Source organism: Liolophura sinensis, chromosome 13 (genome assembly GCF_032854445.1).
Source record: "Liolophura sinensis isolate JHLJ2023 chromosome 13, CUHK_Ljap_v2, whole genome shotgun sequence".
NCBI lineage: Eukaryota > Metazoa > Mollusca > Polyplacophora > Chitonida > Chitonidae > Liolophura > Liolophura sinensis.
Window position 1 is genome coordinate 19,307,781 of NC_088307.1, and position 72,089 is coordinate 19,379,869.

General features: G+C 39.7%; 1 protein-coding gene across 1 annotated transcript; it reads left to right on the plus strand.

Annotated features, from left to right (window-relative positions):
• Positions 1-478: 478 nt before the first annotated feature.
• On the plus strand, positions 479-51,394 carry LOC135480086 (histone-lysine N-methyltransferase EHMT2-like). Its single transcript, XM_064759840.1, has 26 exons — positions 479-1,869; positions 8,110-8,146; positions 8,796-8,864; positions 9,784-9,849; positions 10,919-11,442; positions 13,162-13,293; positions 14,050-14,193; positions 15,008-15,207; positions 15,621-15,739; positions 16,648-16,714; positions 17,297-17,379; positions 18,652-18,758; positions 19,197-19,319; positions 19,618-19,719; positions 21,409-21,513; positions 22,438-22,553; positions 24,734-24,772; positions 26,070-26,133; positions 27,208-27,314; positions 31,979-32,123; positions 32,585-32,662; positions 35,366-35,481; positions 37,922-38,008; positions 38,604-38,682; positions 43,435-43,610; positions 50,628-51,394. The coding sequence occupies exons 1-26, from the start codon at positions 505-507 to the stop codon at positions 50,782-50,784; spliced, it is 4,407 nt and encodes a 1,468-aa protein (XP_064615910.1). The 5' UTR covers positions 479-504; the 3' UTR covers positions 50,785-51,394.
• The last annotated feature ends 20,695 nt before the right edge of the window (positions 51,395-72,089 follow it).

The window sequence follows — 72,089 nt, forward strand, 5'->3', positions numbered from 1 at the left end:
TTCTCAAGAAAATTACCATATGCGTAACCAAACGATTGTTCCTGTCAAAAAATAAGGCTTGTAAACTCTTTGCAAGGAAACGGGGGCGACGAGAAATGCAGTACAATCATTTCCCGGTCTAAAGTTTCATGTGGTTGAATAGAGGCTTTTGATGCTATTGCTTTTATAAAGGAGAAAACTTATGATTTATATTTTCAGTTATCAAATATGAATTTAATGGTCAAATACGTGAAATAATTAAATTTTGTTCTTCCATCTTTGTTGCAGGGTACAGAGAGAGATAAGAAAGATGGAGAACCAATGAAAACGCACAGCAGGAACGGTAGTATAGAAAAATATTTTATGAAGAAGAAGCTGGACACTGGGGATACGACCGTGAAGGAAAATGGGACAGCCGACCATGAAGATGCTAATGATGATGAAGATCCGTTAATAAAAGAACAAGACACTGCTGCCAAGTCTGTTGACATTCCAGAGGAGAGTGATGCCTTACCTTCAGCTGAAATGTTAGATTGCAAATTGAACATTGACACACCTGTTGAGCAAAACTCAAAGGAGGTATCAGCAGAAACAAAGCCTGCAGAGGAAAATATTGTGAAAGAGTCGGATTCTATCTCTGTGAAGGATACATGTGAACAGGGCAATGAGCCAACAGCTTCTAGTGAAAGTGGGAAGTTGGAAAATGGCATCCACAAGCCAGAAGAAAGTTTGACTGAAAACTCATCAAATGTTGAAGACAAACACAGTTCTTCGGATGAAACTTCAAAATGCGTTTCGGATACAGCTGGAAGTAATAATACCGAAAGTAGCAATCAAAGCTGTGAAAATGAACCAAGTTCAGATTCCAGCGTGTGTCTGAAGGCACCAACGGAAGAAAGGAAAACAGTAGATGAAAATGTTCCAATAAAGAGTGTTAACACTGATCTCAAAGTTTCTTCATGTATCCCTGATAAGACTGGAGAAAGTGCCCCCAAAGACAAAAACGAAAACCAAACAGAGGTAGACGAGAAAGCATTGATGATCAGTGAAAGCGTGGCCATTTCTCCACAGCAAAGCTACCACGGTGATAACCTTCCCACAAATCGGACAAAGTGCAAGCAGAAAGCACGCAAATCCAGTAAACCGTTTAGACAAGTGCTGTCAGTGTCCAGTGTGAAAACGGTCAATCTGGCCCCCATAGCTAACGTCCGGGTCAAACTGCCAGACATCGAAAGTGCTCTGAGCTTGCCAGGTAAACCTCTTGAGAATGCCAAATTAGTGCATGCTAAGAAAGCTGCTGTGCATGAGATACCTTCATCTGAGCCAGTTTTAATCTCTTCTTCTTTACCTCCAGCAGAGGAGAAGGCGCACTCTGAAAAGCTTTTGCCAGTGACAACGCACGCTGCCATGAACTCCCGTGTCAGACATCAGCGAAAGCGGATTCGCCGATGGGGGAAGGGAGACTTGCCTTTACGGAAGACCAAAAAGAAACGCCTGGTTCGTGCCAATAACACCGTGGCTGCTACTGCCACTGCAGTAGGCAATTCTGTTGCACCTCTGGAACATGTGGTGGAAAATAAATGTGGCAGCGAAACAGAGAATGACCAAATTAGGTCGAACCAGTTGGAACCCCTTAGCGAAAAGCAAGCTCTTGTAATGAGACAAAAACCAACTCCGACAATTTTGCAACTTTTGACAAAAAGCGCACCATACCGACCAAGATTGAATTCGTGCAAAACACTGTCAATGCTCAGAGCTAAAAGACTGCGGCCTAGTGGTTCAGAGAGATCTGGTAAAACTGTAGCTGAGCTTCTGATGGAAAGTAATAGCCGTAAAATTCAGGTGACAAAAGATCATCAAACTGTGAGAAATGGGCCTGGCTCTTTGCAGGTAAGTTGTAATATGGCTTATTCAGTGCACTTGTACTCGTGTGTACAAGAATGTTTCATGTGATTGTTTTCCGTTACACTGTTCTAGAAACTTAAAATTTGTTGTTTCGTGTTTTTTTTTAAAGAACTGAGGAAAATGTTGTCATGTACATGTGTTAAATGAGGCTTCAATTAAGACACCGGTAAGACTTAAATCCATGATTGTGCATTCAGGTATTGTAGCAGGTTTGGCATATTTGACATTTTTACATGAAGTCACATCACATAAATCAGCCTGCTCTATTACAACCAAAGTTGGTAATAAATAACATCACATAAATCAGCCTGCTCTATTACAACTAAAATTGGTAATAAATAATATCACATAAATAAGCCTGCTCTATTACAACCAAAGTTGGTAATAAATAACATCACATAAATCAGTCTGCTCTATTACAACTAAAATTGGTAATAAATAACATCACATAAATAGGGTTGCTCTATTACAACCAAAGTTGGTAATAAATAACATCACATAAATCAGCCTGCTCTATTACAACTAAAATTGGTAATAAATAACATCACATAAATAAGATTGCTCTATTACAACCAAAGTTGGTAATAAATAACATTACATAAATCAGCCTGCTCTATTACATCCAAGTTGGTAATGAATAACATGATAATTTGTTTTCCAATCATAAATCGTTTATCTTAAAAGACGGGTGCGTCAGTATTTTGTGTCTGACACACGGGGCTTGCCCACCCATCGCTGCCCACCATGGGCAGAACCCTGCCAGGTCCAGGTCCAACTGTTACATGTAGGGCTGCATTTTAATAGTGCCTACTTAATTAAAAATATTTTAACACTAAACTTTAAGGATTTTGCAATCATAGTGTTATAGAGTTCATCATATGGCTCTTACAAAAAATGGTTAAGCTTGCTTAAATGAGAGCCAGATTTCACAAAATGTCTTAACTGTTTTGCTTTAATATGAAGTAATGTAAATAGTATTTGACTTCAGATGTTTTGAGAAACGCTGTATGTTAGGTTAATGACTGAATCAAAACAGCCTTTATTGAACATTCAACTTCATTAGGATACAGGATTGTTCTGATTAGCTGGTGTGAGAGATAAGCAAGTCCAGCAAGTGCCTAGTCTGAGCTGAATTTTAGATACTTATATAGCAGACTTATTCAAGCGTGACCAAGACTGTAGAGTTTAACCCTGGAAAGCCTATCTCCTCTTTCAGCCAACCATTGTCGATTCTGTGTCCTTTGAAAAGTTTTAAATTAATGCATGTATTTTGTCTTTGGTCTGCTCAATTGGAAACAAGAAAAGTGTATGTGTAGTATAAAATTGTATTTATCTGTTGATTATACATGCTTTGTTGTAGATGTACCATATTATTGGTACTGTAATTCTTCAACCTTTTCGCATGTTTGCAAGATGTTTATTCAAGCATATTCTGAAGGCATTATTCTGTGTAGACTGATAAAATTATACTCTTTGTGAAGCCCAGAAACAGGATAATCCAACCAATGTTGTTTTGTGTTTAAAATCAAATTAAAACTGTGCATAAATTGCAGTTGCTCTTTTATATGCGAAAAGGTTACGGAAGTAGGGTATATGTACATGGTTCCCAGAGGTTGATAGAACAGGGTTTATCCACGCACCAACCGCCACACTCAAGGAAAAGTTGAGTTTTTCTTTGAATTGAAATTGATAATTTTTTTTGGGACTTTTGGGACCATTTAAGGTATCAAAACTGAATTTATTTGTACTTTGACCTCCATCATGGATTAACATCATTACCACACCCTGTTTGAGCTCAGGCTGGCCTCGTCTTGGTTGGAAGTTTTCTGGACAGGTCTTGGACATATTTCACTGGACCTACATGTAGTTCGTGCCTGGAAGCCCGAAATGGCAGTAACAACAAAGGGGCGCTTCCAGTATTAGGTCGAAAGGCTAATTTTTAAAAATTAATCTACTTTTGCATGAAAAGGGCATTTTTTTTTTGTCAGTATTTGGAAGAAATTAACCAGAATACATGTGTGCCAGGTTATTGAGAACTGTAGGTTGGCCAAACCAGTATTTTAATTCTCTCCATATTATGTTATGTATATTAAGATCTGTAATTTGGCCAGACCAGTATGTATTTCTGATCATTTCATGTTATTATAAAGATCTGTAGTTTGGCCTGTACAGGACTGTAGATTGACCAGATCAGTGTTTACAGTTCTTTCTTTACCAGGTCAGATTGACCTGTACGTTGACCAATTTAGCCAATGATTATAAATCCCATGTATCCCATGATTCCTTGTGTCTGGTTAGTGATTCTTGGTAACTGGACACAGCTGGGGGTCAGTGCGGGTCTGAGCAGTGTGGTGACAGGATTGTACTTACCTGTGACAAGATCAGTAGACATACTTACACTTCACTGAACATGCAACTGTTAGCTCTAGTAGAATCATCGGTACACAGCTGCTGACAGATTGCACATCTCATGTACGGTGTGCTGAGTGAATCCTTGCAAAACGCTTTAGTGAGTGTCGAAATGTTAGCACAAGCGCCTTCTCTACCTACACATGTACATATCTTTTACCAGAATGCAGGTTTAACGTATGGTCTACAAGAGCATGTCTTTCAAAACATCACCGAACAACGAATATGTGGCTAAGTAAACAAATGCCCACATGCGTTTTATAAGTTAATTCACAAATACAATACTTCACTGCTCCGACTTACGGCAATTAGGTCCAGCTTTACAGGTTTGCCTTGTTGGGGTAAGGGAATCCATTTTCATGCAATTTGCTTGAATCGGAACTCACTTTACCAATGTAGGCCTTGATAACCTAACAATAGCATTCATTAAATGGAAATTGTACAGGCGTAGGTGCCAAACTATAATCTATTGAGCATTCATATATCAGACCCCTAGCCAGGATTTGAAAGGGGCGTGGTGGAATAGCTGTCTGAAAGGGCATGCACCGCGAGGGTAGCGAACATCGCTGTAAGGCCGTGGTCCGTCCAGGGGGCCGCCTAGCTATAGATCCCAGATGCTCTGAGAAGCAATCTAAGCCATTTATAGCCATTAGATTTGACCAGAATTTCACTATATTTCATGTGAAGAAAAACAGTTTTTCACATTTTGTCTGTGTTGAATCCAGGAATTCTTGTCAAATCAAATGACATTTGAAAACTGAAAATTTCAAGATAAATTTAGAGTAATTATGCCGATTTAATGTGTAAATATAATATTTCTATTCACCTTTTAACAGAAAACCATTTTCAGAGTAAAAAACATTCAGAAATTTGGAATTTCAACTTGTTTGTAAATTTTAAGTCATTTGTCTTTTTGGAAGAACCCTTTTGAAAGATGCAACAAGGCTCTGCATTCAACCCTAATTTTTGCCTAAGGAGTATTACTGCAGTGAATATCAAAAAGCAATCAATCATGTCAATGAAATGTCGTTGCACAATGTACCCTGAAAAATCACTTCCACGTAAAATACTGTCAAGAAAAATATAAACTGAAGAAAAAGTTTATTCACTTCAACTTAAGTCGAATACGATTGAATCATGTAGTGTTATGCAGAATTGACATAAAAGATGCCCAAAGTCATGGGAAATCCAAGTAAGTCATGGTAAATAATCCACAATTAAGTCATTAGTGTTATATGAGACAGCTGTCCATGTTTTGTTCCCATTTGGAGCATATGTTTTATGTTTTTGACACAGGGCACAGTATAACATTGGAATGTCAGCTTTGTCCTGGTCACTCCTTGCATAATTAATTAAAAGCCCGTCAAAATTAAGACTTAGAACAGCTTCTTTTCCTATAGAATGTTTTGATTTTCTTGGTTTTGACGTTTCACAAGGCACATTAGCAGTAACAGTTGTAGTATCCAAGGCATTTGTGATCTCGTGTCGTTGTTGTTGTTTCAACGTCAGCTCTCACTGGCCTCTCTGGCTCGGGTACACTGTTTTCATTGGTGACAGTGCCTGGTTTGGTTGACGGTGTGCCCCCGCTTTTCCCAAAGAAAAAATTGAATGACAATTGAATGACAGCCCTTGGCTGTTTTGGTTAATTCCCGAGAATGTTTCTTTGCTTGCCTTTCACTTCTTGGCATCTTTACTGCACCACGAGGAAGAGTGAATTCTCAGTGAATCGGGATTCTACAAAACACAGCAAAGGCAGAACAGAGTTTTGACAACACCCGAGTTGTGGAAATCACCAACAAATAAAGAAACGGCAGCGTGGCACATACATAGCTTTTAAAAAGGTGGCGTGGCAGCGATTTTAGGGGCTGGGCACTGCGCCATACAAAATAACGCTTGCGAGGGGTCTGGAAAAAAGGAGCATGGCACTAAGGAGAATTAATTGGGGGCAGTGTGGCGCTGGAAATAGGGGCGTGACACAAATAATGCTAGCTAGGGGCCTGGATACAAAGGGATGAGTTGTATTGATATCATGGCTAATCCCAGCCTTTCACACAACTCTAGGTATAGTCTTTGAAATTTCAACATAGTTTAGGAGACCCGTCAATCACAGCAGAGATGTTGTTTGACCAACTGATGTTTTGGCAGTTGTTTTTAATTCTGCTTGCTGTAAATGGGTTACATGTGCTGCTTAAGCCTCTGAAATATATGACTACATTTAATAAAATGGTGTAGCAGCAAAGTCCGAAGCAGTTTCACAAAAATTACTGTACATGCATTTCACTTGGCACTTGGCTGTATGTAAATTGATGGACATCAAGTAGCCTGTTTAGCGTGGACATTTTTGGAATATGCAGTTTTGTTCACTGTATTCACTTTCATTCATGAGTAAAAGCAAAGGTGTGACTGTTTGGGAAATCTTTATGCCTCACTGTCGTTCTGAAGTTGACCCCCATATGGTGTGGATTAGGAACCTAAGCCTTCATAAAGTTTAGTAAGGGAGGGGGAAGGCTTGCTAATATCTCATACATGTATGTCATACTACCCTCAACTCAGAATGTGTGGGAGTAACGGATTGGGGGAATTTTAGATCATTTTCCGCAAATTATTCAAAAAAAGAATTTGATGACCGACGGATCCAAACTTGAGAATATGTGACTGGCTTGTTACACGCATCCAACAACATTTTAATGAGACTAGATGGACTAGTGAGTGTATATTCACCTTTCTCTGAGTCCATTTTGGGGAGTCTACCCCATGTGGCAAGGGCCAGCAGCCAGACCGTCACTGGGGATTACTGCACAGCTGGGGGCTGATCACTCTCCCCTGTCGTCTTCTTTGGCCGCTCTGATCAGCTAAACTTTATGGCCAGAAATTGTCTGCTAAACTCTACATGTATGTGATTTACGGTACATGTACTTGGTTCATTGTCATGCCAGTTCATTGTTTGGCAAACTCAGTACATATGCTTGGTTAATTGTTAGGTCACTTTGTTGTAGGTTGGCCAAATCAGTACATGTACTTGGTTCATGGGCTGGCCAGTTCATTGTAGATTAGCCAAATCAGTACATGTACTTGGTTCATTGTCAGACCAGTTCATTGTAGGTTGGCAAACTCAGTACATGTACTTGGTTCATTGTTAGGCCAGTTCATTGTAGGTTAGCAAACTCAGTACATGTACTTGGTTCATTGTTAAGCCAGTTCATTGTAAGTTGACCAAGTCAGTAAATGTACTTGTTTCATTGTCAGGCCAGTTCATTATAAGTTGGCGAGATCAGTACATGTATTTGCTTCTTTTTCAGGCTTGGCTTTTATGAGAAGTATAATTATTTGGTTTTCTCTCTCAGCTTAATCTTCGTGAAAAAAAATGTAAGGTGTCCAAATTAGTGTTGGGTTGTTTGAAAAGAGAAATGCAGGATAATTCAGATAAAAAGGAATAGTGTGTGTCAGAAAGACAACACTACTAACATACACTGGATGCTCGTGACTGACAGGGTTCTCCCAGGGCGCACACCAGCGCGACGTCCAACTCATGTTGGCTTCCTCCCCGGCTGTCAGGTCTGGCACCAACCTGCCGATGGTCGTGGGTTTCCCCCCAGGCTCTACCCTGTCTCCTTCCCACCATAATGCTGGCCATCGTCGTATAAGTGAAATATTCTTGAGTATGGCGTAAAACAACATGGTGAAATAAGTTAATAGATAAACAGGGTCCTCCACCCCTCTTTCCTATGAAAATAAAGAAGCTACTTTTCATATAAGTTAATTCATTGTTCCTCTTGTTTATTACTTGTTATGTTTTGTTTTTTTTCTCCATCACAGGCTCGTTTGGGACAAGCTGGTTCCTTAAACTCAGAAGGTGAGCATTACAAGTATTATATTTGTATATATGTAGGTACACATGCACTGTATGACCTGCATCTTACTGGAATCACAAGTGCCAGCTGTCAACAAGGAAGCTGATGCCCAGCCCGTGCTGTATATTCATGTCAGTACAGGTAGTTGGCTTTTATTAGCTGAACAATGATAGCAACTTGTACATCACACATAGGAACGAAGGTTTGGCGGTAACTTGCAAGAAGTCAGTGGTTTATCGTGGGTTTTGAGATGTTTGGTTTCTGAATTTGACAAAGCCCAGTCTTAGATTGGCAATTTTGGATGTTCCTCTGCCTCCACTATTCTCTACTGTCAGCTAACGTTTTTTTTTTTTTTGGTGATCTTGCCTGACCATTCATGAAAATTGCTGATGTTTTTAGTTTGCTAAGGAACAACCAAAGTGAAAGTTAGGTTGCCACCTATTACTTAGGTTCCCCCGTTTCCAGACTGCCAAAGTTTATGGCTCTTCCATAGGTTTTAAGTTTGCAGAAATTACAACATCTACATGTATATGTAATCAAAATTTAATTTTACGTAGCATCATTTAGTCTTCGTACTTGGATCAGCAAGATTTCCTTCAAAGTGTGAAGGTTTGGGTTGATGAGCTAACTTTCCTGTCTCGTATACTTCAGGTGTGTTGATAACATCACCAGGTCTGGGGTTAGGACGCCGGGTCAGTCTCAGGAAGAGGAAACCTACAGGTGGGTTGAGGTTTTATTCCATTATTTCACATGACTGATTTAACTCGATCCCACTTCTTGTGGGGCCTGCGCAGTAAGCAGTTGCATAAGTTCGCGTGGCCATTCGTGCAGTCTTGAATGTTCATTGAAGACCACTTGTCTTCCTCCAATATACCGGCCCCGCTAGCACAATTTGTAGAGCGTCCGATTCGGGAGCGGTAGATCAAGGGCCAATCCTGGTTCGAGTCACACCCAAGGCTTTAAAAGAGGAAGTGCAGCTTCAACGCTTGGCGTTAAGCATGAAGGGGAAAGTGCAACTAATGGTTGACCCGTATCAGTATAATGGTTCGGGCGGGTCAGCTTACTTGCCTTTGGCAAGCCATTTTAGTGAAGCAGGACTAGATAAAAGAGAGGTGGAAATCTATCCTGTGACAAGGAGGCACATTAGATGCATTCTAAGGATTGTCATATTACTGAAAAATTGTCAAGTACGACGTTAAACCCCAAGCACTCACTCACTCACTCACTCTTCCTCCAAAAAGATGTACAACCATTCGATTCAAATTGGTGTCAGACAATAATGAAATATGTAAATGAATAACTTGAGAAATAACTGGGATGACTTGCTGGATTATTTTGGTAAAGTGTTTTGCTTGTCACAGCAGATCACTGAGGTACAGGGTCAAATCCAGCTTCTGCTGGGGTGGCTGTATCTTAAAAGTCAGAAGGTTTTTAATCTCAGGTACAAAAAGAGGTACAGTATCTGCTGAGTTACAGTGGTTTAGACCAGGTATTTTCGGTTTCCTATATGTATAAACTTTTCACTGTGAAAAAAATGACCAATGAAATAAATAGATATATCCAGCCGTGAAATTGAAATAAAAAATTCAAGTAAGAAATAAAAAAACTGAAAAAAGGCTTGGTTTATTTTTTTTTTCAGAAGAGGAAGATGGCTGTTTCTCACCAGTGCGTGACAGTACCATCATGGCAACTCCAGGATCAGGCAGTAAGTGACAACAACAAGATGGTGTTGACTAAACTGTACTAGCGAGCTCTGTCCACCTGTTGCATGTCATCGATTCTCGCACATGGTCTTCTGTTTACAAAATTGTAGGCTTCGTATTCTCTGTAACGCCCAGAAGTCTGTGAAATTTTATTTTTTGATGGCGATAAAAGACTATGCAATATTACAGGATCTGGAAAAATAGGGTATAGCATGCTAACTCTGACAAGTTTCCCTCGTGCTGAGGATTTCAGTGGTGGATGTTCTCACCATATTGCCCATTAAGGTAAAAGAAATATAATTTAAAATGCTGTTACATCCTAAAACAAGATTGTCCTCTTGCACTCGAGAAGCTTGTTAGTAAAGTAAAATATGATGTAAGGCTCATCATATAGACAACTGAAAACTGCGTGCAAAAATACTTTTATGAATTTTTTCCAATTTTTTTGTTTTTGAGTATTCAAAGGGATTCAAATATATGAATACTGTAGTGGGCTATAATGAGAAATGTTGACAGTATCTAGGAGCTATGATGTCACAACACCTTGTGTTCCTGGTTTATTTAGTGATGTCTACCTCGATTTTTAGAGGTTTTTTCCTTTAAAGTCAACGATCTATATTAAAGGGCAGGATGTCAAAACTTTGACTGCCTGATAGACAGACACAAAAATGGAAAGACACAAAAATAGACAGACACAAGGACTTGTAAATGTAGAGCTGGTTTAGAGCTTTAAGCTTAAAAATTTTCATACATGAAACAAGCATGGATCAGAGTGTGTGGTGATTCAATCGTTTTTAAGAAAACCTTAAAATCATATTGAGTGACCTGAATTTTTGTCAAGGTCATCACTCTAAAGGGCTTGAAATAACAGTTTGACCACTGATAAGGATGACCATGTGTGTCATCCTGAACACAAACAGGGTTGAATTCAAAGTTCTGAGAACAGCCATTGCTTAAGAGGATTTTTGCCCATAGACTAAAAGTTTCCTGGAAGGTCTAATTTATTTGTTTGAATAGTTAAGAGTAACTAGAGGAAGGGTAATACTGTGTGTTTATTTTTGTCTTTTGCAGGCAAGAAAAGGAAAATGTGCACTCCAGAGAGAGTAGTGTCGGGTGGTGAGAAGTGGCAAAAGGGAGATGACTACGAGATTCCCGAGGCTGACCAAGGCACAGGAGACAGCCCAGACTTACCTCCCCCTAACATCTCCACCATCACCACGGTAACAAGACAAGATGGGGACGGTTCCGGGCCTTCTGTAAATGTAGAGATTAGTTTAGACCCACCGGTAATCACGATGTCTGGCGTCACTGCAATGAACGCTTCGTATTTAACTCATAGCCAACCAGAGAAGAAGCATTTCCCGAAAGGGGAGCAAACCTATGCACCCAGTCCTTCATCAAAGAATTCTACATTACGCTCTGTGTTATTGGACCAGATGTCCTACCCACACCCTCTGCTGGGACGAAAACCTGCCATATCTCTGTTGTCCGGGAAAGCAAGCCACACCCCAAATGGTGCCATATATCCTGTGACACCAACTATATCAGACGAGGGTCCAGAAGAGGGGAATCAACCACGGCCAGCGTCTGCTCCGGTAAGATTGAAACTGAATATCCAGTATTGGTGTACTATTGAACAAGGATGAAAGAAGACTGGTTTGGGACTTTTTCTGAAATGGTGGTTTTCTCTGTTCGCTCGGCTTTCCTTGATATCAAACATGACTGCTGTTGTATAAAAACTGAAAAATTCTTCAGCAAGGCTTGAACAGTGATGAAATAAATGAACATTTTCTCTAGAAATTAAAGTAAATAGAAGCCGTCTTTTTTTTGGTGGTGAGTTCGTTGAGGTATGTTTGAATCTACACATAGTAGTCACTGCCTATGTTCTGACTTGACCCTTAATATCTGAAGCAACAGCTTCAGTAAAAATGTTCAATGACCTCCGTTTGAATGGAAAGGAGGAGCCTCTATGACCGGGTGGTTAGCATGCCAGCGCGGCATAATGACCCAGCAGCCTGTCACCTCTCACTGTGAGTGCAAGTTCAGCTCATGCTGGCTTCCAGTCTGGTCGTATGTGAGAAGGTTTGGCAGCAACCTGCGGATGTTCATGGGTTTTACCAGGGCTTCTCTCACCATAATGCTGGCCGCCGCTGTATAAGTGAAAAATTCACGAATACGGCGTAAAACTCCTATCAAATAAGTAAAAGAATGTAGTGGACAAAGCATAGTGTCAATAGTGTCAATGTTCTATGTTGGTGCTGAGGAAATTTTCCACAGGTTTTTTGGTCAAAAGAAAGTACAAACCACTATTAATCTGTGCAAGAAGTTTTGTTTTCAGTTTAAACAGGCAAAGCAACCTGAGCTTTGCCCAGTTTCCTCCCACCATAATACTGGCTACCTTCGCATGAGGGAAGTATTCATGAATCAAATAAATGAATAAATAAATAAAGTTACTGACAAAAACATCATAAAGCCTTGTTTTTAACATGCTGCAGAATGGGAGAAATACATTTATGTTTCATTTTAGCTCATAAAGAACAGCACGTGGGAAGGTCTGGCAGCAACCTGCAGATGGTTGTGGGTTCCCTCATGGCCTGCTCTGTTTCCTCCCATCATATAGCATCATAGAAATGAAATATTCTTGCTTATGGCGTAAAACACCTTTCAAATAAATAAAGTGCAGGATTGTTTTCATAGGTTAAGTTAACCTTTAGTGTCTAGACCAAGAGAATGGTGCAATATCAGCATTTAGAGCAATCCTGTTCTAAAATCAGTGACAATCGGAAATTAGGCAGTAGATAACTGTGATATATGCTGTAGTTACATGTCATGACATTTACACAAGTATCAGACTTCAGTACAGTCAGTACAGCTGCACGATATCTCTTCCTGCCGGCATCCTGAAGTGGGACTTGTAGTTCTCTTGTGTACAGAGGTAGAAAAAGGCTAAACCAGGAACTAAATGTTAGTGATTGTTAGCTGTGGTATTGTGTGGTGTATAGGTCTGGTAAGCCTTTTGTGTTATGCAGCTACAAAAAGCCACATGTATTAAAAAGAGGACTGATACAATAGTAGATTCTGCCAGGTTAACAAATGTCTATTCTGTACTGCTTTCTTAAAGTGCATGCTGTTCACTGAGCTGATTATTGTGAAAGGTTAAGCCTTTGTTTCAGTTACACTAACTGTACTTTAGGGCTGGAAAAGCTGAGGAGAGTTTTTTTTTTTTGTGGGTTAAACATCAAGTATTTTATGTGTAAAATAAGGTACTGTTGTTGGATTTGCCCCAGCACTAATTCTGTTTTTGCTTTTCTCAGGGAGTAGGCAGTAGCAGTCCACCTCAGAGAGATATCATTCCGTTGTGTTGTTGTAAGATTAACGGAGCCTGTGTCAGCAAGCTCACCAAACCTGTCATTTACTGTCAGGCTCTGGATTCTGTGGATGGGAAGGTAAGCTCCGCCCCTAACATACATGCAAGCCCAGCCTTCTTAAGTACCCTTGTGATGGTTTGTATTACAGGGGTGGTGTTCGAAATAGCTACTTCAGCTGTTACTTGGTGATCATCAGATATTTGTGGCTGTTGGAAAACTTCAATCCAATGACATTTTTAAGTGCTGTTGTGCAGTGTGATAACTGATGACAGTGCCAAAAAGATAACAATGAAACAACAAGTGATTCAAGTCCTATCTGGGAAATATGTGTCTTCACATCTGCACTGCCAAGATGACGTGCATCTGGTAAGGGTGTCATGCGCAAAGGAAACAAAGGGAGATAATTCTTGAATAGACTCTTGAAGAGTTGCTTCCCTTGCTATCTGTAGTTTCAAGTCTGAAATGTAGACAAATTTTCTTTCACAGCTGTGTTAAAGGAAGAATTTATATCAGAATGTCATTAGTTTTGTTCTTATTCCACAATTCCCAGGACAAGTTTGATCCTTGGGGTCTGGGACCAAAATAGCAAATTACAAGAAAGTATTTATGGGCTGAAAAAAAATCTGCCATTTGTCTTTCAAAATCTCTATTGTTCGACTATTTTGTCAGATTATAAACCCAAAACAGAAGGTTGAACATCTTGGCCAAAAAAGAATCCCTTCAGAAAGTTGGGAATTTGTCCCCGTGTTACATACCTTGCTGAAAGTAACATTGTAACATATATGTGCCAAATATGATTGCTCAGTCAGCAAGTTATGGTTTTGTACCTGGCAGGTAATGGGTTGTTGTAACAAAGTTTCCAGCCCTCAACTGGTCAGACCAGCGGTCAAGATCCCCTTCATGGCCGTCTGTGAGGTCCATAGGAAGAGGCTGAAGCTGCATCAGTGTTGTCCAGGCTGTGGTCACTTCTGTACGCAGGTAAGTGGCAAGATTTACTGGCACTTTGCTGAAATAATGGTGGGTAATCTGAAATATTCTGAAAATCAAATACATCGTAATTCTCTAAAAAATCTTTTCTGGAACAAGTGAGATAGAGTGTTCAAGGATATTTCAGAAGAGAAGCTGGGAAATAAAAATCAGAAGTGTTTAGAAACTGATTAAGATTATCACATTGACCAACTTTGTATGTCCATATTAAATCTATCTTGAATGCCCATTCTGCGGATAAATATTGCATGCTTATTGAATTCTGTGATTCTTGTTGGTCATTTATTCCTGTGCAAAATATTGCCTCAAACATTCAGGTTTTGAGAATCCTATTTGGTCCATTTATCCAGATCTGGAAACAGCTTTGACTCATGCTTAATCACTGATACAGTGTATGCTAATTTATCCTGGGATATAACTTTCTTGAAGTCCATAATGCTGCCACATTATAAGTGGACTATTCTTGACTACGGCGTCAATATGAATAAACATTTATTTATTTAATTGGTGTTTTTACGCCGTACTCAAGAATATTTCACTTATACGACGGTGGCCAGCATTATGGTGGGAGAAAACCGGGCGTAGCCCAGACGAAACCCACAATCATCCGCAGGTTGCTGTCAGACCTTCCCACGTACGGCCGGAGAGGAAGCCAGCATGAGCTGGACTTGAACTCCCAATGACTGCATTGGTGAGAGACTCCTGGGTCATTACGCTGCGCTAGCGGCTAACCAGCTGAGCCATGGAGGCCCCGAATAAATAGTTGAATGATCTTTTCTGAATTTGCTTGTACTCTCTATTCCAGGGTCCATTTTACCAGTGCAGGAAAGAAGGCGGCTCCTCAATTCATCATTTTCACAAAAGCTGTCAGGTCTTCAAGAACGGCAAATATTTCTGTCCCCATTGTGGGGAGGAATCGTTACAATTTGAGGTCAACCTGCGGCTGAACGAGCCTCGGCACATGACCAAGTTTGGAAAATCAGAACACGACGTAAAGCAGACAATGTAAGATGTGTTGAAGGGGTCAGCAGAGTATGTAACTGGTGTTTTTCAGTCCACTTTTTGGGACGAATTATTGGGGCAAATACGCCATGTACGTCATGAGCACCATGTGTTTGGGAAAGCAAGATAAACATTGTGAAATGAATAGCCACAACCTCAACAGTGAAAAGCAGTAGAATTGATCCTGGTTTGTGGATATACCTGCTGTGAACTTGAATGAATGAATGAGTATGGTTTAACATAACATTGACATGTTTCAACCATAAAGTTTAAACTTTTAAAGAGGTATGTTTGATTTTTCAGGCCTTTATCAGTATACGTGATTGCTGTAGGAATGAAACAAGTAGCATTAGGGCATAAAACATCAATTAACCCAAACAAAATGCTGAATGCCCTTTTGACTGTTTACCCCACAGATCACGGGCAAAGATGGGCATACATGCGAACACTTACAAAACACGAGAAAGTGACCTACCTGACAGTGTGTCTACGGCCTCATACACATTGGAGGGTAGTAACAAAACTTTCTCTACAGGTAAGTCATCTTGATACATACACTGAGCCTTTCTCTACAGGTAAGTCATCTTGATGCATCCACTTAGCCTTTCTCTACAGGTAAGTCATCTTGTTACATACACCGAGCCTTTCTCTACAGGTAAGTTATCTTGATACATGCTCTCAGCCTTTCTCTACAGGTAAGTCATCTTGATACATACACTCAGCCTTTCTCTACAGGGAAGTCATCTTGTTACATACTGTTAGCCTTTCTCTTCAGGTAAGTCGACTTGATACATACACTGAGCCTTTCTCTACAGGGAAGTCATTTTGATACATACACTGAGCCTTTCTCTACAGAGAAGTCATCTTGATACAAGACTATGTACATTTAGCGAAGTCAAAGCTAAATGTGCCATAGGGTTGTAACAAATCTTTCTGCACATGTGGCTTAGGCAAGTGATGTCTTGGGACAAGCAATAATTCCGGCTCTGGCGAGTTTGACAGCAGTTATAATCTTTAGCAAAAAAAGTAGAAACTTTTCGATTAAAATCTACAACATATTTTAAGCATTATCGGTATCTCTTAGCCTGGGTCTTTGTTGTTTTGCATGGCATTTCATTGATGCAGTTACTGTAATGTCTGTTTGCAATGTATACAGTCTGCATCAAGGAGACAAATAGAATTATTGAAAACTGACAGCATTGTAATTATTGTTATCACCAATGCGTTTGCTGTGAGTATGAGTGCAGCTTATACTGGCTTCCTCTCCGACCATACATGTTAAGGACTGTTAACAACCTGTGTATGGTCGTGGGTTTCTCCCGGGCTTTGCTCAGTTTCCTCCCATCATTATGCTGGCCATGGTCATATAAGTGAAATATTCTTGAGTACAGGGTAAACACCAACAGGATAGATAAATTATTTTTGTGTGTGATCTGTTTACAGCTGGTTTGCCATTTGGTCCAGATCGTTACTCCCTTGAACGGATATTATACCTCTTACCTCAGGAAAGGTGAGTTCAACTAACTGTTCAGTATTTGGGAATTTGGGGATTTAACCAACTGATTCTCACAAACAGCTCTGATCAAGATTGAGGGATTCAGGAATTTGACTCACTGAACTAAAATAGGTGTTCTGTATTAAGGGATTCAGGAATTGGACTACCTCATCTTCACAAAACAACTTTGTTTAACATTAAAACATTTGGGAATATAACCAGCTCATCCTAATACATATTGTGATACATTTTGGTCACATAAGAAAGCAAACTACTGTACACCATCCCAAAGAAGCAGCTTATCCTCACAAAACAGTGCTTCAACATTAAAAGATGAAATAATTTGGCCGGCTTGTTATAACACTACAACTTGGTTTAGCATTGTTTTCAAAGTTTCAGTCAGGTGACTAGTTGTTTATAACAAAACAAATCTGTTTAATATTAAGGGATTTTACAGGTTGACTAACTCCTCTCAAAACAACTGTGTTCAATATATAAGGACTCCTTATTCGTCATATGACTGAAAAATTGCTAAGTAAGACGTTAAACCCCAAGCACTCACTTGCGCTTCATGCTGTTGTTGTTGTTTGTCCACAGACCTAAGAAATACCGAGTTCTCCCCAAATGTATATATGGTCCAGCTAAAGATGGGGATTTGGACAAGGTGGTTTATATGCTGGGTAAGATATGCAAATTTGTGTGCTTGTATTTTTTGGACAGACGTGAAGCTGCCATCAGACTGAATCGGTGCTTATTGGCTGATAGTTGAGATAGAGGATTTTTAGGTTATAAATCTTAACAGTGTCGCTGTTGGACTGAGGCTAATTCATGAATCTGTCTACGAATCTAATCATGAAGCCGGTCTCTGAGCAGTATTAACCATACTCTACAAATGCCTTTCTATTTGGAGTTCAGCACTTGATGGTTTTAGGCAGAATGGTGATGTCAGCGACCAACTCGTAGAAAGCCTTATTACCTGATATACATGTAGTGTGTTGATTCACACTTACAAATGGGGTTCGCCCGCCTTCTACAAAGGGAAGCAAATCTTGTAACTGATAAAACAGCAGTGCCCTCTATCTAGTTGAATAACAATGTCAGCTTTTATTATTCATGATTACTGGTATTGAAATCAGTGGTATTGTTATTTAAGTAGGTAGAGGGCATTGATGCTTTTAGCAGTTACAAGATTTGCTTCTCTTTGTACAGGCTGGCGGACCCCATTCATCAACTGAGTTTGTTTTGGACACACAACAGTCAGTCAGAACTGATTACATTTTTTCTTTGGGCCAGGGGGTTACCCAGAAAGAGAAAATGTGAAAGATGGTGTCCAAACATCCCTTTCTTAGGCCATTATGTGACAGCGGGGTGTCCAGATTTCATTTTTAATCTCTCCCATGTTAAAAGTGCTGAAAACAGGGTGTCTGGCACCAGTTTTCGATTTGACCTGTCCATTTGGATGTGTGGATGGGTAGCTGGTTAACCCTATGCTTTGGCATCAACATATTCTCCTCAAGATCGCACAGTTGGTCGAGGGTCCGCTTCGGGAGCGGTAGATCCAGGGTCCATCCTGGGTCAGGTCACACTTAAGACCTTAAAAGGGGAAGTTGTAACTTCCTCGCTTGGTGTTCAGCATGATAGTGATAACGACTGGTTGACCCGTATCAATATAATGGCTCGGGCAGGGCCGCTTACTTGCCTTCGGTAAGGGGTCTCGGTGAAGCAGCACTACATAAAAGAGCGGTGGAAATCCGTCCTGTAACAAGGAGGCACAATACATGCACTCTGAGCATTCCTTTGTTGTCATATGACTGAAAAATTGTTGAGTATGACATTAAACCCCAAGCACTCACTCACTCACACACTCACTCACTCACTCCAAATCAGGCTGAAATATTGAAGCTGAAAACTAAAAAACTTTGACTTTGATATATGGATGTCTGTTTTCTCAGTTGAAGGAAGTGATCCTAACGAGAAATTCCCTGACTTTGACGGTCACTGTGCTGTCCATGCAGCGGGGATTGGGGGCAGCCTACCTGTGCTACACGTTCTCATACAGGTAAGATATTCTCTGAGAACACGATCCATTTTACAGTAATCATGTTCCGTAAATTTTGATTTATACTGAATGTTTTTCAGACATTTGACGTCTGCATGATTTGAGAAATATCTGTACCCCATGTGACAGTTGTTGTCCAATGAAAAGCAGAGTATTTTGTCTTATGCAGGATAAAATTCATTATCTGTCACATGACCGGTTTAGCTGTATAAGTATAATGGCTCGGGTGGGGTGACTTACTTGTCTTCGGTAACTCATCTCAGTGAAGCAGCACTAGATAAAAGAGCGGTGCAAATCCTGTAACAAGTAGGCACGTTACATGCAATCTTAGGACCCTTTCGTCATCGTATGACTGAAAAATTGTTAAGTACAACGTGAAACCCCAAGCACTCACTCACTGACCCATCATACCTGTCACATTGACTTCATTATCTTTAGGCCGGAGGAGAGGTGAATTGTATAGACGGCCTGCTGAAGACACCGTTGATGTATGCCTCGGAGAACAGCCATCTACCGCTCATCAAATATCTTGTCAAGGCTGGTGCCAGTGTTCATAGTCGGGTAAGTTTCTGATTGGTTAATTCAAAAAAAAAAATTTCATTTCAACGGGGCTGTAAAACATCTAAAAAAAATTTCAGCCGAATAAATATTTGATTTACTACATGTGTAAATTCAGCTGCTCTGCTGGTGAATAATTTGTGGAAATTGCAGGTAATTTTCAGTATTTCTAGGATATTTGGTGCTTTTGAGGTTTTGGTCACTGTTAAATAAAATAATAAAAAATTCCTTCAAAAAGAATTGTATTTGTTGTTTTATTCCTATATATAAATATGTCTTACCTGCAGCTTTGTTTTCATAGGGAGAAGATGGAATGACATGTCTACATTTAGCTGCCAAAGCTGGTCATATCGATGTGATGAGATATCTGCTACATTTTTCTGATATTGATATCAATGTTCAGGTTTGTATCATCAATGTCCTGTGTGTGGGTTGGAGAGTGACACTGTGCGTTTAGTGTTGGAAGCTGGTCATATGGATGTGATATCTGCTACATTTTTCTGATATTGATATCAATGTTCAGGTTTGTATCATCAATGTCCTGTGTGTGGGTTGGAGAGTGACACTGTGCGTTTAGTGTTGGAAGCTGGTCATATGGATGTGATATCTGCTACATTTTTCTGATATTGATATCAATGTTCAGGTTTGTATCAGCAATGTTCTGTGTGTGGGTTAGAGAGTGATACTATGCGTTTAGTGTTGGAAGCTGGTCATATGGATGTGATATCTGCTTCATTTTTCTGATATTGATATCAATGTTCAGGTTTTTATCATCAATGTCTTGTGTGTGGGTTGGAGAGTGACACTGTGCGTTTAGTGTTGGAATGTGGTCATATGGATGAGATATCTGCTACATTTTTCTGATATTGATATCAATGTTCAGGTTTGTATCATCAATGTCCTGTGTGTGGGTTGGAGAGTGACACTGTGCGTTTAGTGTTGGAATGTGGTCATATGGATGTGATATCTGCTTCATTTTTCTGATATTGATATCAATGTTCAGGTTTGTATCATCAATGTCCTGTGTGTGGGTTGGAGAGTGACACTGTGCGTTTAGTGTTGGAAGCTGGTCATATCGATGTGATATCTGCTTCATTTTTCTGATATTGATATCAATGTTCAGGTTTGTATCATCAATGTCCTGTGTGTGGGTTGGAGAGTGACACTGTGCGTTTAGTGTTGGAATGTGGTCATATGGATGTGATATCTGCTTCATTTTTCTGATATTGATATCAATGTTCAGGTTTTTATCATCAATGTCCTGTGTGTGGGTTAGAGAGCGATACTATGTGTTTTTAGTGTTGGAAGCTGGTCATATGGATGTGATATCTGCTACATTGCTCTGATATTGATATCAGTGGTCAGAATTGTATGAGGCCAGTGGCTCTCTGCAAGTTAGAAAGTGACGTTAAACAAAATTTGTTTTAACACCAGGCATATTATCTTTACTGTACACCTCACTTCATAAGTGTGGTGTTGATAATGAAAACGGGAAAAAAGCCTAATAATTTTTAATCAAGTTTGAATCAGTGGAATTACGATCAACTGATTTTGAATCAGTTAAATTCTGATCAGAGGTTTTTTGAATCAGTGATCATTTATGTAGTGTTGAAAAGTTTTTTTTCGAACTCGGAACTTCAGACTCGAACTTTTATTAGATGACCTTGTGTGGACTTGCTTAAAGACGTGAAAAATGGAACTCAGGATTCAAAATCATATCGAGCATTTCTCATTTAGTGTTCCAAAAATATATTTAATACATTTGATTCTGAAAGTTGATGTCAGTTTCAATTTCTCTCCTTTAAAAAGTTGACTTGCATGTAGTAATGATCATGTAGACATATTTCAGCGTTGCTCTCAAAAGATTTTTCTTAAAAGAAGTATTAAATATACTTTGTCTAGCTCATGCTGGCCTCCTCTCGGGTCATACGTGGGAAGGCCTTTCAGCAACTTGTGGATGTCCGTGGGTTGCCTGTTTTCCTCCCACCATAATGCTGACCGCGGTGGTATACTAGTAAGTGAAATATTCTTGAGTATGGCATAAAACACCAATCAAATGAATAAATAAATATACTTTGTGTATGTGTGACAGGATGATGGTGGGTGGACCCCGATAATTTGGGCAGCGGAGCACCGTCACGTAGCTTCCGTCAAGTTCCTGCTCAGCCAAGGAGCCGACCCTAACTTGAAGGACCAGGTAAAAAGCTGTGTAAAAAGGGTTCTTTGCCGGGTGAACCCCTAGAAAACCATCAAATTTTACTGCAAAGTTTTCATGTCCTTGAAAGTGCTTGATTTTTCAATGGTACATATCATGTGGCATTATGTTGGAAATGGACTAAATTACAGGTATGATGTGCCACATGATCTCCGTGTTAAAGTTTGTACTTAAGCTGATCATTTTTGAAGGTACTGGAAACTATGGGGCCCTTGAAAATCATTGAAAAAGGTTATCCGGCATTACAGTGTTTTGCCATCACTTTTGGTGAAAAACCATACTGGATTGGACGGTTGGAAATACATGCACAACCTATTTATTTATAATCACCCAAAAGTTCACAATAGCGGCAAATACTAGCCTTAGATGGACAGCTAGTTTATAATTTCTTTTAAATTAAGAAGATAGGCAATTTATTTACATTAAAAAGACGATATGAGAATTAGTTCTTAGTGTTTTAAGAAGTGATAGGTAGAGGTTACAATTGACTGATCAACAAATCAATAATAACCTTGCCCTAATTAAATGCCATAGACCATTTCGGAGAACTCATGAACTGTAAATATCGACTTCGTTTGAAATCTTTCGACATTTCTACGACTCTCAAAGGTTGATATCACGTTTCATTACATTTTGTGGTCAAGAAAAAATGTTTCACTGTTTTGACATATCTTACATACTGCAGGCTGTAATAGGTGATGTCCCACCTCTTGTTTCACCCCTCAGATGTTAATCTCTCGTTATGTTCTAGTGGCTGTCATTTAACAGAGGAGTTAATCCAGAGCAGGCCTATTAGGTGATGCGCCATTACGACTGGCAGTTGTGGTGGATGGGATTATATTTTGATTGACAGTGGCTATTGATCAGTAGATTGTACCCATGATCCCTGAATTGCTTTTTCCCCAGGAGGAGAACACGGGCTTACACTGGGCAGCGTTTTCGGGCAGTGTAGACATTGCAGAGATTTTCCTGAATGCTGGCTGTGATATTGAGTCCCCAAATGAGCATGGAGACAGACCATTGTGAGTACATACAACAACGACGACGACATGATCAGCATAGCTTGCATCAGCATTCAGCTTGCATTGCATATACTGAAGATCATCGTTAAATCAGTGGGTTATGTCGACATTTTGGGATTTGTAGTTTCAATGGGGCACCTTACCTGCTAAAGCAGTTTTCGTCCAAGCTTTGTAGTGTTTTGTTCATTGCTGAAAATGAGTGGTGGTTGAACTCTTATGTTATGAGAGATCTGTTGTATTTCTCCCAAATTTTGGGACACTTGGTCTGCTCATTGTAGCCAATCTATATGAAGTGGTAGCAGGAATATTGAGTTTCTTTTTTCACACATAGTTAGACCATCTAATGAACAATATGCTCATATCTTTACTTTTCCAAAATGCTGATAAAGAAATGTAATATTCTACTTTCAACACTACTAGTATCTGTCCCAAATATTAGAAGAATTAGGTTATGGTCAATACAGCTTGGACCTGAGTCGCCATTGCGCAGGAAATGGTACCCCATTGTTTATTGTTGTTGTTGACATGATTGTGCAATTACTTCAGCGTAAGCACAAATGTGTAGGGTGAATGGATTTGATTTTGGTTTTGTTCTGGATTTTCTGCTGTGCTGAGTAGCATACATCAATGCCTGGATTATTTGTGTAAATTTGATTTTTCTGACCTTCTTTCTGGTGTGAAAGTGTGCATGAGAATGTATCTGGAGAGGATGTTGCTTTCTTTAATTTCACCTTTTCATGATTTTTATCTTCACTATTTTGGGTTAAATTTACTGTATAATACACAAGAATTTTGAAAAGCAGGTGAAATTTTGCACTGTCCTCTCTGGAGGATAAACTGGAATGTTATGAAGTTGTTTTATCCTATTTTAAAATCACCTCCAACCCAAGTCATTGATTTCTAATACATTCTACATATATGCATGCTTTTTTGCAACCAAATTATCTGCACAAAGAAACATACATTTCCAAGTTTTGTGCCCTTAAAAAGAACAAACTTAGTTGGCAAATAGGTTGTTGTAATTGTCAGTCATAGTTATCCCCCCTTGTTTGTATGTTATCTCCCCTGATCCACATGAGCAGCATTTTATCCTCGAAATGAATGAAGTATTATTTAAAATGAATTTATTCCTGTATCATAACCAAAAGCTCCAGTGTTATAATGTTTTTTTTTGGCTTTTATCTTTTTCTTCGTGATTGTCTGTTCTAAATTTGTAATAAGATAGATTTCAAGTCCTCAAATAGACATGCTGACTGGAGAAACAGAACAGTCCCTGTTGAATTATTTGAGTAGAATAAATCCAGTAAATTTGTTTACTGGTTTTCAATTCTGTAAATTATTTACAGATATTTCAGTAAACAGGGTTCATAAGAATTTTTATCTCAATATGTGAAATATTTTTTTTGCGTTTGATCTGTAGAACATGAAAAGAAAATTTTCAGGCATGTGGATGAACAGAAAAGTTCAAAAGTGGACAGTATTCGAAAGGAAAACATCAAGCCAGTTTTCGGGCATTTCTTTGCAGTGTATTTTGTGAAAGCGGCTACATTTAGAGGCCTGAAAAGAATGATAGGATGAAAAAATGCTTTGTGGAATTTTGAAAAAAATTTTTTGCCATATCTACTGTACCCTAATTCCTCAACCCAAATGAAAGTGCAACTTCCTATGCAATTTATTGTAATTTGATTTTGGAGACAAAACTACATTGGATGGATTGGGCAATTTCAGAATTTGATCAGTCCACACAGAATAATGCCTTCCGAATATTTTTGAAGAAACACCTTACAAACATTGAAAAGGTTGAAGAATTACAGTCCTTGACCTAAAGTTTGATCTGTTACTAAATTTTATTTCACCTGCTTTTGCTTCTGCGAGTTCCTGTGATCTGAGACAGGTGTTTGAGGTATGTTTCGAAGGTATGCTGGTATCAAGCTGAAAAAATGAAATTTCAGGAACAGAAGTAATACTTTTTCACCTGTATTTTCCCCCAGAAATACACTTCTTTTTAGTGAATTTTGAGGGTAAATGCGTTAGCTTTAAATCATTCACATGCTTGATTATGACTTCTAGTCATAAGGTGGTATTATACACAAAGCCAGTATGTGTGTATTCTCTGATTTTCCTCTTGGGTTTTTGTTTTTCCCGCTCTCTGACCAACATTCTTGTCTGTTTTGTTACAGGCATATAGCTGCTCGGCAAGACCATTATGAGTGTGTCGTGTATGTATTATTGACTTTTTTCTTATTTTGGGTGAAAAATCCGTCATGTTAGATTAATTTGAAAGCCGCTAACAACCACAAAATTGCCTACTTCTTCAACTACATTTCAGAAAAAACAAAAAATATCCAATTTTATGGATGGATTTTTGTATTATTGTAAACAGATTATCTTGTGTTTTCGCGTAACTTAATTCCGAAGGTTTCTCAGTTTTGATTTTCAATCTCCTGTTCAACTAATATGTGTGATTGGTTAAGGGTTTCTCTCTGTGCCTAAAAAATTTTCAGGGTTGGTGTGGTTGAAGCAGCATTGATCTTACATGACGGAAGGTGTTTCCTTTAAATGAATTGCAGAAATCAGGATCCAGTTTCACAAAGCGGTGTACGACATTTTTTTTAGGGTACATTTGTCGTGCTATATTTTATACGTCGCGATTACTGTACCATTGTGGTATATGTGCAATTCTAAATGCGCTTATCGCACATGTCCGACATCTTTGTGAAACTGGGCCCAGATTTGCTAAGATAGTTTGGGAAATGGTATGATGTACATTCCTTTATCCAGCACCAATTTGAGTGGCAAAATTTCTTAATTGGTTGAAATTGTCTGACGTCCATTTCCTGGGTAACGTGTCTGAATGTCTGAAACAACATTTATTATTGTTTTGTGTTTTCTGTCTCATTTATTTGAATGAAAGATTATGGTTTGATGCTCCTTCAGTAAGTTTTCAGCCATTTCAATATTTCTTTGAAGTTTTTGCTCCTAAAGTGATGAAGTACAATTACATTAAAGAATGAACTGTACAAAAGAGGTTTTTGTTTAAAGGGATGTAATTAGTAGGGTCATTGCTGCCTAGTCCTATCCATATGTATTTCCTTCTTGCATGAAGCGAAGCAAGAAAGAAATAAATAATTGTGCATTATGGTGTGTTTTATGTTAACTTTTTCTTTTGGTTTTGAGTTCATTTAAAAATTATGTTTTATGCACTATTGGGTTGTGTGTTATTTCGTGTTTTGGTTTTTCTTAACCTAACTGAATTTATCCCCACCTCTTACCCTCCCAGCCAGGTAGATAAATACTTACCACAAGATCAGCTGTAACCAGACAAATTGTCAAGTGTTTTTTTAAGTGAAAGTCCTTTGTTGTGGTACATAAATCAGGGATAGCATTAGTATATGTTTTTCTCCAGTCTGTTGAAGAAGGTGTTGTGTTATGTTTTACATGGATATGTATATATATATATCTGTGTCTATTTAGACAGGTATGAGAAGTTGATATTTTACCTGCTGTTTTTTACAGGTTAATCCTGGCCAGGGGTGGAGATGTAGAGGCCAGGAACAATGAGAATGAACCGCCTATAGGGGTGAGTATCTCAGTACTCGTGCATCATTTCATGGACAGTGCTCAAATGTTCCGCTCCGTCGCCTCATGGTTAGCCAGAAGACCTGGGATCAAACCTGGATCAGGTCATACCAAAGACGGTAATAAATGGTACTTGTTTCTGTCTCGCTTGGCAGTTAGAATTGAATGGTTAGAGCGAAGACTGGTTGGACTGGTGTCATTATAATGCGACTGGGAAAAGTGTCATGTCGAGTGTCTTTAGCATAATTCTTCAGTGGCGACAGCACTTCGGCAGCAAGGTCTCCTGCCACAAGAAGACACAGTACATGTATATATTTATACATATAAAGGTCTGCCAGCAACCTCCAGATAGTCAGAGGTTTCCCCATCATAATACTGAAAAACAAACAAATACCTGTATTATGGCCAAATAAAATTCACTTTGACATCATTTGTGACAAACATAATGTGTGCAGTCGGGAGAATTTTATGTTGCAATACCTTCAGTTGAAGTGCAACTGGCTGAAAACAGACACACCTCTATAAGGATTGTGGTATCCCAGAGCCATTCTGTCTGGCTCTCTCTCTTTTCTGATGGTGTGAGTCACTGCAGCAGGGGTAGTGTACGGTGAAAACCTGTGGATAATTTTACACTGTATCTACAACCATTCCACAAGCTCACCACAAACAAACAACTGGCAGGCTACAGGCTCACTACTGGGAGAAGTCTCAGTGGTCTAGTGGTTAGCGTGCTAGCACATTGTAATGGCACAGGAGCCTTTCAACAATGTGTATGCTGTGAGTTTCAAGTCCAGTCGATGCTACCGTCTTCTTCGGTCGTACATGGGAAGGTCTGCCAGCAACGTGGGGATGGTCTTGTGTGTCCTCCATGCTGTGCCCAGCTTCCTCCCACCAGAATCCTTCCTGGCGTAATCAAATGAAATAAGTAATCAAAAACACTAATCACATAAATAGATAAATAATATAAATAATATGCTGGAAAGCCCCTAGAGTCCTTAAGTGTGACTTGTATTGTAGAACATTGAAAGCTTCTTATGCCTCTTTACTGACTATCTGTTGTTGTTGTTGTTCACAGTGCTGTTTGGATCAGAATAGTCAGGTTTGGATGGCACTGAGAGTGAACAGACAGCTGAAAGGGTTTGCTGCTAAACGACTTGCCAGAACAGAACGCCTCATTCACAGGTAATCATGCATTTACCTTTCTAAATGCAGTTTTGAGACCTGGGATCAAACCCGGGTAGGGTCATATCAAAGGCTTTGAAAATAGTACTTGTTGCTGGTTTGCTTGTCGCTCAGAACTGTGTCTTACGGCAGTGTGGAAATTAAAAGAAACGACAGCAGCAGTACATGCCCTAAATAACTGTACCTTTCGTCCATGACTAACATGCCCAGTTTTCCTGATTCTGAGAGTTCTGTTGATTTTAGAAAGGTGTTGTGAAGTTTGCTGGGAACATGGAATGATATTCTACTGGAAAGTTGTAATATTTTCAGGAATAAAATAATATTTTGTGACATTTATTTGCCTCTAAAAATGGCTTTTTTGGACTATATTTTAGGTCAGTTAGGGTAGTTGAAAGGCTGGTTCATTCTGATTCACAATGTCTTTCATTACTTTGAAACATCTTACCTGTAAGCCTGCTCATGCTGGCTTCCTCCCTGGCTGCATGTGGGAATGTCTGCCAGCAACCTGCGGATGGTCGTGGGTTTCCCCCGGGCTCTGCCGTTCTACCCACCATAATGCTGGTATATGTAGCATAATGTAGTATAAGTAAAATATTCTTGAGTAACGCGTAAAACACCAATCAAATGAATAAATAAATAAATCTTACCTGTAAGAAAACTGTAAAATTAAAAGAAATGAAAAACATGTGTAAAGAGGACCATATTAGAATTTGAGGGCAGTGACAGTGGACATCACACAATATTTTAGCCACAAATTATGCTTAAAGTGGCTGTTTATCTACATTCACCATGCGCTAATTCTTTTCAAACCTTTTCAACTACTTCTGTGACCAATATTTAGAAACATTTTGAGAGAACTATGGGGGGTAGAGAAAAATTGGCAAAGTTTTATGAAGTATGCATCTTTAATGACACAAACCAATCGTTTTTAGCAAGATTTTCATAGTGATTGTATGCATTAGTTGCACTGAAAAAAGTGGTTTAGTGGTTGGAAAGTTTGAAGATTTATTTATTTATTTATTTATTTGATTGGTGTTTTACGCCATCATCAAGAATATTTTACTAATATGACTGCGGCCAGCATTATATTGGGAGGAAACCGGACAGAGCCCAGATGAATCCCACAACCATCTGCAGGTTGGTGACAGACCTTCCTACGTACAAGCCAGAGAGGAAGCCAGCATGAGCTGGACTTGAACTCAAAGCGACCGCATTGGTGAGAGACTCCTGGGTCATTAAGCTGCACTAGCGCGCTAACCGACTGAACCACGGAGGCCCCTTGAAGATTTACAGTACATGTACATGCTGGGATCTAACTTGTTAGGCATGTCTCTGTTCATTTTGTTATTAGATTGTCTGTACAATTTTTTTTGGGGATGAATTTTTCTATTATTGCAAACATTGATTATCTTGTGATTTTCTTTAACTTAATTCTGAAGGTTTCTCAATTTTGATTTTCAATCTCCTGTTCAACTAATATAGTTGATTGGTTAAGAGTTTCTCTCTGTGCCTCAATCATTTTCAGGGTTGGTTTGGTTAAAGCGGCATTGATCTTACATGACGGAAGGTGTTTCTTTTAAATGAATTGTAGAAAGCAAGATCTAGTTTCACAAAGCGGCGTATGACATTTTCTTATGGTACGTTTGTTGTGCTATATTTTGTCATCACAATTACTGTACCATTGTGGTATACGTGAAAGGTGCGGGCTCTGCTTGTGGCATACCCAGACATCAGCGTCAAAGTTGCTCTGCGACACCCTGTGCGACACTGAAATAGCAGCTGTAATCGATAGCAGACCTTACAATTGAGTTTACAGTTGATTGTAAAAATACTTTGAGCCGCTTGTACAAAGGACTAATAAGGCAGTGGTAAATTGTTGAAGTTACAGTCGCCATCGAAGGACAAATTTGACTTAAGGTGGCCTGTGTAAATTGCACAATGTACCAGTCAATAACTTTCCGTCCCTTCATTTTCAAAAGAGTTCTAAATTATAATGATTTAGCAGCTAACAACAGCAACATGTGAAAAAAATGCTCGTAACATGTTTTTGAGAGAATAACATTGTACCTGTTTGCAAACCTAGTCAAAAGTTACTAACTAACGATCAATCGAAGACAAGTATTTGTACTAAACTTCAATTTGGGGCGATTGTTGACAACTGGGTTGACCTGATTAGAATTTCTAATTGTAAGTTACACTATCGTAGCTTATAATCCCTTTGTGCAAAAGAAATGTGGATTGTTTGCTAAGGCTATGATCAAGATCTCAGCAATTTACAATCAACTTAGGCTTACGATCCCTTTGTGCAAGCATCCCCAGTAACGGGGACAGCAATGTTATGGTAAATGTTAGGGTGCCATCTTAACAAGTACTGCAGGTGTGAAGTTATATGTGCCTGTAAAGCACAGTAACCTGAGGGGGACGTTCCATCATTGATGCTCTGTGTGGATAGTAATTGCCTCATGATATTGTGTATTGTGCGTTAGAATCAGTGTTAAGGTAAATGTTGTTGTGGTATATCAAAACGTGTGGTATCAAAAAGACCCGAAATTTTGCATAGGTGTAAATGGAAATAACATGAGGGAGGATTTTCCATCATTGATTAATTATTATTAATTACCGTAAAATGCCAGGTATGTGACCTTTGCCCTTTTTTTTAAAATCAGAATCCATGATAAGGTAAATGTTAAAGCCCTTTATTCATCAAGCTGAAGTTTGTGTTTATATGTCTCTGGACAGGCAAGCTCTTTTACAACCTCAGTTTTTAGTCTTAGCAAAGACTCAAGTGAAATGCAGTTAAAATATTTTACACTTAAATATGAAAAAGTTTGACAACCAGGGGATTGGTATGGCCTCTCAGCAATCATAGCAGTAGACTAGACTTGTCAGATTAGTGTTCATCTCATTGGTTACACGATTTAAATTATTGAAATTTCATTAGTGAAGTCTTTACTTCAAATAAAACCTCTTCCAATAAAGTTTTTATTTTTTTATTCAGCTGTCGTGACTATTTAATACTTATGAGACAAAGAGTGTCAGTTTCTCACCGTGTTAAATTCGTTGGTGTCTTAAAACTGCAACAGCAGCACAGTCCCGCATCAGCCTCTCAATAATTTGATCACTTTGAGTTCAAGTCCAGCTCATTTGGACGTTCTCTACTGTTGAATATGGAACTGTCTGCCAGTAACCTACCGATTTTGTGTGTGTTTCCCACGAACTATGCCTGGTTTCCTCACAATGAAGAGGATCACCTGTAGATAATCTTCCCAGTAATGTGGATTGTAAGTCAGGTACTCCCTGATATTCAAATGTTGTAATACCTCTGTTTTAAGGCCTTTATTCCATCAAATGGAACAGTTTGCTATTTCCAGAAACCTCTACAATACTGACAGGACTAAGCAGGAATGTATATACAAATGCCGTATTAAAGGAGAAGAAAATGTAAATATCCATCAAATACCATTGAAAAGAGTATGCATTTCCTCGCAGGTGCATGCCATTAAAAAATTCTAATATGTACCTCAGGTTGATAAATTATAAATAAAGTCTGCGCCAACATCCGCTGTGGGCGACGCCAATTTGCCTAAGAATTACTCCTGAAGTCTTCTGTGTTAGGAGGAGAATTGCCGTCGGAAACCGCCAAAGTGCAGTTCGTACATTTCCGAGAAGTGTACAACTCTTCTTCTCAGAAGGTAACGAACAGTACAGTTTGTTTTCCGTTTAACAATCGGGGAAACCAAAATGTTATACGTAAGTTCCAAGTTTACACGAACAAGCCATAGGTTTTAACGACTCTCTTTGGCTGAGAGGCAACATGTCCCTAGTATAAATTACAGAGTGTTAAAGATGGAGGACGCAATGAACTCAGCGATTTATGCCAGCTTTGCCGTTTTCATGCTTCACGTGTATGGCGAGGAAAAATGGCAAAATTAAGCAGCAGACCCCACCAGAAAAATGTGCTCTTTTCAACCTATAGTGTCATGTTTTTAAGTTTTTCTTCTCCTGTAAAATATGACGGATAGACACACCGTCATAAAGATCTGGTGCAGTCGTGAAAATGAGGACTTGTTGCTGTGTTGAAGAACAGTAACAGTTAGGATGGTTAGGATGGGTGTTATCTCAAGAGTTTTTTTAGTGAGGCAAAACATTCAGTGTGTCATCTTGCTAGGAGACGCTGCTGTCATTATGATTGAAAAAATGTTAAGAAAAGAAGTTTATATGAAATAGCAAGGAAGGGAGCTAGCAATCTTAGAGGTTGTTTCAGGCAGGAGATTTTTCATTTTTGAATCAGCTATGGCAGAAATGAGTTTTTGTTTTCAGTGGAGTGTTTTATCCACTGTGTCATGTTTAGTATGGTGTATACACTAAGGGGCTGGCGTGGCCAAGTGATTAGCGTGCCAGCATGGCGCAATGACTGTGGAACAGCTCTGAGTTCAAGCCCAGCACATGCTGGCTATCTCTCCATTCATAGGAGAGAAAGTCAGTAAGGCAACCTGCAGATGGTCGTGGGTTTCTGCCGGGCTCTACCCAGTTTCCACCCACATGCTGTCTTGAAAGTGAAAGTGAAGTATTCTTGAATATATTATTAACACACCAATCAAATAAATAAGTAAATTTAAACTCTAAATTTAAAGGTAAAGTAATTGTCATCCTTTGTGTTGCAGAGATATTACATTAGGGAAGGAGAATAACCCAATTCCTGGTGTGAACGCCGTCGACGAAGAAGAGAACCCCACCGATTATTTGTATATCACAGAAAACTGCGAAACCACACCGCTAAATATCAACCGTACCATTACCAGTTTACAGGTAAGTGGGCGAGTGGCTTGTAATCTCTGCTGGAGTTATTGGCTGATTGACCATGTAAATTCAATACACGTAGATGTATCTGGTTGGTCAGTTATCAGCTAGTCTCTGCCCTCACACCCGGCTGGCATTTTTTTCATCGTCGTGTTTTTAGTTTCGTACTCCTAGCACTCTTGGTTTGTTTTCACAGGTAGTGTGGTAAATGTTTTGATAGATCAGGGACTGCTTTCCAATACCCTATATGCATCTAGGAGCCATTGCTTTACCCCTTCTGATCCTCATTTATGCCTTCTATAAACTAGGCTGATGATATCAGTGGGCTCCACTGGGGACTAATCCCTAAGAAATAAATCAGATTTAAAAGTTCTCAGCATTTCTGACATCAATGAAGTCTATAAAACATGTTGAATTATTTAAATTTAATGATGTAACATTATATTTGCACCTGGTGGTTTTCTTTGCAGAGCTGTAATTGTAAAGATAGCTGCTCGTCCAATATGTGCAACTGTAGTCGAAACAGCGTCAAGTGCTGGTTTGATAAGGTAAGCTTATGTTGCTGTGGTTATAAAGAAGGTTATGTTATTGTCTGCATTTGTCAGGTAGGTGGATGAGTTGCTTGTGAGCACAGGTTAGCCTTGGTTCAAGGTCCAAACCATTAGATTTTGATAGTTATGGGGGGTCCTGCAATTTTTCATTATTGACAGTCAGGGGGAAAAAAAAAACAGCAGATAAACAAAGTATTGTCCCTGTGTTTGTAGTGAGGGAACTTCTATATTCACCCTAAATGACCAAAATTTTTTGTCGGCAAATAAATATTATTTTGGTGCTGAAACTTGCCATTTTTCCGGAAGGACATCATCCTGCCATCCAAACAAACCTGAAAGCACCTATTTAAAATCGTTGGAATTTCAGAGTAAGGAAATATTAGGAAGTTAGTCATGGACAGAAGTTTAGGTCATTTAGGGAAGTTGAAGTTTGTGCTCGAGCTGTGAAGCTAATTTCTTTGACCAAGTTTTGAACTTTTCTTCAACTTTATTGTAAGGGAAAAATTGTGGAGCAAATGAAATGAATAAATTAAGTAGAAAAGGCATGATATATACCTAATACAATCAGAACACAACTGATTAATGGTACACTGAATCTATAATCTCTTATTGATATGGCACAATAACAGGAAAAAATCTCAGCAGAAATAAATTTTGGTATAGGACCTAGTTTGGTAGGATGCGGTTTCACATCAGATGGACATGCATTAATTAATTGAGGTGGTTAGCGTGCCAGCGCGGAGCAGTGACCCAGTAGCCTATCACCAATGCGGTCGCTGTAAGATCAAGTCCAGCTCATGCTGGATTCCTCTCTGTCCGTACATTGAAAGGTCTGCCACCTACCTGTGGATGGTCGTGAATTTCTCGTAGAGCTCTGCCTGGTTTCCTCCCACCATAATGTTGGCTGCCGTCGTATAAGTGAAATATTCTTTAGTACGGTGTAAAACTCCAATCAAATATATAACACGCATTATTGTTTGATTGGTCCATACACAGCCTTATCGGTCATAGTCTCGACGCTGACCAGTGTGATCAGACATAGCTGCCATGTCGGCCGTCTGGTCATTCTTTAGGCCAGTAAGTTTACATTAGCAGCCACAAATGACTTGTTCATGCCTGTGTAATGAAGGAGGCCCGTGGGACATGTCAAGCTATCTGAGCTGTCGTCTGTTATATTCTAATGTCGCTCTTCATTGTCTACTCGTCTGCAATGTCCATAGTGAGATGAGGCTGAGGCTGTAGACATGCCGTTTTTGTTTTCTTGTGTCTCCTTCTTTTTTTATCTTCACCAGTCAGTGGGGACATGTATCGTTATAGTATGGTGCTGTCTGTATGTACAATTTTGGGCATTAGCACTCCAACTCAAGGGAGTTTATTAAAAGGAGTTTATTTCAGACTTTTCGTATCTTTGCCCAAGGTGTTCATTCAAGCATATTCTTAAGGTATTATTCTGTGATGAGTGATTATAGGGCTGAAACTGGCCAATCCGTAACCGGTGTTGTTTTGTCTCCAAAATCAAATAATAAATGTACATAAATTGCACTGAAAGTTTTTCTTTCATTTCAAAAAGGTTGAGGAATTAGGGTACCTGCAGCCTGTTGCTTTAGTAAAATTTTGAGTAGGCAACTGTCCATTTTGAGCAGGCAGCTGTCCACTTTGAGCAGGCAGCTGTCCACTTTGAGCAAGGCTTCTGTTTGACTTCATTCAATGCTCTGCTTTGGAGTGCTAGATCCAGAGTCAGCCCTAGGTTGAGTCACGCCTAAGACCTTAAAAGAGTAAGTTGTAACTTTCTCGTTTGGCATTCAGTATTAAGGGTATATCAACGATTGGTTGACCCTGGTCAGTATAATGGTCCGGACAGGGCAGGTTACTTGCCTTTGGTAAGTCATCTCAGTGAAGCAGCACTAGATAAAAGAGCGATGGAAATCCTGTGACAAGGAGGCACATTACATGCGCTCTAAGGACTCTTTCGACATATGACTGAAAAATTATTAAGTACATTAAACCCCAAGCACTCAATCACTCACTCACTCACAAAATCAAGTCTCTCTGTCATTGAGTGGGCTGCTTGTACGGAAAAAGATAATGAAAGCCTGTCATCTGCAGAACTGCTTTATTTACAGTTATAAAAATTTGTCGGCTTTTTGTTTCTACCATTAGAGCAGGGGCCTGTTGAAAACGAGTCACTGCGCTTTATGATTTATCCCTTTGTGCAGTGGGTTTCATGTTGACACTTTATGTGAAGAACTGCTTCACTGAAGAGTTTGAAATAGAGGACAATACTATGTATTTCAACCATCAACACCAAGCCTGATGACATGGTGTCTAATTACGGTGTCATGATGTGAACATGATTGTATACTTCACATCTCATTCCTTATGAGGTGTTAATTATAGATTTACTTCTTCATTTATACAACCTCGCTTGGTGCTCTGCATGAAGGGGATAGTGCAACGACTGGTTGACCCATGTCAGTATAATGGCTTGGGTAGGATGGCTTACTTGCCTTCGGTAAGGCGTCTCAGTGAAGCAGCACTAGATAAAAGAGCAGTGGAAATCCGTCCTGCAACAAGGAGACCCATTACAAACACCCCAAGGTTTCCTTCCTCGTCATATTACTGAAAAATTGTTAAGTACCGCGTTAAACCCCAAGCACTCAGTCATTTACACAAAGTCCTATATTTCACATTTTTTATCAGGATGGTCGTTTATTACCTGAATTCAATACGCTGGAACCGCCGTTGATCTTTGAGTGTAACAGAGCCTGCAGATGTTGGACGACTTGCAACAACAGGGTTGTGCAGAATGGAATCACGTAAGTACAGCTTGAAAATGTATCTCCCAGGGGTCTGGAAAACCTGAAAAAAATATGTGGAAAACCTGGGAAAAATCTGGAAAAAAAGTGTGGAAATCCTGGGGAAAACCTGAAAAAAGAGTGTGGAAAATCTGGGAAAAAAGTGTGGAAATCCTGGGGAAAACCTGAAAAAAGAGTGTGGAAAACGTGGGGAAAATCTGGGAAAAAGTGTGGAAATCCTGGGAAAAATCTGAAAAAAGTGTGGAAAACCTGGGAAAAATCTGGAAAAAAAGTGTGGAAACCCTGGGGAAAATCTAAAAAAAAGTGTGGAAAACCTGTCGAAAATCTGGAAAAAAAGTGGGGAAATCCTGGGGAAAATCTGGAAAAAAAGTGGGGAAATCCTGGGGGAAATCTGAAAAAAAGTGTGGAAAACCTGGGAAAAATCTGAAAAAAAAAACTGGGGAAATCCTGGGGAAAATCTGAAAAAAAGTGTGGAAAACATAGCAAAAATCTTAAAAGAAACAGTGTGGAAGACATTGGGAAAAAACCTAAGAAGAAGTGTGGTAAAGCTGCAAAAAATGTGGAAAACATTGGATTGATTGGTGTTTTACGCCGTACTCAAGAATATTTCACTTATACGACGGCGGCGAAAACATTGGAGAAATCCCCCTAAAAATTCTGGGGCGGGGTCAAAAACTTCTGGTAACCCTGGAAGGTGGAAACCGGGGATGAGTCCAGAAAACCTGGGAAAAGCCTAGAAAACTTAAGAATAGTACAGAAAATGTGGAAAACCAGGAAAAGAAATCTTCAAAGTCACATAGAAGTGTGTCAAGCTTGTAAAGTGTCTCAAGATAGAAATCTTTTGAAGAGACTAGAAATCTTGGAATTTCAGGTTTTTCATAAAAATTGTGTTATATTAAAACTCCCTATTCACATGTTTGAGAGGTATAGCTTGTAATAACAAGTCTGATGAAAAAGGACTTTTTAGCAGTGAAATATTGGCCTTCTTGAGTATTTAAGGTTCTGAGGTGAGGAAATTTCCTCTGTGTAAAGAAGTTCAGTCTTTTATGTGGTTTAAATCAGTTAGATGGTTAAATGGATTGGTGTTGGCTCTGAGCCCTCGTGGTTTGTGCATGGTCACCTTAACGGAGCTGTTAATAAACCTGGGATTGGGTGTGTAATTAGTCAGGTGAGCTGGTTGTGTCAGTCGGAATAATGGTAACCTAATTTCCGGACGTCTTGTCTGTCTGTGGTCTGAATTATATCCTGTGTGATCTCACGGAATTCCTGATTTCTCTAGTGACAGGAATTGATAAAATTTAGAATTTTGAGGCTTTCCATTTTTTATGCTTATCATTTTTTCTTAACTGTTTTTTTGTACTGAATGGTTTTCCATTATGTTCTATTTTGCTTATGTACTAATAAGGCCAATAAGGTAAATCAATCAAATATGGAGTACCCTAATTGGCCTCTCAGACCAATATTTTGAAATATTCTGAGAGAACTCCGGGCTGTAGAGAAATAATCTGCACAGTTTTATGAAGCTTGCATCTTTAGTGACAAACAAATCATTTTTATGATAATTGCGTGCATAAATTGGACTGAAATAAGTGCTTTATAGGCCAGAAAGGTTGAATATCTACAGTGTTGTCTGTGAAAAGTGCTTACCAACTAGTTGAATATACTATGGATCAAGAAGTGCTAGATTTATCCACACAAATACAAATGTTTAATGCATAATACTTGCTGTCGTCTTATAATTGAAAATATTCTTGAGTACATCCTGAAACACCATAAGACGAATAATCAACTAAATAAATAATTAAAGTGAAAGACAGCTTCTGTTTATGTGAACTGAAAGACTACGATTCAAAATATCTTAAACAGGCATTAAATGCTTTTTTATTTTTTTTTTTCAACCCAGTAAAAGTATAGTGAAACTTCATCTGCACACAGCTTCAGCATATCTCCATTATCAAGGCAAGAGTGACATCGTGTTTACTCTAGCTCTCTAATGCCGAAGGTATTTTTAGAACAACAGTCTAGGCAGTAGCCTATGGCAGATGAAAGTTGTGTACTGCAACAATGAAGACCCATGTGATAAATAGCTTTGTTGGAAATTGGACACATTTTATATAAGCATATTTCTTTCCCACTGCTTGAATTTTTGATACAGTAGGCCTACTAAATCATTTCCAAGGAACTCCAGCATTTAAATAGCCTGCAGATGCATGTCTTGGGTATTCCTGGTACTAGTCATAGCTTCTGGAGGGGTTTGCATTTTGGGCCCTATTCAAATGTTTACAGCATTACAATAAGAAAGTTGTACAACTAGATTCATGCTTAATTCTGAAACAAGTGGAAATAATTTTAAGCACAACTGGGGCTGCATAATGTAGGGGTGTTAACACTGACAGTTTGGCCTCATAATTTTTGGTTATTATTTGTCTGTCTTGTGCAGGGTCAGACTTCAGTTATTCCGCACCTGTAATAGAGGCTGGGGTGTCAAGACGCTGCTAGACATTCCACAGGGCTCATTTATATGCGAGTAAGTACATATTCTTTGTTTAAGCCATCCTTAATTCTTTGTCAGAAAATATATGATAGGTCAGCAGCAGAACTTTCTTGTTGTTTCTTTTTTTTTGTATTTTTGTCCTGTTTTTTGTCGGTTAATCAAAAAGATAGGGAATTGAACAAAATTAATATTCAGCAAAAAATTAAGTAAAATATCCTATACCCCCAATGGACATATTTTTAATGAAGACTTCAATTTCTGACAGCCACTGCTGGATACAAGTTATTGTGGGATACATGTGTTCATGAAAAACAAAAAAATCTCCTAAAAACAAACAATTAGATAAGGTATATTACATGCTAAATGTGCAAAATTTATGCTGGTTTCTGAACTTGATCTGAGGGGCCACAAAATGAGCCTGCACACAAAATTTTATCAAAATTTGAAAATAATATCTGATACTATTGACCAATCAGAATCAAAGAAATAGTTGCCAAAACATCTGCACAGATTTGGCTGGTTTTCTGATTTAATCTAACGTTTGCACAAAACAGAGTTGCTCGTTGCACCTAAAAAACAAAAAAAAAAAAACAAAATGTGAAACTATGGCTGTGTTTTTTTTTTGCAGGTATATAGGGGAGTTGATCTCAGACTCGGAGGCAGACAGACGAGAAGACGATTCTTATTTGTTTGATCTTGACAACAAGGTAAGAGAACCTGAATGTGTTCAAAGACTTGATCAAATCTGAAATCTTCTTCCTACTAGTTGGGTTGTGCACAAAAGTTTGTACACAGCTCCGCCTGTTCATAGCTGCTTTGTGGCACTAGGCACTGGGAACGAGGTTAGACATCTACCTTTGACTAGGCAGTATATACCTCCAACAACAGGTCCTTACAGTGGTGGCCTCAAAGTGTTCTTATTTGTGCTGGGCTTTGTGTATCCTTTACTGGCTTATGAACAAATAGCGTAAAGTGCAAAACTGTCTGGTTTCATCCAACCCTGACCGAAAGGTAAAGGTAATATCTTGTCATGTCAGAATGGCCAGTGGGAAATGTTATTTATTAATCAACAGTCTGGGTTTTTTTTTTATGAGCCAGTCATTTCAGATTTTCTTCTTGTAAATCGGTACATTATCAAAACGTAATGGAGCTGTAGCTTGCTCGCTGTCCAAGGATTTTACCAGTGATAAGCCAGAGTTGAACTTATCTAGGTCTGTAGGGCTGTGATTACTTCTACTATTCCTGTACCGTCCTTAATATACAAATGCTCTCCGGCTGTACGTGGGAAGGTCTGCCAGTGAATGGCCATGGGTTCCCCCCAGGCTCTATTTGGTTTTCTCCCACCATAATGCTCGCCATCGTTGTATAAGTGAAATATTTTTGTGCAGAGCGTAATAAATAAATCAATATACTAGTGCTGTGCACCAAATAATGTCTTTTTATTGATGTGCAATGTCTGTCAGGAAAGGAAGACAAAACTCGTTGCTGAGGCTCACTGTTTCTGGGCCACTCCAACGAAAACAAGGCTTCTGTAGCTGAACAACAAGATTCATAATTACTGTAAATTACAAATTTCATGACTGTGTATTTTGTATTAGAAGGAATGTTAAAGTGAATGTTTGGGGGTGGTATCTCAAAAAGATGACTTGCTACTGACTGGCTGGCTAATGACTTGCTACTGGCTGGCTAATGACTTGCTACTGGCTGGCTAATGACTTGCTACTGGCTGGCTACTTCTTTTCCAAGAATGTTCAGCCTGGTTACTTGCTGCTGTAGCTAGTGTGGCCCTTTGACCATGATGTAGCCTGTTTTGTTCGATCCCAGCCGTAAAATAAGGACTTAGTTTGTCTGGTACAAGACCATATCCCCTGGGTGGTCCTTCAGGATGGGGTCATGTAACCTTTGGAGATGCGTCGAACAATGATGAAATGTGTTGATTAAGCCACTCGTGAACAAACAGAATCACGTGTGATTTATTTGCGTTAAGGATAACGACGCGGCAGAAAATGGCTAATAACACAAATGTCCACTTTAATGGGAACGACAAGACAGCTTGCGGTCGAGCGCAGATGCTCCGGATCTGCTCTCACTTCATGCCGTTGGTTGCCTAGCAACGCGACAAACGACAAAGGAGCGCCTTGTTGCGGTATCGGTATTGATTGTCGAGCTGTCTCACAAAGGTTGTTGCATGCTCGTCTTGGTACCTGGGGTGAAAAAAACTTGGGTGGGTAGTGTTACATTCTGGAGACTTGGCTTTGATCTATTAGAGTAATCAATAGAGTATTGGAATGTGGAAGTTAATTCTTATGTACGTGGAAGTGATGAAGCTGATGAGACAAACACATTATTCCTAATACTTATGTGGAGATTAGGCAGTGATGAACTCCACTAATTCTACCCAGCTTGACCATTTTCCCCCAGGCATGATAATGCATTGGGAAAGAAGACAATTATTGTTAGAAAATTTCAGAAAAGCGCATCTGCTGGATTGTTCATACTTTGAAGTCAGTCCACTGAATACCTTGAAATGATAGATAAGCACAATTACATTTAACATCGAAGAAATGGTTTCTGATGATTTCAGAATTTCAATTTTTAAAAAAAATCTTCACGGCCGGAGAGGAAGCCAGCATGATCTGGTCTTGAACTCACAACGACCGCATTGGTGAGAGGCTTCTCGGTCACTACGCTGTGCTAGCGCGCTAACCGACCGAGCCACGGAGGCTCCTAAAGGCATCTTTAGGAGGATTCATAGCTGTAATGATTTTATGTAAAAATGTCTTTCATGTATCGTACTATGTTTACTTTGTGTCTTCTGTGTGTATATATATATATATATACATATATATATGTATATAGTTTTTGTTACCTGGATTTTACCATGTCTTTTTAACACTATATATATATATATATATATATATATATTATATATAAGTGAGCAAGACATGGCTCAGTGAGCAGAGTGAGCAACTCATAACCATACGATACTGGTTCAAACCCAGCCTTGGGCAGGGAATTTGTACACTCCACCACCCTTTGGTTTTTGTGGCCTTTGACAGTAAGTGGTCAACAGCATTCGTTGGCTGGGTGTGCTCTTCGGCTTCCTCTTTTCATAAAACAGACCCTGACTGTTAATAAAAAAATTCTTGTAACCACAATCAAATCAAACGTTTGCCTCTGAGTCGTGAAATCTGGGATCAAACTCGAGTTTGGTCTTACCAAAGACTTAAAAATAGTACTTGATGCTGCCTTGCTGGGTGCTCAGCACTGAGTGGTTAGAGCAAGAAAACAGGACTGGTTGACCCGATGTCAGTATAATATGATTAGGTGTGATGTCATGATGTCATGTCTGGTTACTTTGGCATAAGGTGCAGGCATGTACACACACATGCATACACACACACACATATGTATATATGTGTGTTAAAAAGACATGGTAAAAAAACTAAGTGGAACGACAGATGAAATGGAAAATAGGTGATATTTGGATGCAACATATACATGTAAAAAAAAAAAAAATGATATTTAGACATGCTACTAAAACAAAAGTGTCTGGAAAAGATGTTCGGATGCTGTTTTTCTCATTTATGTTTCCTTTTAAGCACAGAGAAATCAAAGTGACTCCATCTCTTTTCCTCATTCCTAGGTGTTGTGGACTGACAGGGCATGAGTGCAAAAGTTTGGAATATGGTTAAACATAAATAGATAAATATTTCTTGTTTTGTATGTCAACAACCTTGTATAAGTAGACAATTGCTTTAAATTATTTGTTTCTTTTAATATTGTTTCTTACTGTTTGCCATAAAAAAATCAATCTTCGTGGACAAGAGACGTAAAAGAAAAAAAAAAACATAAAAAATCCCTCAAACCCCAGTCTGTTGACAATACGGCGTCTGCCTGGCTTGGAAAACCTTAGAGGGCTCGTCCATTTCAATTCAGGTTGTTAATTCTCAATTTAATCAGACTATTAAATGCCAGTGGTTGATTATTCATCGGGTCCCCATGGGAGGAGTTTGGGTTAGTGCAGGGCTTTATTGATGGCTACCTGGCATGCCCGCCTCGTTATGGCTCTCCTCCACAGGATCCCCGTTACGTATGGCCCCACTATTTTTCCCCTCAAGACAGCTGACACTAGGAGATATTTTAATTTTGTTTTTTTTTTTTTTGTTTTTTTTTGACTCTTGACATTCATTTTGATTATTTCTGTTGCTCTTGTCTGAGTGGAGGTTTTTTTTTTTGTTTTAAATTTTTTTGTTATATCACCATACATCAGATTGTAAACCTGTCCATAATCAGATTGTCAGCCTGTCTGCAATTAAATTCATAATCAGTTCTTGTCAACACTTTTTTAATGCAAGAATTTTAATGCAATTTCAATAATTTTCAGAATACGTCCTCAACCACTGAGGAAGATAAGCAAGATTTAATCGTTTTTGTCATGTGTTAGGTAGTTACTCCCCTTCATTACTCAATTTATACTTCCCTACGGTACATAAAGAGGAGTGATGTCAACTTTGATCTGCCAAAAGTTTTTATGTAATTTCCATAATTTTTTTTTGCATACTTATGAGTACCTCATGGAGATTTGCAAGAGACTTATTGGTGTGTTGGGCTTTTCCTGTGGAATTTCAATGATTTTGAGCAATCCTCACTGCCATGTCATGATTATTCTATTTACCTCCATCATTTTTCAGCATACTTATTTATTTATTTGATTTGTGCTTGTACGTCGTACTCAAGAATATTTCACTTATACAACAGCGGCCAGCATTATAGTGGGAGGAAACTGGGCACAGCCCGCTGGAAACCATCCACAGGTTGCTGGCAGACTTTCCCACTGACGACCGGAGAGGAAGCCAGCATGAGCTGGACTTGAACTCACAGCGACTGCATTGGCGAGAGGCTCCTTGGTGATTACCCTGCGCTAGTGCGCTAACCGACTGAGCCACGGAGGCCCCTTTTTCAGTATATGATTTTGGGTTCCGCCTGGTTTCTTCCCACCATAGTGCTAGCCACCGTGGGATAAGTGAAATATTTTTGAGTACGGCGTAAAACACCAATGAAATAAATAAATAAAATTGTTCAGCATAATCAGTACATTGTCGTGGATCAGAGCCTTTGGTAGAGAATTTGTGATTTTGCTTACTCACAGTGTCTGTTGCTGGTGTTGCCAACACTCACTGTAAACCACGGTCTTCCACCAATATGGTGTGCATATCTCTACATCACAGGTGGAAAAGTCTGTCATATACTTACCAAAGTTTTATGGTTTGTCATGTCGTGACTTTAAAATGCAGACTAGCTTGTGGGTGTTGTGTGTAATGTATATTGATAGGTTGAAATGTCATTATATCGTATGGGGGTGGTTGTGCTGAAATGTATACATACATATGGTCACACTCCAGGTTTCAAACCACTGTGCTAATGTGTTGTTGTTGTTGCCCTTTGTCTTTATTTAGGACGGAGAGACGTATTGTATAGACGCCAGGAAGTATGGTAATATCAGTCGTTTCATCAACCACCTGTGCGAGCCCAACATCATCCCAGTCAAGGTGTTCGTAGAACATCAAGACCTCCGCTTTCCTCGCATCTGCTTTTTCTCGTCTCGACCAATCAAAGCTCAGGAAGAACTTGGGTAAGAGTCACATGTATTAGGTCATCTCAACGATGGTAAACACCATGTTCAGGGTTATTTCAGGTGTTTGTTGGGTGGGAAGGTGGGGTGGGGAGGTATGGAATCAACTAGAAAGAGGTCTAACATACCAGAGCTTGCTGCTCCCTGGCTTGGTGCTCAGCACTGAGAGGTTTGAGCAAGGAGACAGGGCAAGTTGGCCGAGTGTCAGTACAATGTTACTGGGTGGGGTGTCCTGTCCGGTGTCTATGACATCATATTTCACATGTTCTAGCCTAGATATCAGTGAATCAATACCACTTTCAGTCATCAAGTTTGCCTGGCTTTCGTAAAGGTGTGGAACTCGCGTCTTCAGATGTGAGGATTCATGGTGATGTATGAATTACAGGATAATGACCTTAATTACTTGTAACTTCCTTGATATATTGATAAGGAGGTGCTCAATTAGTAGCCCACATAACCAGTAGCCCACATAACCAGTAGATAGGTCTCATGACTCATGGTACCTCAGGTCCAGAACTTTCCAGACTCTTCTCGTAGGTGTGTGGCACGTGTGTCAAATATCGTGACATGAGTAGATTCAATAGATTGTGCATTAATGCATGAACTGCGCGAGGTGGCCTAATGGTTGAACTTTCACCTCGAAGTCAGGAGACCAGGAATCAGACCTTGTTAGGTCACACACTAAAGACACCAAAAGGAAATAGGACTGGTTGGCTCAGTGTCAGTATAATGTGACTGGGTGGGGTGTCATGTCTGGTGTCGGCGGCTTGTATTTTCAGTGACGGCAACACTTTGTCGTTATGGATTCGTCCTGCTACAAGAAGACACAGCATTTGTACACATGCCTAATGACTCTGCTTGTCATATGAAATATGGTTGAGTTTGTTGTTTAGACCAAAGCACACGTGTATGCATATATATAAATTCACGTACATGACAAGGAGTTTTGACAGTCAGTGTCGTGTTTCAACGTAAGGTAGGTGCCGTATTTCCCCTCAAAATTTAGATGGAAAAACAGCATTTTAGAGGTGAATAAATGCATACTCTTGGTGCTGAAATTTACAGTTATCCATTAGAATATCGTCCTACCTTCTAAATAAACCTCACAACACCTTTCTGCGACGACAAATCGTAATCCTTAGTTTCAGGAAAAATGAATAGCTTTGTCATGGGGCGATATTTTGGGTAAAATACAGTACTTGTGGTATGGCTGGTTGATAGTGAAGAAAAATGAGTCTGTTGTGGGGACTACTGAAAATGTTCAAGTTAAGTTAATGCCGATCTCAGCTGGACCCGAAGGTTGCACACGTCAGAATTGACAGACTGGGCTGTGCAAAGTAATGGACGATGTAAGCTGAGAGATAGCCTGCCAGCCCCAAAAGGTTACCTGGGCATAAGCTGTTCACCCTGCATAACTACGCAGGGAGAGGTTTTGCAAGCGATCAGCTCGTGAATCGTTAACGTAACGTGCAGTTTAGGTTTTGTGGTTGTTTGGCATTTATTCAACGTGTCAAGTGTTGAGATTCATGAGATACTGGTAGTGGTGGAGATGTATGCCTTGTTCATGTATAAAGGCGTTTGCGTTACTACGAGCTTTACCCGCAAGGAAATGCGTCCGGTCGTCACATATGTATGAGAAAGATACATTGTACAGCAAGTGAAAGGTGATCACAGAAGACAAGGAGTGATCGCAAGGGGTATGGATAGTTTTCACAATACCAGTGATAAACCAAACTACTGCTAATTAACCAAACGACAACAAACACTTTGTACATAACTTATTCACAAGCTTTTGGAAGAGACTTTAGTAATCATCAGGCGTGTTTGTCACTGTCTCATCCGAAAGCTTCTGAATAAGTGTACATGTACAAAAGAGTGGCCAAAAGCTGTTGACTTGCATAACCGAGATATTACAGTACTTTAAAATACGGTACAACTGTTTTAGTAACCCAGACCAGAAATTGTCGTAGGCGCATGCACGTTTCAAAAATGCACCCCATAAAACACAAGAACGACCTTTCGAACAATTGCAAGAAAACCGTTCTTCCATAAAGCTACCGGCCCGGATAGCACAGTTGGTAGAGCGTCCGCTTCTGGACGGGTAGATCCAGGATCATTCCTTGATCGAGTCACACCTAAGACTTTAAAAGAGGATGTTGTAACTTCCTCGCGTGGCGTTCAGCATCAAGGGGATAGTGAACGACTGGTTGACCCGTATCAGTATAATAGCTCGGGCGGGGCGGCTTACTTGCCTTCGGTAAGTCGCCTCAGTGAAGCAGCGCTAGATAAAAGAGCGGTGGAAATCCGTCCTGATACAAGGAGGCACATTGCACGTACATGCACCCTAAGGATTCCTTCGTCGTCATATGACTGAAAAATTGTTGAGTACGACATTAAACCCCAAGCACTCACTCACTCCATAAAGCTGATTTTCGCGGCGTAAAGTGAAAGAAGACATTGAATGAGGAAGGTGTGAAAGAAGGTGGCACCATTCCTTCGACCGAAGAATAAACAAAACAATATTAGCATATTCATCTTGGGCATTTTCAGTCAGTGTGAGAAAGTTATCATAGGGCGAGGGAAAATGATACTGGTAATCTTATAGTCTCATTAGGAACGAGGCAGCCACTATCATCAAAAAGCCTGAATCATCATAAATGTCCCATCATGAATTGTCATGAAAAGTCTTGAATTAGAAAGTTTTGGGAAAATGACAATGAGGTAGATATCAGAAACTCCTTATTGATGACCAATTTCTTTGAGCCTCTGAGACGGATGTTGACAATTTCTTATCGGGTATTTTATCTTATGACAGACAAGTTCGGAAGATTTGCCATGTTGAAAAGTAAAAAAAAAAAAACAAACTTACGAAACACTTCAGTTATGCTCAAAGCTAAAGTGACGTTTGATAGATTGAGAATTTATTTCTAAGTATTCCGGCAAGTAGAAGAGGTATGGTTTTTCGTCGGTACCGATACGTTTGGGTTTCTCTGGGTAACGTGTCTTGACAGTTAGTGGAAACGGTCTAGCAATTATACGGAGAAATCCATTATACACACGGAACTTGTCCCCCTGTGCTGTACAGTGTAGTTATACCGGAGATGGTCTCATATAAATTTGTTGTTGTTGTTACACACTATTTCCGGTATGTGCAATGCACAACGTTTATTGGTGAACCCTGAGAGTGGTATTTTTGTGGAAAGGCTAGTATCGGTGTCTTCACTTTGAAGATATGCCAACAGTAAGCTTCAGGCAAAATTTGGAAAGTCTCCCTCAAAATATCGCGAATGTCCATTTCGGCATTCGCAGCACCCGTCGGGCCATCTAATAACGCGACCAGTAGACTAAAACTGGTTATCGCGCAATATCAGCGCGGCCAGAGGGGAAAAAATTCCGCACTCTAATAGTTCAGAAGAAAACAGTTTTGAGCAATCCCATTGGTGATTCGATTGCTGTCTTGTTATTACCGGTTGATGATTGGTCCATCCCCAGGCTGCGAGGCATCGGGCTGAGTGGAAGGGGTTATCAAGTCTTCTCCGCCTTTTCTCCGCAATTCCGGATGTAATGTCGTTCTTAATTTTGACATTAACCTCTGGCTGAGGACGGCTGTGGATGGCTGTCACAGCGAAGTGTAATGATTAGGCCATAGACCGTCTTGACGACAGTGCTGGTGGCGATTTTGCTGACTGCCTTTCTCACTCCGACTTTTCGGACCTCTTGTACCTGCTGACATTTTGGACCTTCGCGTTCCTAGAGTGGATCGAAGGGTTTCGAGTCCTCTATGGCCTCTGTAGGAACGAGGCGGATACGCGGGATTGCCACGATTATCAAAAAGCCCGAATCATCATGAATGTCCCAGTCAAGAATTGTCATAAAAGTCATGAATTTATAAAGTTTTGAGAAAAGTCGTAGATTTCGAAAAGTATGGATGTCATTAAAAAGTATGAATTTAGAAAAGTTAGAGGAAAGTCATGAGAATGCCAATAATTTTCTTTCCTGTGAGCATCTTCACACCTGCATTCTTGTATCTACGTGCTAGTATCTATTGATGTAAGTACACGACAATCAACCCTGAACAATCATCCCGGTGGATTTTCATTTCTTCCTTATTTAATTCTGATGGTGAAACATCTGAGCTAAATAGCTGAATGATGCAATACTGGGCTTCAGATTTTATAATTTGGTGTGGTGGAAGTCATGCATTATTGTTAGATTTTACATGTTTTGTCAGGAAAAGCCATGAATACATATATCTTCGTTTTGAAATATCAGTGGCAACGCTGTTTAGCAACCAGGCTTCAAAGAGAAATGTCAGTATGGTGAAGAGAATGCTATTTTCGGGAAGGACAATCCAGATATTGAAGTTACAGTTTTTTTTGTTTGTTTGCTTGTGTTGAATGGCGTGTAGCGCTGTTCTCGAGATATTTCACTATCACCGAAGGCGGTTCGGTTCATGTTTGGAGGAAACCGATGAGAGGCGAAAGGAAACCACCGCGCCTTGTTTGATGGTTTTATGAGTTTGACTTTATTAGCTGGTTAATTTGACTGATGTTTAACGTTATACTAAAATCCCAGTTTTTTTGTGCAATTGTACTTTTTTTTCTTGCACAACGGCGGTCATTTTATTGGATAGAAAATCAGATAAAAATGGTTTTATACGTCACTGAGAATTATAGTGAACAAAACTAGCTGATCTGTGATAAGTTTTTCAGGGATTTGTGGTATGAGATAAAAAAAACAGTTAAGCAAGGATGCTGGTATGAAGTAGTATAGGCCTAGTTTTAAGTTACATGTCAAAAATTAGGTGGTTTACTCCAGGCAGAAACCTTGACGTGGTCTAGTAAATGAAAAATCCTAGAAGTACAGTGTTCATCTTCAAATAAATAAGCAAATTTTGAAGGACTCTTAAACAATAGACATATTTGCTTTCACGTTTGCAAGAAACAACGAGGAGAGTTTTGGTTTTATCCTTTGTCTGGCACGCTTGGTTTTTACACGGCTTTACTAATTAAACCTAAGGCGAAAGTGTGGCATGATGTGATTGTTTTAGGACGATCCTTTCCGGATTTCTTCATGATCGGGTTTTTACAACTGATTACACTTTCTATTATGCTACGGAATTCCGGTGTGTAAGGAAGGGCCATATGGTGACGGGTGATAGGCAGTGAATGCCGGCTGTTACAGCTCAAGTGCAATGTAGATGCATGTCTTGTGCCAAAGGTGGGCTTCTAGGCCTTGGCGTAAGGGTGTTGCAATGGTGACCCGCTGGGTTGATGTAATTCCTGCCTAAAAACAGATCAGAAGGAATGGGTTAAATTAAAAGTAATGTAATGATCGGATATTCCTCTGGTTAACGCAATAGTCTGGTAATAAATTGAATCACTCGCTGCGTTTCTAAAAGAAGTTGAATTACCTGCTCGAAACTAGTTAAACGCGATTTGTTTTGTCTGAAACAAAAATGCTTAAAAACATGTTAAGGTGAGATTGGGTGTTGTTGACAAGATTCCAGTGGGAAAAAATGTGTTTTCACCTTGTTGACACAAGTTTGTCATGCTTTGTCTCTGAAATAGTGGGTTTGTCTACAAAGCTACAATCTAGAAGTTTTAGAATATGTAAACCAGATTTGTTTTTGTTTTCGAGCTGAATTAATCTGGTAATTCAAAATTTTTGACTGAATTATTCTTGTAATTCAGTTTACTTGTATTAGTTATAAGTGCATAGAGCGTACCGGGGGCCTCTGTGGCGGAGGGGATTGTCACGTCAGCACGGCGCTTCCCACCTATGCGATCGCTGTGAGGTCAAGTACAACTCATGCTGGCTTCCTCTCCGGCCGTACGTGGAACGGTCTTGCAGCAACCTGTGGATGGTCTTAGGTTTCCCTCGGGCTCTGCACGGTTTCCTCTCACCATAATGCTGTCCGTCGTCGTATAAGTGAAATATTCTTGAGTACAGCATAAAACACCAATCAAATAGATAAACAGATACAGATCTCCCGAGTGTGGTGATTGTCTAAGAATGTTCAGGAATTGTGCGATCCTTTGCCACTTCAAAAAGCTTATAGATGTTTAAAGAAATACCAGCTAGTTTTTCAGTCAGGTTTGTGCGTAACATTTCATTGGGTATATCCAGTGAAGATATTATGGTACATTATTAAGACTTTTAAACAACAATGACTTTTATGACAATTACTTGTTTTGACGTTAGTATACGTATATCGAAGACTGCACCGGCCCCGATAGCTCGGGAGCGGAGGGTCCAGGGTCAAATCTGGGTCGGGTCCTACCTAAGACCTTAAAAGAGGAACTTGTAGCTTCCTAGCTTGGGGTTCAGCATTGAAGGGGATAGTGCAACGACTGGTTGACCCGTGTCAATATAATGGCTCAAGTGGGGCGGCTTGCTTGCCTTCAGTAAGTCTTCTCAGTGAAGCAGCACTAGATAAAAGAGCAGTTGAAATCCGTCCTGCAACAAGAAGGCACATTGCGTGCACTTTAAGGATTCCTTCGTCGTCATATAACTGAAAAATTGTTAAGAACGACGTTAAACCCCAACTACTCTCTCGCTCACTCCAGGATTGAAACATATATTTATGTGCTGATATTTTCTATAACTTCTCCAAAGAAGGCACAGGCAGCAAATCGCTTCACTGCACACTAGTGTAGGCGCTGTGACTTTGCGATCGTGGTGACACAAAGGCATGTCTGATTACGTTCAGAAATGGCAGCGTAGCTTCATATCATGGATAGTTTGCTTGACGACTGAACGGAGCATTCTGCCTTCTCTCATTGCCTTGTTGCAGCTAACTTATTTGTTACCTTGCCCTTTGCGAGGTTTTCGAGCAGGCTCTGCAGACAGCGTGAGCGAATGTAGTGTAGTGCGTTGTGCGGTAAAGGTATACATATGCAAAGTCTGTCTATACCTGAAGATTTGTGGTGGAAATTTGGATGGTATACTTAAGTTTTATGTGTCCAAAATTCTTGGCTTGATTGATTTACAGAAATTTGATTTTGTGTTTTTCAGATTCGATTATGGCGAGAAGTTCTGGATGATTAAGTGGAAACAGTTCACGTGCGCTTGTGGGTCTCCAAAATGCAAGTACTCGTCGGAAACCATCCAAAAAACGCTAGAGGAATATCGCCTACGTCACGAGGACGACGAGACTCCGCAACCAGTTTGATTTCACTGTAAAAACTCCATGATGAAAGACAATGGGCAATTTGATTTTGAAATTCGGAGCTTTGTTAATATTTTTTTTATGTTGTAAAATGTCTTTATTTTTAAAACGTTTAGTGTGTGGAAGCCATTAAAGTGTTCGCAACCATGCGGTATGTGTCAAAACAGGAGTAGCAACAACAACAAGGGTTTCGTTTTCTTGTATAACTCTGCCTTTTATTCTGTTGGTTCCGATATGTATATTTTTTTTTTAATCTTTAACGTTTAATTTGAATTTAATCATTTCACTGAATGTATTGTAATGAAATATATAGCGTCACAATTTTACTGATTTATGTGTAACTCGTTGTAGTTTTTGTCATTTCTTCCACACTGTCAATATCGTCCGTTTATGTGTGCGTGAATTCATTTGCTGAGATGTTCAGAAGCGTGTGCTAGGACGGTTTTATCGTGGAAACTAGGTAGCATTAAGTTCACTCTCAAGGACAGATTCACAATCATGTAAATACAGACTTGAAATATTTGCCCGAAATGCTGTTGAAAACTTGCATGTTATTTTTTTTTTTTAGCTGCTAGGCTTTCATAATTAAGCGTAGGCGTCAGATTTCTTTCATGAATCTCGTCTTGGGAAGTAGCTATTGAGAATACTATTGAGTTTGCTACACTACAGTTTGCCTTGCGACTATATTAGTCTACGTAATGTAGGTTTGTCTTGCATCACAACTGATCTTTACTGAATTACGGACAAACGTAGCCGTACTATGCTTCAGCAGATCTACAGTTTTTGGGTTAGTAAAAAACTTTAAGCTTGGATATGGAGCAATTTTCAATAGGAGAACATGTTTCATTGGTTGCACTTGCATTGCCCTAAGGAGGGATGTTGCATATGGTGGTTAACCTTGGGGACCACGTGCTCGCATCCGGTTCTCGCTGATTCCACGGTGGTTTATGTCAGAAAGTTTCTCATGCACCCGGCCAACGGGCGGTAGTTTCCCTTATGATTTAACTGGATTTCACAACCCACATAGCAGACTGAATTGAAGTAATTTAAAATGTCTTCATTTAGAAAGAGTTAAGCTCGGATAAAATAAAATCAATTCATACCTAAATAAAAAGTCCTAAGTTTAAATGAATCGGTTTAATCAGATGTATTACGATGACGTAAGCCTCAATCCAAGAAATGAAACCAAATTTCACAAGCGCCTGACGTCTTCTCAATTGTAGCATTTCTGTACCGTAACAACAACAACCTATATTTTAGGCTACAGCTAGGTTACATGCTGGAAGGACAGGCACCTGTGAACATTCGAAACGTGTTATTGGGATTGGCGAACTCCAACCAGTACTTCGTATCGTTCCACGTCAATTCAGGGATTGAAAATGCAACCGTGAACCTTTCAGTGAGATCTTGGCTATGCCCAAGATGTTTTGTGTGCCGGCATCAACCTATCAGCGAAATCTTGCCTAGAAATCATAGAAACACGATTACAACATGTTGGATGTCACAAATCTAATCTCATTTTCAGCTGTGTTTTGAGTGCATTGTTTGGCGTTCTGGAACTGAGCATTAAGCTCAAACATCCTACTCCGAAATACCCATCCCTTTTTTAGTACGTGGCATGCACCCATCCTTCCTAACTGCTTCTCCACCCCCATCCATTGTAATCACGTCCCCCCACTACTTAATTTTAGGACCCCGTATCGTGAAACAAGTCGAACGGCCAACATCCTAATTCTTGCGTAACATTGAAGGGTATAACCGAAGAGTTCGTGGCATACGCAGCTGTGATGACTGCATTTTTGGGTTGCTGAAAATTAATAAAGTCAATGAATCTTCTCAAACACTGAATGAATTACATCTGATCTTAACCCAATGAGTAGGCGAAGTTTGGATTTTGCGAGTTTTTATCGGTAAGTTCTTACTAGTTTTAAGAGATACAGAAAGATAAACACTTCATATGTGAAGTTGATTGTACAAGTGTTTTCTCATGATTATTGATAAGATCATCGGCTGTGTATTTGCGTATAGCTCATTGATTGGGAAAAATTTTGTTTTTTTAAAATGCGAATGTATTGTTAAGAATTCCGACTCCTTTGGTGTCAGTTCGTGGTAATTAGGGGAATCATTGTAAATACATCCCTTATTAATATAAATTCGGACAATTTTTTGTGCATTTTTGTTTGTACTCCCGTTTGTACCATATTATTGTACGCGTGTAAAATATGTTGGAGTGTATCAACAGTGACTTGGTAGCCACTGATTGATACTACTGTAAATGTGTTTACAAAGACTGTAGGGAATTGCTTCATGTTTTCGTTTAGTTTGATTTTGGCCGCCGTGTACATTTCATGTGCGCTCCAGTATTAATGAAATATACGCTAAATACCCACGCCTGTTTCATCTTACGGTGAAGTAAAGAGTTTTCACTAAATGTCCAAGATTGCTCAACTCCCATCATGCTTAAGAACATTATGCATCTGCAGTTAAGGAGGATTCTGTGGGGGCCTCGCACTTTTGGAAGGGAGGACTTACGGAGTAATTTTTGTGCCTATGTTTTAACATTGGGAAAAACAGTTATTGTAATATTCATCGTAATTACTTGTAGGACTCTTTTTGATCTTTTTTCCCCCATGGTTGTTGTATATGCCCAACGATGTATCCCGGACCATTTCTTTCAACAATAAAGAAGAACGAAATGTTGTAAATGTGATTTTTCGGTTATTTTTTTTCTTAAAACGCCATTTGGGATAAAACTATAATGTGCGGGTTAATTTACTGATCGTGATTTATGGAGTACAACTCCTAGCCCGTGGCGAATCAACGGTTGGGCGTTCAGCGGATTTTGTCACGCTATATGGGGTTTTACTGTCGTTGAATATCGAAAAAGACATTCGTTTACCAGCCGAACAAGATTGACTTGCTAGGTCAGTAATCGCACTTGCCTTCCACCAATATCATGTATGTACGTCAGACGTGGGGAAGATCGTCAGTCACTTGCCAAAATTTGGTGGATTACCACGAACACTCAGGTTTCTTCCAGCTATAAAACTGACCCCATCCTGTGAGTGAAAAATTTTTTGAGAACCCCCATCCTGTAAGTTAAAAAAATTCTTCAATGTGGGGCTAAACTGCAACCATTCAATCTATCAGTCAATCGAATTATTCACCGCAGACTATCGGCGTGTAACGAATGAAGCAGTTACTCAAATACAACTTTTGCGACATACATGCATTAGGTTTATGAAGTGCCTGGCGAAGGGCGGTGCATCATTTACTTCAGTTTCGAGAATCCAACCTTCGTTTATGTGAAAAACTTGTTTAGCCAATCGTTAAACACAGATCAATTTGTGAATAGGCGTTCATCCACTTGGACGTTTTAGGTATGATATACTATACAGCAGAAGTCAATAAACACTTTACATCAAGTACGTTGACATTGCATTGCTTAAATGAAAAATCCAAGATGCTGTTTAATTGTTTTAATTTGGATGAAGTCGAAGTACGTACAGACATTAAGAGACTCGTTCCTTTATTATAGTTATGTAACTTTCGGGTTTAAATTAGTGTGGAACTTTGCTTACAGCAGCGAAAACACCGATAAGTAACCGGACAAACATTTGTCCCAGTTTATTCCTTGGTTATCATTGGCTAAGTCGCAATAGTTAGTAACAGCTCATCTGCAAATCTTTTCACGCTCTGTTGGCGAGAGATCTGGTTTCCGATCCCAATTTTCAAGGTTTCCGCTTTTCCATGACATTGCCGACGCGTCTAGGTATAGCATGATTGCCCAACGTCCCGTGAAAACGCGCGAGATAAAAACGCGGCCAAGCAGAAATCGTCGACAAGTAGATTTCCGAGACTATTTCCGTTTTATGACTGAGAGGCCTTCAGCGTTTTCTACGGCAATGCTCGCGAACAAAGAACAGGAATTTCATTACGTTTAAAGAACGATTCCAAGTGGGCGCGCCAAAAATCAAACAACAATCTAATTGCAGGAAATTCCCATCGGCCCGCACAGATTTCTCCAGGCTGACATTTTTGTGTAGTGGACTCTCGTTTACAGGCACTCTGTATGTTTGAGTACGACAGTAAACCGTGGTTAACAAAGAAATATGACCAGAAAACGCTGTCCTTGGACTCCAGTCTGGTTAATTTGGCGTTCTCAGTGGTTGTGAGTGAGTGAATGCTTACAGGTTTGTTTGGCTTTTTACTCTACAACCTGGCCTCAGGATCATGAAGCTGTCGTAGACTTAAGTCTGACTTAGTCTTAACTTGTGGTGTTATTTCTGACCTTAAATTTAATCCTAAACACTACGATGTTTCAATTTTGTTTTGAAATACCAAGACATTTCTTAGCATGAAGTTAAAAATCCTTTAGTCAAGTCACAATTTTATCGCAATAAACTATTAAGAAGTTAAGATTATGTTTGACTTGGACAGCTTCGTGATCCTGTGTTGTGGTGTCAGGACACAGTGACTGGTTGTGGTGTTGTGGTGTCAGGACACAGTGACTGGTTGTGGTGTTGTGGGGTCGGGACACAGTGACTGGTTGCGGTGTTGTGGGGTCGGGACACAGTGACTGGTTGTGGTGTTGTGGTGTCAGGACACAGTGACTGGTTGTGACATCAAGTCTGCTACGTGTATCAGCATGCTGTTTCAAGTAGCTCGGTACTGAGACTGCATAGCCTGCCACAAACTATCACAGTAAGAATATGTCGAAAAACTGTGAAAATGCTAAAAACTCAAACCCCTCAAGTAACAAATTATGGATACGATTGTTGTTCCACCTTATTTTTGCACCTTTAAAAACAATTACAAATCACCATGCAAAAACAGATTAGACATTTTCGGAGAAATAATGGCAGTTTAGCTGCTTGGCGGTTATTTTCCACCTTAGTATTGTAGTTACTTCGTTTTTCATTACCATGGTGACTCCGATAGCACAGTTGGTAGAGCGTCCGCTTCGGGAGCGGTAGATCCAGGATCAATCCTAGTCACATCTAAAACCTTAAAAGAGGAAGTTGTAACTTCCTCGTTTGGCGTTCAGCGTGGAAGGGATAGTGCAACGACTGATTCACCCGTATCAGTATAATGGCTCGGGCGGGGCGGCTTACTTGCCTTTGGTAAGGCGTCCCAGTGAAGCAGGGGTGGAAATTCGTCCTGCAACAAGGAGGCGCATTACATGCACTCTAAGAATTCTTTCGTTGTCAAATGAATGAAGAAAAGTACGACGTTATACCCCAAGGCTTGTCATTTTTAAAGTCTATGGCGTCACACCATATGTGATTGAACCTGGGCTCACAAGGCGGCTTCTGTGCTGTCAAGTCACCGAACTAGCAATGAATACTTGCCGAATCTCCGGTTAGGCCAATTATTTGGGATTGGTGTCGCAAGCGTCGGTCCATTTCGCCCTAAACAAAATCGGGTGAATTAGCAGGCCAAGGGTCCACATGAAAGTTGTTCGCATCCATAAATGCTCCCGTCACCCGAGCATTGTCCTACGAAAATGTCATCCCAGTGCAGTGACGCTGCAGGAAAGAGAAGCCAACGTGCTGAAGGACCTGGGGCCACATTCACAAATGTCTTACTTGTACGACATCGCACATATAGGAAAATGGTACGATATTAGTGACATGCAAAACACCATACGACAAATGTACGATAAAAAGATGTCATACACCGCTTTGTGAAAGTGGCCCCAGGTCTCGGCAACCTGTAGCATTCAAGTTACCGTAAACAACAACAGAAGTACGGTGGTGAAACCTCCTCACCCCATCACCCCAAAACGGTTTCTCTCAACAAAATAGGTGTCAACGTAACGCTCACTACGAGGACGATACACGCGTTGACGCCCATTTGAATAGGAAAGGTGGAATGGTGATTCGTCCATAAACAGTACAATGCGCCACCGGTGTGCAGCGCGACTGACGTGCTGTCTGCAGCACTGCGTCAACGATGGGCGTGCTCGCAACTCAAAATCCCGGAGACGATTTCTTAGGTTTTTGTGGTTTTATGCGACGATGGTTTGGAATGATGGGAGCGGTTTCTACGGCTGTTGACCCCTGTTTCTGAGGTGTGTCATACGAATCCACTCAACCTTGCGCAGTTTAGACAATCCCTTACGTCGTGAAAAATTCTCTTGCGTCGGGAAAGCGATGCTATGGTGTTTCTGTGACAACTCACCTCGTACTAAAAATTATTATATACAAGTATCCGCGCCCCTATTGACGTAAAATCACGGCCAAACCAGCGGAAACTGCACGGAAAAACATGACCTTATCGGCCAAGGGTGTTTTAAACGAAACAAGCAAATAAACAAAGACACAAGGTGAGATTTACGCAAATTGAAATGGCCGCTCTAAATTTGACGCCAGCAGAGCTTCATGACACTTAATGGTTTAGACACACATCCATAAGCACCAGTTGTTGACGCAGCAGTCGTGTGATAACACCATGTGACACTGACAGAGCTTGGGAATGAAATGAAGATAAATGGTGTTTGTGATGTTCTCGGGAAACTTTACGCGTGTCCTCTCCGCGAGGCCCTCCCTATCCCCGGAGAAAAGAATATAGTACCGGAGTGCGCCTACTTAACAATATGCTTCTGATGTTTACCTCAAAATACTTCATTTATACGATGAACTCTTCCTGCTGCCTCGTAGTTCGTATACGTGGGAAGGTCTGATTGCAACCTGCAGATGGTCGTTGGTTACCCCCAGGTTCTCCCATTATAATCCTGGCCGCCGTCGTATAAGTGAAATATTCTTCACTACGGCGTAAAACACCAATTAAATAAATAAATAAATTCATTTATACGAATATCCATCTCAAAATTAGTGGTTTACACCATAGGCCGAATATTTCATGTATATAATATTTTTACATGTTTAAAATATGCTATACGGTTTTCGAATTTTCGCTGTAGTTTTATTCTCAAATGGTTATAAAGGCGTACGTCTTTTGTTTCTTTTTGATTTTTGATTTGTTCATTCTTATGTCGAAAGCTAAATCTGTTTCCTGGTTTGACATATTTTCGCCGCAGTATACATATCCGAAATGTTGATATTGACTGGGTAATACTGCCACACAGAAATTATAGACATTTTTTTTATATTTATTATATTTTATTCATTTATTTCATTGTTGCTTCACGCCGGTTGGTGCTTTACGCCGGTCATATACGATGGGTACCAGCATTATGGTAGGAGGAGGCCGAACAGATCACGGTGAAAACCCTCTGCAGATCTTCCCATGTACGACCGGAGAGAAAGCCAGCGGTGAGAGGCTCCTAGGGGCATTATGCTGCGCTACACTGCTAACCACCCGGCCACGGAGGCCACCAACAGACAGATCCATTTCTGTACTGTTGTTTTACATTTTATTTTTACAAAATATATCTGAATTTTGTCTGTTTTGGATTGAACTGAATATGTTTTGCGCGGGGTTATCACCCCTCGTCCTGGATGTTACCATGGTGACAAAATGATCTGGCTTTCCAGCCAGCAACAAGAGGTAAACAAATCGTTGTCATGCTAAGGAGGATTTTTAAATGTGTTGTAGAGAAAAGTGTAAGCTACGCGTTGTGGTATGGCCTACCAACCTCAAGCAGGAATTTATTACACGTTTAACCAAAATGTTGCCATATTAATGGTGCTTCTTGGCAAAAGTGTTATACCAAGGACAAAATATGAGAATTCAAACTGAGGCTTTATCTCTTCTCCAATCATTTTCTAAATGCATACCACCTATAAGTAGCGTCATATAATCTATTGGAGGTTTGTGCTATTCCCATTCTAACAATAGCCTCTAAGCTGCTACCGTCACAGTTTTGTTTAATCTGTATGGGAATTAGAGCGTAAGATATCTAAGCGACACATCCGAGTAAGGGAACAGAAACAAACACCCGTACCCCTCTTACAAATAAATTGGAAAACAGTGCAGATTCAAGTATTTGAAATTCAAATGCTTTCTGAGATAACAGTAATTTCTCCCCCATGAGGAATGCAACAATGGACAAAAGGCAATGTCTTGTTGGTTATGTGAGTGCTCATGTGCAACTGCAGCTGTCGGTTGCAACTGCAAAAATGCAACGTTGAATTGCTAATTTACGTGGTATCTGCTTGGGATACCGGTATGCAAATCGTTCAGCAAAATATCACGCACGGTAAACAGGCAACAGGCAAGAAACATTTTGATGCCCATATAAACTGAGACCAGTGTTGTGCGTGCAGACCTTTGGCATTGTCGTTGATATTATTCGGATCTGCTGTGTTATTGCTTTTAAAGGCTGTATGGCTACTGAACAGATATTGAATATTTTCTTCTGCTATGTATGGCAGCTCATTATTTACGCAACAGGGCATCGTGAAAGACAGTCATATCGTCAGAACGCAACTTGCCTCTGTTTTATAATATCAATATATTGATGAAAAACAGCATATTGACGAAAGACAAAGCCGTGTGGTAGTAATTCAAGGCAGGTGTATGGAATTTTACAGCGAAGTTTTCTTTTTGTCTGTTGTATTTTACATCATTCGCTGCAGGTCTCGGCAAACCGGTTTTCAACTGACATCAGCAGAACTGCGGTATCGTATGGCAGAGACGAGTCCTTTGAATCAAAGCGATACTTACAATCTAAAAGATAAACTGTTAAAAAGACATCAGGATATTTTTGTTGGTGTAACGTGATATTGTGTTGTACGTAACAGATACTATATAAGTTTCGAATAAAGCAAACCTAAAAATAAGCAGCACTCTATTTTGCCCCATCGATGTTTTTTTGTTGTTTACAGATTTAATTGGTTGGCTCTCTATCCGGAAAGATATGCATTCAAAATCTGATTTTTGATGACGGAGTTATGTTCCCGATGTAATTTTATAAAAAAAGCATTGAACTGTGTATCAGGTATATTGTATATATACTTTCTTATAATCATGGCGTGCTCAGTTTGACTGAAAATTACCCGTTTTTGGTTCAAGGATGTTATGTATATGATCACAAGGGCCCTCCGTGGAAGAGTGATTAGTGTGCTAGCGCAGAAAAATGACGAAGGAGCCTCTCACTATGCAGTGTGGTTTCTGTGAGTTCAAGTCCAGTTCATCCTGTCTTCTTCTCTAGTCGTACGTGGGAAAATCTGCTACCAATCTGCGGATGGTCGTGGTTTCCCTCCTATAAATGTACCATAATGATGGACGCCGTCGTATAAATGGAATTTTCTTGAGTGTGGCGTAAAACACAAATCAGTTAAATAAATAAACGCTGTCTCTATGAGTTCAAGTCTTGGCTTCCTTTACAACAGTGGAAACAGGAAAATTTCTGGATACAAGAACCACACAGCCCTGATCCGACACGCACCATTACACTGAGTACAGTTGTACCTCACTCATTTTGAGCTCTCGTTGTAAAAAAACTTCCGGTTCCCATTGTTACTAAAAATTGTATTTTTTGGTCCGTAAAATTTTGACAACACTAAAATTCTACTTTCATACATAACCGATTCAGTGTTACGAATCCAAGTTAACTTCTCCCGTCTCCGTCTCCCGCCGCGTACATGGAGGATACCCGATGGTAGAGGACTGTTTATGACGTTTTGTCCCAGGTGTCCCGATTGTGTCGTCTGCTCGGACGACCAATCCTCATGGGCAATTACCCAAACGGCTATGCCGACTGCTCTCATTTCAATCTATCCGCGACTAATAGTAAAGGGCATCATACGGCCTGGTGATCTGGCCTTTGTCGGCGTTGTAGGTTGGGGCTGGGTTCAAGTATTAAAAAGTCATAATACAGGCCATGTATAGGCCTACACCACGGATATGTATTCAAACACAAACCCGGATTCAAGTATAAAATCGGATTCAACCATATCTGTTTGATCATCATAGAACATCAGATTCGGATATAAATAGAGATATATGAATTTAAATAAATCAGGATTCAATTTCAGATTCAAATACAAAATAGGGTTCAAATACAAATTCCGAAACGGCTCATGGTCGAGTGGTGACAACAGCTTATCTTTCAAACGCTAGATCATGCACACAAGACGGACATGGAGTTTTTTTAAACTCCACTGCTTCCATTGTACGCGGGGCCTTACTTGGAGGCACTAGGCAGCCGACGTTTAGCATTGAATGCAGATCGCCAGAGACAACCTGCCTTCCACCAATATGACATTTGTCACACGTGAAAATATGTCTCAGTGAAACTTGCCAAATGTCGGTGGTTTACTTCGGGCACTTTGGTTTCCGGGTGCCAACCGGGTGCCAACTGTAGTTAAGCAAACAACAGTCAATGCAATTAAGATTCTGATTAAACGATATTTTGGGATTCAACTACGGATTACACACTCCAGATTTAGAAACCGAACAAATAAAAAACTTATACGAACCCAAAACCAGACTGTGACTCAAACATGTATTCGTTTTCAGTACACTAAAAGAAAAATACAAACACAGGGGACATAAACAAACGCGAAGACAAATACAAATACTGAGGACATAAACAAACCCGAAGACAAATGCAAACCTTGGGGAAGTTAACAAACTCGAAGACAAATACAACCATTTGGTACATAAACTTGAAAACAAATACAAGCATTGGGTATGTAAACAAACTCCAAGACAAATACAAACCTTCTGGACTTAAACAAACTCGAAGGCAAATGCAAACCTTGGAGGCCTAAACAAACTCGAAGTCAAATACCAACCTTAGAGACAAAAACAAACTCGAAGAAAAATATAAGCGTTGGGGACATAAACAAAGTCGAAGACCAGTGCAAACCTTGAGACATAAACAAAGTCAAAGACAAATACAGACCTTTGGGACACAAACAAAGTCAAAGACAAATACAAACACTGGGAACATAAACAAACCCGAAGGCAAATGAAAACTTTGGGGACATAAATAAACTCGAAGACAAATACAACCTTTGGGAAAGTAAACAAACCCGAGGACAAATGCAAATCTTGGTGACATTAACAAACCTAACGACAAATGCAAACCTTGGTGACATAAACAAACTCGAACAAAAATACAACCATTGGGTACATAAACAAACTCGAAGACAAATGCAAATATATGAGACATAAACTCCAAGACAAATACAAGCATTGGGACATAAACAAACTCGAAGACAAATGCAAACCCTGGGGACATAAACAAACCTGACGACAAATGCAGACTTTGGGGACATAAACAAATTCGAAGACTGATACAATCGTTGGCTACGTAAACAAACTCGAACACAAATGCAAACCTTGGCTACGTATACAAACTCGAAGAGAAATACAACCATTGACGACATAAACAAACTCAGACACAAATGTAAACCTTGGAGACATAAACAAATTCGAAGACAAATACAAACCTTGGAGACATAAACAAATTCGAAGACAATGCAAACCTTGGGGACATAAACAAACCCGAAGACAATTGCAGACTTTGGGGACAGAAACAAACTCAAAGACAAATGCAAACACTTGGAACATAAACAAACTCGAACAGAAATGCAAACCTTGGCTACATAAACAAACTCGAAGACAAATACAAACCTTGGGGGCACAAACAAACTCGAAGACAAATACAAACCCTGGAGACATAAACAAACTTGAAGACAAATACAAACCTTGGGGAACTACACAAACTCGATGGCAAATGCAAACATTGGGGATATAAATAAACTCGAAGACAAATACAAGCCCGAAGACAAAAACCTTGCATGAGATGCAGAAATGACCACCAAAATAATAATCTTTATACTGCATTTGGCATTGTGAACACATAATTTCAGCTTTAATCCCAGCCTTTACTTTTCGCAAGTATAGATTGGATTTGGACAAATGTCAGAAAAAGATGGATATCAGCAAATCTACGAAAGTTCGTTCAAAGCTCATGTAAGACGACCATAGAATCTATGCAAGGACACTTTTGAAATGTATATTTAAATTATGTCACAGTCCATATCTAAGGAACGGGCCGAAATGTAGTGGTAGGACACACGAGGTGCTGTTTCAAACCCAGCCTTCGTGTAATTTGTAGATTCTGTGAATTCCCATTGACATGTGGTCGTTTGTAAAGTCTAACGTTCGTTGAAGACAACTTGTCTTCCACAAATATGGTTTGCATGTATTTTAACCATTTATTATGTACATATTCCCGAGTTTGCAACCTTCCCGATTATTTGTGCAAATGCATCCAGGTTTGTACCCATTCTGTCTCAATATTTGTACACATTAATCTAGGTTTGTACCCATTCTGTCTCAATGTCTATACACATGCATTCAGGTTTACCCAAATGCTGTCTCAATGTTTGTACACATCCATCCAGGTTTACACAAATGCTGTCTCAATGTTTACACACATACATTCAAGTTTATACCCATTTTGTCTCAATGTTTGTAAACATGCATTCAGGTTTACACAAATGCTGTCTGAATGTTTGTACACATCCATCTAAGTTTACACAAATGCTGTCTGAATGTTTGTACACATACATTCAGGTTTATACCCATTCTGTCTCAATGTTTGTCCACATGCATTCAGGTTTACACAAATGCTGTCTCAATGTTTATACTCATGCATTCAGCTTACACAAATGCTGTCTCAGTGTTTGAACACATGCATCCAGGTTTACACAAATGCTGTCTCAATGTCTGTACACATACATTCAGGTTTATGCGCATTTTGCCTCTATATTTGTACACATGCATTCAGGTTTACCCAAATGCTGTCTCAATGTTTGTACACATCCATCCAGGTTTACACAAATGCTGTCTCAATGTTTACACACATACATTCAGGTTTATACCCATTCTGTCTCAATGTTTGTAAACATGCATTCAGGTTTACACAAATGCTGTCTGAATGTTTGTACACATCCATCTAAGTTTACACAAATGCTGTCTGAATGTTTGTACACATACATTCAGGTTTATACCCATTCTGTCTCAATGTTTGTCCACATGCATTCAGGTTTACACAAATGCTGTCTCAATGTTTATACTCATGCATTCAGCTTACACAAATGCTGTCTCAGTGTTTGAACACATGCATCCAAGTTTACACAAATGCTTTCTCAATGTTTGTACACATGCATCCAGGTTTACACAAATGCTGTCTCAATGTTTGTACACATCCATCCAAGTTTACACAAAAGCTTTCTCAATGTTTGTACACATGCATCCAGGTTTATACCCTATTCTCTCTCAGTGTTTGTACACATGCATTCAGGTTTACCCAAATGCTGTCTCAATGTTTGTACACATCCATCCAAGTTTACACAAAAGCTTTCTCAATGTTTGTACACATGCATCCAGGTTTACACAAATGCTGTCTGAATGTTTGTACACATCCATCCAAGTTTACACAAAAGCTTTCTCAATGTTTGTACACATGCATCCAGATTTACACAAATGCTGTCTCAATGTTTGTACACATCCATCCAAGTTTACACAAAAGCTTTCTCAATGTTTGTACACATGCATCCAGGTTTACACAAATGCTGTCTGAATGTTTGTTCACATACATTCAGGTTTATACCCATTTTGTCTCAGTGTTTGTACTCCTGCATTCAGGTTTACACAAATGCTGTCTCAATGTTTGTACACATGCATCCAAGTTTACACAAATGCTGTCTCAATGTTTGTACACATGCATCCAGGTTTACACAAATGCTGTCTGAATGTTTGTACACATGTATCCAGGTTTATAGCCATTCTGTCTGAGCGTTTGTACACATGTATCCAGGTTTATAGCCATTCTGTCTGAGCGTTTGTACACATGTATCCAGGCTTATACCCATTCTGTCTCAGTGTTTGTACACATGCATCCAGGTTTATACCCATTCTGTCTCAGTGTTTGTACACATGCATCCAGGTTTATACCCTTATGTCTCAATGTTTGAACACATGCATCCAGGTTAATACCCATTCTGTCAGAGCGTCTGTCCACATCTATTCAGGTTCATACCCATTCTGTCTCAATGTTTGTAAACATGCATCCAGGTTTACACAAATTCTTTCTCAATGTTTGTACACATGCATCCAGGTTCATACCCATTCTGCTTCAGTGTTTGTACACATGTATCCAGGTTTGAACCCAGTCTGTCTCATTGTTTATACACATGCAACCAGTTTAATACCCATTCTGTCTCAATGTTTATACACATGTATCGAGGTTTGAACCCATTCTGTCTCAATGTTTATACACTTGCATCTAGGTTTATACCCATTCTGTCTCAGTGTTTGTACACATGCATCTAGGTTTATACCCATTCTGTCTCAGTGTTTGTACACATGCATCCAGGTTTATACCCATGTCGTCTCAATGTCTGTACACATGCATTAAGGTTTATAGCCATTTTGTCTCAATGATTGTACACATGCATCCAGGTTTACACAAATTCTGTTTCATTTTTTGTGCACATGCACCCAGGTTTACACAAATTCTGTCTCAATATTTGTACACATTCATCCAGGTTTATAGCCATGCAGTCTCAATGTTTGTACACATGCATCCGTATTTATACCCATTCTGTCTCAGTGTTTGTACTCATGCATCCAGGCTTATACCCATTCTGTTTTAATGTTTGTACACATGCATCAAGTTAATAGCCATTCTTTCTCAGTGTTTGTACACATGAATCCAGGTTTACACAAATTCTATCTCAATGTTTGTACACTGTACATTCTGTTTTAATGTTTGTACACATGCATCAAGTTAATAGCCATTCTTTCTCAGTGTTTGTACACATGCATCCAGGTTTACACAAATTCTATCTCAATGTTTGTACACATGCATCAGATTTATACCCATTTTGTCTCAATGTTTGGACACATGCATTCAGGTTTACACAGATTCTGTCTCAATGTTTGTACACATGCATCCAGGTTTATACCCATTTTGTCTCAATGTTTGTACACATGCATCCAGGTTGATACCGATTTTGTCTCAATATTTGTACACATGCATCCAGGTTAACACAAATTCTGTCTTAATGATTGTACAGGTACATCCAGAACACACTGTCACTTCCCACAGTTTACACACAGTGTAACCTGCCACTTGAATTTACAATACCAAACACCAGCGTAACAGTTCCTAGCCTCCGGTGCAAAATGTATACGTACACATAAAGTCACGTAGATAACAAAGTGCACTGAGATTGCAATTTTTTCGCGCAAGCCTTGCAGAAAGAGATAAGAGGACGTGACGTCACAAGCAACGGTAAAACATCAAAGACTATTAATTGTTGTTGCTTTTATTGGTTTCCATGGCAACAGACTACGGTTGACATGGCTAGAAAATAAATCGACATTTGATGCTGCATTACAGGTCTCGTTTTGACAGCTCAAATAACCCGACTGGTTCGTTACCTTTTTCGGCATTGAGGCGATATGAGAGAATTCTAGTGCGTACGTGAAGAGGCATGCTAATATAAAGTCAGGTGGTCGAATATTGAGATTACACTTTCTATACATAGCATGTAAGAAAGTGGAATTACGTAACAGTATTATCTCATATTTCAGTGATACACAGAGAAAATGTGTTGTTTTTTATGCTATAAGCTTAATCCTAGATTGAAGTGGATCTCCTTTCCAGACGGATTCTTGATGCAAACAGAAGTATAGGTTATTTTGAACCTGGCAGCTTAGTCAATATTTTTCGACGTGTTTCCTCGAAATTCTTATGAAACGAGCCTTTCTGGATTCAATGCAAATGTCTTCTGCTGACCAATCAACATTGGATTTCTAATCATGTGGTTGTTAGCTGACAATGCGTTCCGTCAGACAATCAGAAGTGAACACAACTTGACCGGCCCTTACATATGTTTTTTAGCCAATATGCCTATTCTAGGATGCACGAGGTGAGGGTTCAAACGAAACCTTGGACACGTATCGAATTTATAGATTCTCCTGCTCTGACTATTCACACAAAAAAACACTTGTGTTGAAAGCTAACGCAACAACTTGTGTTGTTTTCATTCAACACAGAAATGTGTTACCCCAACACAAACATGTTATCCCAACACAAACAGGTGTTAAATAAACGTAGAGTACCGTACACATGTTTGTGTTACAAAATAATAAAACACAAACTTGTATTTAATGAATGTGAAGTACACATCTTTGTGTTACAAAATCATAACACAAAAAAATACCTTGTGTTAATTAACGCAAGATAAAGTTGTTAAATATGACACAAGACTTTTGTTGGAACAAGCTTTTTTTGCGTGTTCATGGTGACCTTGGTCACAGCCTAGCGTTCACTGAGCATCACTTTTCTTTCACCAACGTGCTGTGTATATTTGTTCGTCTTGTGTGGGTATGTTGGTCACGTGTAGGTATGTTGGTCACGTGTGGGTACGTTCGTCACGTGTGGGTACGTTCGTCACGTGTGGGTATGTTCGTCGCGTGCAACCTTCAAAAGTTGCTGGGAATTCAGAATAGGTTCTGTCAGAATTGTTAGTTCACGTTTCTATACTGGCACAGACAGAGTTTCATGTCTCTCTTTAAAAAGAATCTCATATTCCACTTAACACAGTTGTGCCTCACACCAAAGTTCTAATGATATCTTTTATCTCACTGACACCCAACGAAGGCCAATTAAATTTCCGCCCTTCTCCATGCTCTACAGGATGAAGTAGAATCAGAAATGTCAGTTTTGATATTGACAAGCATTGCAAATTATTTCTAGAAGAATCTCAAATTTTCCTCAACACAGGCGCACACCACGTTTTTCTCAGGGAATAGTAAATTGCATTTCAATACCTTTGGCGGGTGGGCCACGGCCATATATACAAAGTCGGTCAGCAGCTGCGCTATACATATAGTCCTGCAAAAAACACGCACTTTCTCGCGTTACCTTTTGTTCAGCGGACGGTCCTGTAATATAATATCATACACAATACACCTCTCAGTTTTGATTGAGCTGAGAAGTCTTCCTGCTTTCATAAGTGAAAATGGCATGGGCGAAAACTGACGTCATGCTCACTGACGTCATAATGTGTATGTCATTACCAGACATTCGAGCATGTAACGGAACACAGATTACGTTGTACCAAACATCTCTACAGACCTAAGTAAGCTAGATAGCCGCATAAACGTAAAAATTACACAAAGTTCAGGTGAAACAATGCGAAAGAGAAAAAAACCCTTGAAAATAATGTTTGTAAGGTGGTTGTTTGGGACCACATTTTGGTACATATGGTCTTTGTGTAATGATGCTATAACTGTGGATGTAACACATGTTTAAAAATTATTTTTGCACTAGAATTTGGTCTTTACAGCTAACAAATGGGTTCAACCTGCATTTTGATCAAATTTACATCCAAATTAATTTATTAAATGTGCATCACATCCTTATTTAGTTATTATTCATTATTTATTTGATTGGTGTTTTACGCCGTACTCAAGAATATTTCACTTACACGACAGCGGCCAGCATTATGGTGGGAAGAAACCAGGCAGAGCCCGGATACACCTACGATCATCCACAGGTTGATGACGGGCTTTCCTACTTACGGTCGGAGGGAAGCCGCCATCGTATAAGTGAAATGTTCAGTGACGTGTAATAAATTGCAATTAACATCACAGCATTTTTTTTACCTAATTCTGCTTAATTCTTGGTGCTAGGGGTGTGTATTTTGCTATTATTAAAGCATTTACATGAACAGGCAGAATACAACCCTAAATGAGGTAAACTGGGTATAGGTATTTCACCTTTTACATGTGACCATTTGCCAGCTATTACACTGTCGTCAATGCTCTCGATTTGCCCTCTGTGCTGGACGTCTTTGATTATAGTGTAGGAGATAGAGTCTTCATAGTTCGTATTTTGTGACAGATAGTGTTAGTTCAGGTTTTTATGTTACCCGGGCCCTAGGCTTGGTAGGACCGAGACCAAAGTGAGTAGTGGATGTATTGGAAATGTGCAGAGTATGCTTCAAACTTCTTTGAGACTAAAGTTCAAGGAAATGGGCTGTGGACTTTCAGAAGTGTTGTGAGTTTCGTGTCTATTGGTTGTATATTATTCGAGTCGTTATATTGAGTTAAAGTCAATAATTCGGTGTACGTTCAGCCGCGAGTGATGGTGATGATGTTGTTGTTGTTCCATATGTAATCAAACTTTAGATACAAAATGTTATCTAGATAACTGGTACATAAACGTAAAAAAGAGGATATAAGGATTATTTTACGTTAGTATGTAAGTGTAAAGTCATTTATCTGTCATTGTGTTAACCGTAGACATGGTAATGGGAGTTGGTAATGGTAATTTGATATGCTTTACTAATTGGGGTTTTGGTTGTGTTTCCTTGTACAGCTTGAACCACGAATGCACGCAATAAAATTCATGCCGGAATAACATTCAAGGTCACTGGTATAATTACAGAGAAGTCATGGATAAGAAATCAGAGGGGTAATATTCTTGAGACAAAGAGCTGAATAAAGTACTTCGTGAGTACTGAACAAGGTGCTTTCTGAATTTGTCCACTATACAAAGTTCAGGAAGAATTTTTTGTCGGAAATGGAGCTACTGGAAAGCGTTGTTGGAGAAAGGATAATTTACCAGACTTTCTATTAGCAAGCATTGAGCCTGGTGATTCTGTGAGCAAGCAGCCTCAAATAAAAGTAACCGCTCAAGATCCTCTGTAGCAAGTTGTAAGGTGAAAGTAATGGCAGCAAAAGCAGCAGCTAAGGCTAGGCTTCAAAGTCTTGAGAACAATTGATCTAAAGCAGAAACAAATGGTACCGAAGAAATAAAGGAAGATTAAAAATGGAAGAAGAGATAAATGCCTTAACGCTGGGAATAGTGGTGCATGTTCCCATTGCGAGTCAATAAATGATTCGTTTGCACTAAGACCCATTTCCATTCAGATATCGGATATATTTGAGAACATTAAACTTGGTATTTCCACCAAACCGTGTTCTGTCCAGTTTGAACGATTGCTTGACACTGAATTTCCAAATCAAACATTTGTCTTTGGGAGCTAGTGTTAAAACGTTGTTTTGGAAATGGATCTCGCGATTATCGACTTGGAACGCCCTTTACGGACTACGAATGGTATACGAATGTCGGACATGACGCCTATATTTAGGAGCATAAGAACGTGTTTATAATGAACTTGATAACAAATCCAAGAAAAGCAGCACCTGTAGAGCTGCTAAACCACAATTACTTGTGATTGATTCTACTGGTGATAGTGTGTCCATGTTAAATCTCAGAGCAGAGGAGCGGTCGCCATTGTCTCCAATAATAAGTAAACCACCACTAGAACACGGCAAAGTACGACATGTCGGAGACCAATACGAACACATTAAACGGAATGAATATCTGTCATTTGTGCCACAGTTGACCCCGGTAAATTAAAATAAAATCACAATGAAGAAAGGTCACTATGGTTACAGCAACAGATGGTACATGTGATGCAACTGCCTAAATTTGACGTGATGCATTTCGACGGAGATCCGTTGAAGTATTGGACGTTCATCAGGGCGTTTGAGGATAACGTAGGAATGACGTCAGTAGATGAGAGCATGAAGTTAAACAGGCTCTGGCAATATTGCACGCGAACAGCCCGAGAGATTATTGAGTGCTGCCTCCGTGATGGACCCAAGTGTAGGGTACACAGAAGCCAAAGGGTTATTGGCTCAAAGGTTTGGAAATCAATTCACTATAGCACAAGTCTGGACTAAAAGAATAACAGGAGGCCCCCAAATAAAACCATTAGATGTAGACGGTCTGCAAAGATATGCGGATGATGTGTAAGGCTGTGTTGTCACTTTAAAGACCATTGGCCGAATGAGTGAAATTGATAACCAAATCAGAATGTCCAAAATAGTAAACAGATTGCCATTCTATCTACAAGGTAGCTGGAGAGGAGAGGCTATAAAGCAACTTAGAAGACCGGACAGTATCCGAACATTATCCATTTGCTGGACAATGTCGGCTGAAGAAGCCAATGATCCAGTATTTGGATTTGATGTAACCGTAGGAAGTTCAGTGAGTCAAAGATGAGATATCAAGATGAGGGGATTGTGTCAAAGACTGTTAATTTCAGTATTAGTGCAGCTGACATAGAGTCGACTGAGAATAAATCAAGAAAATCCCTTCGCTGTCATATGTGTTCAGGTGATCATGGACCGTACAAATGTGAACTATTTAGGGGAATGAATCTTGAAGAGCGACTTGACTTTACAAGAGGTAAGAGACTGTGTTTCAATTGCTTGTTCCCGAAATACATGGCAAACGAATGCAAGAAGTCATGTGAATGTCCTATCCGTGGCTGTGGGGAAAAAGCACTAAAAATGCTTCATTTCGGCCCTGAAAAGTTGAACAAAGATAGCTGTGGCAGTATGCACCCTTTGAGGCAGAAATTAAAGAACTGTGAAAAGGGGATTTGCGGAAAAGGTAGAAGACAACTGGGTGATCTACAAAGGCAAGGAAGGTACCTTCCGCATCATGCTGTCGTGAACGAAAATAAGCCAGAGAAGTTAAGCGGTGGTGTTTGATTGTGCAGCCAGAACAATAGGGGATGTTACGGCGATGTTTCACCAAATCAAGGTAAACCCTGAAGACCGGGATGTCTCCAATTTCTATGGTGGAGTGATGATATCAATGGAGGTTCAGATGTCTACCGAATGACTGCTCATTTTTTGGTGGTGTATGGTGTCCAAGGTGTGCAGCATTTACGCTGCTGCGAACAGCTGAAGATCACGGCGGCGAATTTGACCAAGATGTGGTCCAGACAGTACTGAAAATTTCTTTGTAGACGATTGTCTGAATGTCAGTTTCCACTGAAGCCAAGGCAGTGAATTTAGTCGGAGTTTGTCTGGTTTTCTTCAGAAGGGAGGTTTCGTTCTGAATAAATGGATGAGTAACAGTCGCAAGGTTCTCAGCTCGATCCCCACAGAAAGGAAAGCTAAAAGTTCAAGATCTAAACCTGGAAAATTACACACTCCCAACTGAAAGAGACTTGGGAGTTCAGTGAATACAGGAAACTGACAAACTCGGCATCAGAGCTCAGATTAATAACAAGCCAATGACACGCCGGGGTTTGATAAGCGTGATAAGTCCATTTATGATCCTCTCGGATGTGTAAGACTCTCTCGGATTTGTATGCCCCTTCATTCTTCGAACCAAAAATACATTCCCAAGACGAAACCAGGTTGAAGAAAGGTTGCGACGAGCGTCGACTCCTTTGTAAATGCTTTTAGGCGTTTTGAGAGCAGACGTGGCAGACCTGTAAAGATACGTTCTGAAAATGGATCCAAATTTGTCGGTGCGGAGAAAGAGCTGAAAGAAGCCATCA

Excerpts from the sequence above, each read along its gene's own strand:
- LOC135480086 (XM_064759840.1), top strand. The coding sequence starts at position 505 with ATGTTAGATTGCAAATTGAACATTGACACACCTGTTGAGCAAAACTCA. Across the intron at positions 11,443-13,161 it reads CACGGCCAGCGTCTGCTCCG|GGAGTAGGCAGTAGCAGTCC; the intron begins GTAAGATTGAAA and ends TGCTTTTCTCAG. Across the intron at positions 38,009-38,603 it reads CAGGGCTCATTTATATGCGA|GTATATAGGGGAGTTGATCT; the intron begins GTAAGTACATAT and ends TTTTTTTTGCAG.